General features: G+C 47.8%; 1 protein-coding gene across 1 annotated transcript; it reads left to right on the forward strand.

Annotated features, from left to right (window-relative positions):
• Positions 1 to 12,582: 12,582 nt before the first annotated feature.
• LOC142311791 (interferon regulatory factor 8-like) lies at positions 12,583 to 54,154 on the forward strand. Its single transcript, XM_075350532.1, has 9 exons — positions 12,583 to 12,655; positions 34,342 to 34,565; positions 34,718 to 34,901; positions 35,059 to 35,141; positions 35,445 to 35,535; positions 35,875 to 35,976; positions 40,918 to 41,310; positions 44,848 to 44,963; positions 53,561 to 54,154. The coding sequence occupies exons 2-9, from the start codon at positions 34,389 to 34,391 to the stop codon at positions 53,633 to 53,635; spliced, it is 1,221 nt and encodes a 406-aa protein (XP_075206647.1). The 5' UTR covers positions 12,583 to 12,655; positions 34,342 to 34,388; the 3' UTR covers positions 53,636 to 54,154.
• The last annotated feature ends 13,905 nt before the right edge of the window (positions 54,155 to 68,059 follow it).

The raw sequence follows: 68,059 nt of genomic DNA on the forward strand, positions 1-68,059 counted from the left end.
GGAGTCAAACATTCATATAAAAGGTGCAGGAGAAAGGCGGAAACCACCAACCCGTTCAGGGAGAAGCTGCAGCCGGCTGTGGGCCCCATTCATCATCCCGTTTGGTTTACCAGAGACTCCAGTGTATTGTGTCATAGTGAGTACACCAGTGCCTTCGGGCTGCGCACCGCACCGCGCCAGCATCCAGCCCGCACCCGCTCCCATGCCTCCGCACCTCCCTCGGGCCCCCGGGACCATCACTCCCCTACCCACGGAGGGGTCAACACCAAGCTGCGCAACACCGTCCCCGGGAGGCCTAGTTAACGGCAGCGGTGGTGTCCATCTATTCACCACAACCCATGGGTGGCATCACGAACTTACACCCCTACTGAAAACCACCGCGGCCCCGGCCGTGGAACTACCCCCCACAGAAGTCCCTGCGTGTAGCGCCAACCCCCTTGTAGAGCGGCGTGACCCCCGGGTCGGTGAGCAGCTCGAGCTACCACCCACCGTATGAGCACGGATCCGAGCGGCTTGGCAGTTGCAGACGAGCCCATGGGGCTGTGCAGATCCAGCTGGCATCACAGAACACTAGTGTGTCATCATACCGCCACGCATTGCTAGGGACACTGTTGTGTCACAATGCCTACTGACCTCACAATGTGACCCCTGCCCATAAATCTGGCTGCCTTGTAGTAGCTGTGCCAGTTGGCTGGCTAGCTATCTAGATGGCTGGCTGCATAGCTAGCTAGATGGCTGGTTGGCTAGCTGACAGGCTGGCTAGCTAACAGGGTGGCTGGCTCGCTGGAAAGTTGGCTGGCTAGCTATCTGGCTGTTTTGGTTAGTTATCTGGCTGGCTAGTTAGCTACCTGGCTGGCTAATTAATTGGGTGGCTGGCTAACTAGCTAGGTGACTGGTTGGTTAGCTAAGTGACTAGCTACATAGATGGCTGGCTAGCTGACTGGATAGTTGTCTGGCTTGCTAGGTAGCTGGCTAGCAGGTTTGGCTAGCTAGCTGGCTGTTTAGCTTGCTGAGGGGTGTTTTTGAGAGGAGGTGAGGGAGGAAAAGAGGGAGAAAGTAGGGAGGGAGGGATGAATGATGAAGTAGAGAGGTAAGGAGAGATTGGGTTTGCAAGGGAGCATGGGAGGAAAAGAGGGAGGGTGGGAGGTTGGACTGAAAAAAATATTTGGAGAAAAATAATAATATAGTAGTAGTAACTGTGCCAGTTGGCAGGCTGGAGAACTAGCTGGCAGGCTGGAGACCTAGCTGGCAGGCTGGAGAGCTAGCTGGCAGGCTGGAGAGCTAGCTGGCTAGCTGGAGAGATAGCTGGCAGGCTGGAGAGATAGCTGGCTGGCTTGCTAGCTGATTGGCTAGCTAGCAGGCTGGCTGGCTAGCAGGGTGGTAAGTGGGAGGCATGGCAGGCTGGCCAGCAAGTTGACTGGCTGTCTAGCCGACTGGCTAGAAAAGTGGCTAGCTATCTAAGTAGCTGGTTGGCTAGCTCGCTGGATGGCTGTTTGGCTAGCTGGCTGACTGGCTAGATAATCAAAACAAGGTCTCCAGAGGAAGACCCAAAAACGCAGATTACCCATATATTAAAATATGTAAACTTTATTAAACATAACAACAATAATTAAACTTTTTTAGAACATTTTCTTGAGGATGTTACACTAAGATATTAGAGTGGTCCAACACTGAAACACAATTCATTACTAATTGTCAGAAGGCATCTTATTCAAAATCGATATATACAAAAAATATTGTACACATTTTTATTGCCAAATATCATTATTATTCGATTCCATAAATTGACGAGCAATACTGTAAATGTAATGTAACTATTTTATACCATCATATACATAAGCTGAAATCTTCTTCTAGGTACTGTACATATATTTACCTTGAATTGTACAGGGTTAACCTCTATATTCAGCAACACAAAATAAGTGCTTAGTGCAATAATGCAGCAAATAAATAAATAGCATGAACAATATCAACAAAAGGTATTTAGTCCTAGCAGCAGATGGATTCCTGGACTAGACGCAACAAAAAAAAACCCGTGCTTCATGCATAAAATAGTATAAACTAGTTACATTACATTTACAGTATTACTGACGCTGTTGTTTTCTCCAAGGTTGCCAAATTTTGAGAGACTGATGTTTAACTCCCTGCGAATCATGTATCTGGCAAAGGCAGACATGATCGATCTCCCAGTCGTTGCAGGGTTAACTTGTGGTATCACGAGGGAATGAAAGTTTTCAGGCTTATATGACAAAATGAAGCAGCATGAGGGTTAAGCTTCGGTTTAGTCCCTGGAGCAGGGGTGGGGAACCTTTTTTCTGCCAGGGGCCATTTGGAAATTTCTACCAACCTTCAGGGGACGCACAAAATTGTCAATGTGAAAATGACCCTATTATATTTGGTCAAACAATTAACTCACCGCTACTGTGGCGGCTGGAGCTGCTTGTCTTTGGTGCGGTCATGATGTTTGGTGATACTAATCATGTTTCTTCACACAGCTGCTTTTTCAAGTTTGTCACGGTCTGGAGCACAGTCAACTCTTTTTGATAATAAGATTGGTAAATCGTATACATCACATAACAGACACTGTATATACATCACAGGAGACACTGGGACTGCTGTATATACATCACAGGAGACACTGGTGGCACATACATCATTGGAGAGCTGGGGGCATATACATTACATAGAAGACATTGGGACTGCTGTATATACATCACATAGGAGATGCTGGGACTGCTGTATATACATCACAGGAGACACTGGGGGCACATACATCACACAAGGCTGGGGACATGTATATGTCTCCAGCCCCTCCTGTGATGTATATGCCCCCAGCATCTGCAATGTGATGTATTCGTCACAGGAAACGCTGAGGGCATGCACATCACAGGAAACGCTGGGGGCATGTGTAGCGCCCCTGACACTAGTTGCTATGGGGTGTTGCATTTTATATATTTCTATGTATGTTATAATGTCCGTCCATCCTGGGCAGGAAGAGGTTAAAGCCTGGTAAGTTTCGTTTCTGCTTCACACAGCCTCACACACAGAGACAGAGGGAACATTCCTTAGGTGGGGGCATGTGCAAGAGTGACTCACAAAACAGACAGTTTAGTTTCATTTTCCTGAGAACACTTGGGAGACCAGAGAGAGTGGACTCACAGTGACCAGCTCCCTGAGGGAGCTCTGTCTCACTCAAGGAGGCAGAGTAGAGGAACTACCAGTTCCAGACCAGTTCATACAACCTTTCTTTACCTGGGACCGGGTGAGAGGCTGGCTGAGAGAGCCCCTAAGCTGAGAGAGCTGCCAGTTAGGAGTTTCCCGGTCCATTAGCCGGCAGAGACTTGGAATGGGAGAGGTGGCCAGCTGGGAAGCCGTGTGGCATGGAGGAGAAGAGGATTACAGAGGGGAGGATTTTGTTGCCCCATTGGAACCACCGCAGCTTCGAGAGTAGCGGGTTCCAAGAGCTCCAGAGACCAGGAGAGGATCACTACACGAGAGCAGAAAAGGAGAAAAGGAGGCTGCTCTACCAGACTGTGACCTCTGCCCTGCCTGGGAACAACCGGAGTCAGCACAGTAAAGACCAGCATCCTGGGTGCGACACCAAGACTTGTGAGTAAATAAACCTGAAACCCGCAACCCAGTGACTCTGACTCTATTTGTCATCGCCTTGTGATCCGGCGATTCCCAGTCCCCCGTTTTCCCTTTCGGGGACCGCTCCACCTGTGGGGAGCGATATCATCTCAGCTGCACCCCAACATCTTCCCAGGTGAGGTACCCAGCAGCGGCGGCCTTATCCCTGGCCGCACACCACAGGTGGCGTAGTTGACATTATCCGTTCCACTCCTGGATTAGGAAAGGTCGGAGGAAGGATCTGCAGCGGAGGAGGCCGGGACCCCAGTCATCACCGTAACCGGTGACAGCTTCTCCAGGAACAATGCTTGCTTGCCCCTTTTACTGTGCACCACAGGGCCACGGCATCAGGTCAGGCCACGACTTCTGCAAACCACTGGCCCGGCGACGGGTATACCAGGTTAGGATTGAAGCTCCTATCTTGGGCTCCCTGGGGTGTCACACATGTACATCACAGGAGACGCTGGGGGCATGCACATCACAGGAGACGCTGGAGGCATGCACATCACAAGAGACGCTGAGGGCATGCACATCACAAGAGGGACTTGGGGCACAAACATCACAAGAGGGGCTTGGGGCACAGACATCACTGGGAGGTGGCATAGCTATATCACTTGGGGGGAGGCACAGCTATATCACTGGGGGGAGGCACAGCTATATCACTTGGTGGAGGCACAGCTATATCACTGGGGGGAGGCACAGCTATATCACTGGGGGGAGGCACAGCTATATCACTGGAGGGAGGCACAGCTATATCACTGGGGGGAGGCACAGCTATATCACTGGGGGAGGCACAGCTATATCACTGGAGGGAGGCACAGCTATATCACTGGAGGGAGGCACAGATATATCACTGGGGGGAGGCACAGCTATATCACAGGGGGCACACAAACCTGGGGTGATACACAGCATTGAGGGCACACTGCACTGAGGGTTGCACGCAACGTGGGGAGGGGGGGTGGTACAGACTCACAGCACCGGAGAGCAGGTGCTGGACACACAGCATTCGAGGGCGGGCACAGAGCTCCGGAGGGCAGAGGGCAGGCACAGAGCTTCGGAGGGCATAGGGCGGGCACAGAGTTCCGTAGGGCAGAGGATGGGAACACACTGTTGGAAGCTGTGAAGCTCCTGTGGGACGGAAGCGCAGGGCACTAAACCCACCCACAAAGTTAGTCCTTGGCACGCCAGCACTGGCCAGTGGAAGAACCCACTGGTAACCACAAGGAGCGCATGTGGGGATTTAATGGGCCGTCGGCCTGCAAGACCACGGTGGCGGCTCGAACACTGCCGCCCCCGGCAATCTGCCAGGGGGCCGCAGAAAAGGTCGGCGGGCCGCATACGGCCCGCGGGCTGGAGGTTCCCCACCCCTGCCCTAGAGTCCGCTGGCTGTGGCCTAGATTGCGGGTTAGCCCTGGGTGTTACCTTTTCAGTAGTAAGTGGCGACTTCCTTCACCTTTCTGTAGAATCAATGTGGTAGGCTGGAGATTGAACTGGTATAGACAGTAATTGATTTGGCACATAGTCGGTAGTGCTGGGTCTTCCACTTCTCGTAAAATGAGACAGTCTGGATCAGCATCTTGACCTAGTGTTTGTTCGAGGACCTTCAGTTTAGCAAGGACTGCTGTTTCTTCTTTTTCTGATGGGGGAGATTTTTAATTGGTAGTTCGGTTTTGCTTCATAGATTTTCCTTTGGGCTTCAACCTCAGCTTCCTTTCTTGCCAGGTAGCTTCAAACTCTAGCTTCCTCTGCATTAGCATGGATTTTCAGTAGGTTGTCAGACAACGTTGACTTTCGTGAATGAGATGATCTGGAAGATCAAGATGTGATTTTCGTCGACGTTGATCAATGTGACCTTATCTCTTGTAGATTTGCAATGCGGAGTTCTGCCTTATCCTGGGCATCTCGCAATAACGCAGTCTTTTTGTGGAGTAGAGTATCCCTTTCAGCAAGCTCTGCTGTTCCATCGTTCATGTCAGAGATGCACAGCAATGCAATGTACTATGCAGACAGTCACTCGTAATAATCATAGGCAGTTGATAAACCACTCAAGGTTGTGGTTAAATCTGTTGCATTACTGTCAGAGTGTGCACGCGCTGCTAAATAGCGTTTGACACACCCAGAAATCAGCTAGGTCAGCGATGGCCAACCTTTGGAGCTTTGTGTGCCAAAATTAATAAAAAAAACGAGCATAACATGGGGTTGTGTGTCACTTCTCGAAAAATCCATACTTTTGTATATATTGTATATATGATATTTGAAGCTCTAATAACGAAACAGTATCTGATAATGACTGCTGGTCAGAAGGGGGAGAGGAGATAGGGATTATCTCCTCTCCCCTTAGGGTACCTTCACACTATAGCGATGCAGCAGCGATCCGACCAGCGATCTGACCTGGTCAGAATCGCTGCTGCATCGCTACATGGTCGCTGGTGACCTGTCAAACAGGCAGATCTCACCAGCGACCAGTGACCAGCCCCCAGCCAGCAGCGACGTGCAAGCGACGCTGCGCTTGCACGGAGCCGGCGTCTGGAAGCTGCGGACACTGGTAACTAAGGTAAACATCGGGTATGGTTACCCGATGTTTACCTTAGTTACCAGCTCGCACCGCTTAGCTTAGCGTGTGCAGGGAGCAGGAGCCGGCAATGGCAGCGTGAGAGCTGCGGAGGCTGGTAACGAAGGTAAATATCGGGTAACCACCTTGGTTACCCGATGTTTACCTTGGTTACAGCTTACCGCAGGCTGTCAGACGCCGGCTCCTGCTCCCTGCACATTCAGGATTGTTGCTCTCTCGCTGTCACACACAGCGATGTGTGCTTATCAGCGGGAGAGCAGCAGCAGCGATCCGACCAGCGATCTGACCTGGTCAGGATCGCTGCTGCATCGCTACATGGTCGCTGGTGACCTGTCAAACACGCAGATCTCACCAGCGACCAGTGACCAGCCCCCAGCCAGCAGCGACGTGCAAGCGACGCTGCGCTTGCACGGAGCCGGCGTCTGGAAGCTGCGGACACTGGTAACTAAGGTAAACATCGGGTATGGTTACCCGATGTTTACCTTAGTTACCAGCTCGCACTGCTTAGCTTAGCGTGTGCAGGGAGCAGGAGCCGGCACTGGCAGCGTGAGAGCTGCGGAGGCTGGTAACGAAGGTAAATATCGGGTAACCACCTTGGTTACCCGATGTTTACCTTGGTTACAGCTTACCGCAGGCTGTCAGACGCCGGCTCCTGCTCCCTGCACATTCAGGATTGTTGCTCTCTCGCTGTCACACACAGCGATGTGTGCTTATCAGCGGGAGAGCAGCAGCAGCGATCCGACCAGCGATCTGACCTGGTCAGGATCGCTGCTGCATCGCTACATGGTCGCTGGTGACCTGTCAAACAGTCAGATCTCACCAGCGACCAGTGACCAGCCCCCAGCCAGCAGCGACGTGCAAGCGACGCTGCGCTTGCACGGAGCCGGCGTCTGGAAGCTGCGGACACTGGTAACTAAGGTAAACATCGGGTATGGTTACCCGATGTTTACCTTGGTTACCAGCTCGCACCGCTTAGCTTAGCGTGTGCAGGGAGCAGGAGCCGGCACTGGCAGCGTGAGAGCTGCGGAGGCTGGTAACGAAGGTAAATATCGGGTAACCACCTTGGTTACCCGATGTTTACCTTGGTTACAGCTTACCGCAGGCTGTCAGACGCCGGCTCCTGCTCCCTGCACATTCAGGATTGTTGCTCTCTCGCTGTCACACACAGCGATGTGTGCTTATCAGCGGGAGAGCAGCAGCAGCGATCCGACCAGCGATCTGACCTGGTCAGGATCGCTGCTGCATCGCTACATGGTCGCTGGTGACCTGTCAAACAGGCAGATCTCACCAGCGACCAGTGACCAGCCCCCAGCCAGCAGTGACGTGCAAGCGGCGCTGCGCTTGCACGGAGCCGGCGTCTGGAAGCTGCGGACACTGGTAACTAAGGTAAACATCGGGTATGGTTACCCGATGTTTACCTTAGTTACCAGCTCGCACCGCTTAGCTTAACGTGTGCAGGGAGCAGGAGCCGGCACTGGCAGCGTGAGAGCTGCGGAGGCTGGTAACGAAGGTAAATATCGGGTAACCACCTTGGTTACCCGATGTTTACCTTGGTTACAGCTTACCGCAGGCTGTCAGACGCCGGCTCCTGCTCCCTGCACATTCAGGATTGTTGCTCTCTCGCTGTCACACACAGCGGTGTGTGCTTATCAGCGGGAGAGCAACAATAAAAAAACGAACCAGGGCTGTGTGTAACGAGCAGCGATCTCACAGCAGGGGCCAGATCGCTGCTCAGTGTCACACACAGCGAGATCGCTAATGAGGTCACAAAAAACGTGACTCAGCAGCGATCTCAGTAGCGATCTCGCTGTGTGTGAAGTACCCCTTAGCCTCATTCTCACCTCTTCCCCTCCCCCAGCAGTCATTATCATGACTGCTGTAGTAATGTGCCTCATCCTTGTCCCCTGTAATAATGTGCCCATCCTTGTCCCTTGTAATAATGTGCCCATCCTTGTCCCCTGGAGTAATGTGCCCATCTTTGTCCCCTTTAATAATGTGCCCAATCTTGTTGTTTGTAATAATGTGCCCATTCATGTCCCTTGTAGTAATCCCCATCCTTGTCTCCTGTAGTAATGTGCCCATCTTGTCCCCTTTGAGTAATGTACCATCCTTGTCTCATTTAGTAATGTGCCAATCCTTGTCTCCTTTAGTAATGTGCCCATCCTTCTCTCTTAGTAATGTGCCCATCCTTGTCCCTTGTAGTAATGTGCCCATTTTTGTCCTTTGTAGTAATGTGCCCATTCTTGTCCCTTGTAGTAATGTGCCCATTCTTGTCCCTTGTAGTAATGTGCCAATCCTTGTCCCCTGTAGTAATGTGCCCATCTTTGTCCCCTGTAGTAATGTGCCCATCTTTGTCTCCTGTAGTAATGTGCCCATCTTTTCCCCATTATGTAGTAAAGTGCCCATTCATTATCATGACAGCTGTAATAAGCCCGTCCTTATCTCTTTTAGTAATGTGCCCATCTGTGTCCTCTTTAGTAATGTGCCCATCTGTGTCCTCTTTAGTAATGTGCCCATCCTTGTCCCCTTTAGTAATGTGCCCATTCTTGTCCCTTGTAATAATATACCCATCCTTCCCCCTTGTAGTAATGTACTCATCCTTGCCCTCTTGTAGTAATGTGCCCACCCTTGTCACCTTGTAGTAATGTGCCCATCCTTGTCCCCTTGTAGTAATGTGCCCAACCTTGTCCCCATGTAGTAATATGCCCATCCTTGTGCCCTGTAGTAATGTCCTTATCCTTGTCCTCTGTGGTAATGTGACTATCTTGTCCCCTGTAGTAATGTGTCCATCCTTGCCCCCTTGTAGTACTGTGCCCATCATTGTCCCCCTTGTAGTAATGTACCTATCCTTGTCCCCTTGTAGTAATTTGCCCATCTTGTCCCCTTGTACTAATGTGCCCATCCTTGTGCCCTGTAGTAAGGTGCCCATCCTTGTCCTCTGTAGTAATGTGACTATCTTGTACTCTGTAGTAATGTGCCCATCTTCTCCCCTGTAGTAATGTGCCCCATCTTGTCCTCTATAGTAATGTGCCCCTCTTGTCCCTTGTAGTAATGTGCCCATCTTGTCCTTTGTAGCAATCTGACAATCTTGTCCCCATCCTGTAGTAATGTGCCCCTCTTTATGCCATTTTCACATACACACATATAAGAAATATTCTTCTCGCTTGTCCTCTGTTACCTCGGTGTCCTCTTTCCTGCTTCTAGTGGCCCGCAGGCCTCCTGACGATCGCGGCCTTATGTCGGAGGCCGCAACCATCTGCGCTTCAGATATTGATTTCCGCCACCACTCACAGGAACTCACTGCAGAAGTTTACCAATGGCCGCCACCCAATCAGAAGCCAGTAGTTGATGTCATACAACGATGTCACCTGCTGGCCTCTGATTGGTCGGTGGAAATCAATCATCTGAAGTAAAGCACAGATGGCTGCAGACCCCCGGCATAGGGCCCCAATCGTCAAGGGGCCTGGGGGCCGCAAGAAACTGCCTCAGGGGCCGCGTGTTTGAGACCCATGGGTTAGAGAGAGGCATGTTACGTACTGCATTGTACGTAAGCACAGCTCACTCAGAACCCTGATTAAAGGTACAGAACACAAATTACCGGCGGCCGCATCCCGATCTATAAGACAAGCCGTGGCTGCTGGTGATTTAACTAGAATTGCATGGGCAGCCCCCTGGTCCGGTCATTTCAGAACAGTTTAGCCAAAAATGTAGTTCTAGTTAAATCACCGACGGCCGCGGCTTATCTTATAGATCGGATGCGGCCATCTGCCCCTGCTGCGCGTGTCAGCAAAAATGGCCCAGCGTGTCATCTCTGATACGTGTGTCATAGGTCAGCCATCACTGATCTAGGTTATCACGTAACTCATCTGTGGTCGTCTCAAAGTTCTCTCTGACCTTTGGTGTTGGTTTGGTTACATGTTTGGTGCATCTGTGTTGTCAGGAACAAGATGCGTTTGGCTAACGGAGGGATCCACTGTACTTTTTGTGGACATGCTTTTGCTAAGATGGTTCTAGGGTTGCTAGCAGACTACACATATGCACACAGACACTAGTCTTAGGTCTCCTGTTAAGGGCCATTTACACGCTGCGACATCGCTAACGATATATCGTCGGGGTCACGGTGTTTGTGACGCACATCCGGTGTCGTTAGCGACGTCGCAGCGTGTAACACGTATGAACGACCTTAAACGATCGCAAAATAGGCAAAAATCGTTGGTATGTGAGACATCGTTCACTTACCAAAAATCGTTGTCTATTCAGTAGCGAGGTTGTTCGTCGATCCTGCGGCAGCACGCATCGCTATGTGTAACACCGCAGGAACGAGCAACAACCTCGTACCTGCGGCCGGCCGCAATGAGGAAGGAAGGAGGTGGACGGCTGCCGTGTGATATCGCTGTGATGCAGCACGTACCGCCCCCTTAGAAAGGAGGCGGATCGCCGGCCATAGCGACGTCGCAGGGAAGGTAAGTCCGTGTGACAGGTGTTAGCGATGTTGTGCGCCACGGGCAGCGATTTGCCCGTGACGCACAACCGACGGGGGCAGGTTCGCTCGCTAGTGATATCGGTACCGATATCGCAGCGTGTAAAGTACCCTTTACTATTCTGTCACCGATGCTCATATGTGAGATGTGTCTGAGGCATGTGAGCGAGGATCTCTGTACAAGCAATGGTAGATGGATTACTCGCTAACTTCTCCTCCCACTCCTGACCAGCTGCACATGGTAAATCCAGGAAGGTCAATGCAATGGACGAACTTTAACGTATTTATTGACAGTATCTTGATATGCTGAGGTAAGATGTGGAGGAAGATAAAGGGAAAGATGAGAGATACAAGATGGAAGATTCAAGCTAGAGGTAACAGTCCTGATGTATGTGCGGGCAAGATGGCACTGACCAAAAATAAAGGATGTGAGCAAACAAGATAGGAGGCGTTACAGAGAGAGAGGCATTATGGTAAAATTACACTCATAATACAAGTAAAATATATCTTTGTTGTGCTACTCATAATACATAAATAACATTATAACAATGGCCAGTAGATGGCAGCAAAGTACAACAAACACTATACACTATACAGAATGAATGGATGAAAACACATTAAATCTATGTCCTTGAGAATGGCTGGATTCTATATTGTTCTGGATTCTGCAGTTCTTCAGATAAAACCACTGGTGGTCACAGACAGAAAGGGCCCCTGTGCAGGAACAATATATGGGCCCTTTGCAGCCCATGAACTTATCATAATGCACAATTTCTCCTCCTATGAGGTGGTATTGGGCCCCCTTACCCTTTGGGCCCCTGTGCAGCTGCACAGGTTGCACCAATGATATGTCTGCCCCTAGATAGAAACATTACAAGCTTTGTGGTCTCTAGTAAATTCCTTTAAGCTTAAGTCGTGTGTAGTGGGTGAGCCTACCCCCTACCAGTACCAGCATAGATATCCCGGAATTGTAATTAATAAAAATGTTGACTTTTATTATGTTATGTTGTGATAGGGCACCCCTAGTGGCCGGGTGGGACGGCTGTCGCCACCGGGGAGGAGGAGCCGGCTGTATCATGGGGGAATGTGTGAGTGTGTGTGAGGCAGTTGGATCCGGGACAGAAGGCTGAGAACACCAAGGGGCAGAGTGTGTGAGCGGGACCACCAGGGGGCGCCGGAGAGCAAGGAGGGGAACGTAACCTCAGGGTGTGAAGCAACTGGTGTGGGTCCGGTGTGCATGAAACCAAAGTGTGGGAGCCCGGTGAAGTGGAGTACCCCGGGCATATCCCCACCAGAGGGTGCGTTAGGGCAGGCTGCCCCCAGCTCCACCGAAAGTGCCTGATTTTACTGCCGGATCCTGTTGTGCAATAAAGGATGTCGTTTGTAACCAGCACCCTTTGTCTGAAGATCGTTTGTACGTCGTCCGGCGAATGCACTATCACACTCTGCCCCACCAAGTCAGTCCCCGACCTTGAAGAAGTGGTGAAGCCAGGGACCAGCCTGAAAACTACAGCCACGACTACAAGGCCGGAGGCTCCCCTGGCTCATCACTTCACGTGTTTATATAAAACCACAGAAGCTACAAGACTCATGCTGCCAATCCCCTAGGGTTAGTCACTTCTTTTTTTCCCCAGGTTCTCAGACTTGTTTCCTCTTTAGGCTCCACCTTCATGTCTTTTTTTGCAATATTTATTCTATATGAATATGGATCTTTTTTATTACTATAGTGATAAACCATGTATGAAGGGTTCCGTTGGCATGAAAAAAAAAATACTTTTGTAGTTTTGTACATTTACAGTTTGCTGGTTAAATCTATTTATAAGTTGGGGCCGACGTGATTCTTGTTCTACGCATTGCGAAGTTGGAAACTGAAAGTAAAGATAATCAGTTTCACTTTTCATTCATTTGATGAGAACTGAATCTGGAGAGAAGGTACAAAAGGAAGAAACGTGTGTTAAAATACGACACTGCAGGTAAGAACCCCTGGAGCACATGAAGACTGGGCTGTAGGTAATGTATTGACTAATGATCATATTGGGGGACAGTACTTCTAGAAAGAAAGTAGCCACTAAGGTTCAGGAGAAAAGAAAGTTCTAAGCAAAAATGAGGGCTGTTCTGGAGAAACAAGGTGAGATTGCATGGAGGAGAAGATGTGGTTCTGGAGAACAATAAGGAAAGTTGGGGATAAAAAAACCCGGGAGTTTTAGGGTTAAACGAGGGTTGTGAATAAAGGAATGAAGGTTTTATGGTAAAGGGAAGTTTGTGGATGTAGAATGGAGGGTCTAGGTTACATGGAAGGTTATGGGGAAAGGAAGGTAAATAGAACTTTGTCGATTTAGAAATGAAGGTCCCAGGGTAAATGGGAAGGTTGTAAATAAGCATGCTGAAATGTTGGGCTAAATAAAAGGTATATATATATTGGGGCACTAAAAAGTTAGGGTGCTTAAAGCCCCATTGTCAGGTAGGATTCAGTAGAGGGATAGTACTACCATTATTCCCTCTGTATTGCTGGTAATTAATCGAACTAGCTAAACAATATAAAACTGCAATTCGAGACCCATCAATCCCTGTATACGAGTTTTACCTGGTGTGCACTGCTCACATAAACACTCTGTATGTGTGTCTTGTTTGTCTCTATTGATTTTAGAGAATTGACAAATAAAATTATTGATTTTAGAAGAAGAAAAAAAAATGTTGGTTTAGTTAATTTTTGAGATTGTGGTCCCAGCTCTCTTCTGGTCATTGACCAAGGCCTCCTGTGTAGTTCTGGGTTGATTCCAGACCTTTCTCAGAATCATCCTTATCCCACAAGGCAAGATCTTGCATGGAGCCCCAGACTGAGTAAAATTGACAGTCATCTTGTGTTTACAGTTGTTGCTTTGTCACCAAGCTGCTTGCCTATTGTCCTGTAACCCATCCCAGCCTTTTGCAGGTCTACAATTTTGTTCCAGATGTTGTTAGACAGCTCTCTAGTCTTGACTTTGGTGGAGAGGTTGGATTGTGATTGATTGAGTGTGTGGACTGTGTCTTTTATACAGATAAGGAGTTCAAACAGGTGCAATTAATACAGGTAGTAAGTGCAGAGTAGAAGGCTTCTTAAAGAAAAAATATCAGGTCTGTGACAGCCAGAGTTCTTGCTGATTGGTATGTGATCAAATGCAAGGTGGCCATACCTAAGGTGTTTGGAGCCGTGTGCTGACTGACCCAGTGGACAGAATTGGTTGAAAATTGGTATGTATGCTATTCAAGGCATGGGGAAATGGAGGCATCTTAAAAAAAAAAATTACCGTATACCAAAACTCCCCACACTGTGTTGTACGGGAGCCCCAATTGCCTGGAAACACTGCGTGCACTGCTGTTCCCGGGAGGGTTGTTTGTGCCCTGTCACACAACGGCAGTGGCAATGTCCTCCACAACCTCTCTGCTTGCCGGTCGTCGCCCGTGCCCTGGCTGAAAACTCAGTAACCCTGTTGCCTCAAATGTGTCATCATCTGTCTCAGTGAATTGACAGCCATTTCACCCCTACATATATGAATGTCTTTCAAACGACGAAAGGCTCTCAGTGCAGCTATAGCTTTCCCATAAAAAAAACTGCACTAACAGCGCACAATCCGGCAAAGAGACAGGCATCTTGCAGACTGAGATGCAAGGCGTGCTTACTCTACAGCGCCACTTTTTCACCTAGTGGGAAGTTTTGGTATAAAACATTTTTTAAAGGGAACCTGTCAGCAGAATTTTCGCAATTAAACTAAAAGAATCCCCTTCTGCAGCTCCTGGGCTGCATTCTAGAAAGGTCCCTTTTGCTATTGTGCCCCCTTTGAGACCTAAAAAAACACTATAAATTCTTACCTTTTTCTATGCTAATGTGGTTTTATGGTCACGGTGGTGGGTTGTATTTCGTCCATTATTCGCCCTCCTGCCGCTGTATGCCGTCCCCCATTGCTCATTTACATACATAAGGACGCCACCCTCATGAACTTTGTGCGCCTGAGGTCTCGCGCATGTCCAGTGGCACTATCGCGGGACAGCACTGTGCAAAGCGTGAACGCTAGTGAGGTGATTGCGCAGGCGCGAGATTATGGGCGGCGCTGTGATTGTCATCAGCAGCGTCATCCAAGTACCTGCCCATAATCTCGTGCCCGTGCTTTTCCCTCTACCTCCACCGTTATGTGGTTATGATCGGGGGTGTGCTGCTCCTCCCATCTATTTCCTGCTCCAGGGAAAGATGGCTAATAGGTAACGTGGTTGATATGGCCAGCGCTTGCGCATAACGGTGGAGGCAGAGGGAAAAGCACGGGCACGAGATTATGGGCGGGTACTTGGATGACGCTGCTGATGACAATCACAGCGCCGCCCATAATCTCGCGCCTGCGCAATCACCTCACCAGCGTTCACGCTTTGCACAGTGCTGTCCCGCGATAGTGCCACTGGGCATGCGGGAGACCTCGGGAGCACAAAGTTCATGAGGGCGGCGTCCTCATGTATGTAAATGATCAATGGGGGACGGCAAACAGCGGCAGGAGGGGGAATAACGGACGAAATACAGCCCGCCCCCGTGACCATAAAACCACATTAGCATACAAAAAGGTAAGAAATTATAAAGTGTTTATTTAGGTCTCAAAGGGGGCACAGTAGCAAGAGGATCCTTTCTAGAATGCAGCCCAGGAGCTGCAGAAGGGGATTCTTTTACTTTACAGTGGAACCTTGCTTAACGAGAACAATCCGTTCTGGGACTGTGCTTGTTAACCAAGTTACTCGTTCAGCAAAGCAAGATTTCCCATAGGAAATCATTGCAATGCAGACGATTCGTTCCACAACTTGTTAAATGTCCCATCCTGGTCCCCTATTCTGTCATTCCACACATGCATAAACACACACAAACTCACACAAACACACACAAGCATGCACGCACACGCACATATTATATGCTCACCTTACCTTCCGTTCCATCGCCGGTCTCCTGGGACTTGCTGTTCTCCGGTACGGGCTGTGTATCGAGTTACCATAACGACTAGGGAGGAACTTCCGCTCCCAGCGCTCTGACGTCAAAGGCAGAGCCGCTTGCCTCTGATTGGCCAGTGCGCTGCCTATGAGTAGCGGTGACAGGAAGTTCGTGCTTCGTCGCTATGGTTGCCGATGTACAGCCTGGAGTGGAGCGGAGCGGCGAACTACAGGACCCAAGAGGCCGGCGATGAAATGTAAGGTACACATATTATGCTCACTTTACCTTCCGTTCCTCCGCCGGCCTCATGGTACTTGTAGTTCGCCGCGAGGACGTCGCGATGTACCCGGAAAATACAAGAACCATGAGACCTGCGGTGGAACGGAAGGTAAGATGAGCATAATACTGTATGTGTGTGCGTGCGTGCATGTGTGTGTGTGTTTGTGCGTACATGTGTGTGTTTGTGTGGACTGCAAGTGCGGGTCAGAGCGCGGTGGATGTACAGAACTAGAAGTGTGTGCGGTGAGCATTTCGCTCGTACAGCAAAGCTTTCTCGTAAACCGGGTTACAAATTTATAGAAAGCTTTGCTTGTTAAGCGAAATTCTCGTTAAGTGGGTTACTCGTTAAGCGAGGTACCACTGTAATTGCAAAAATTCTGCTGACAGGTTCCCTTTAAAATGCCTTCCATTTTCCAATGTCTTGAATAGCACACATACCAAATTCAGCCAATTCTGTCCACGTGGGTCAGTCTGCACACGGCCCCAAACACCTTAGGTTATTTTATGGCCACCTTGTACTTATTTCATGCAATAAAATGCAATTTATTCATTTAAAAATCCTACAATGTGATTTTCTGATTTTTTTTTTTTATTCTGTCACAGTTAAAGTGTAACTACAATAAAAATTATAGACTTCACCCTTGTAGGTGGGAAAACTTGCAAAATCCGCAGATTATCAAATACTTATTATCCCTACTGTATATATCTATGTTAGGCCTCTGCCACACATACATGAAAATCACGCACGTGCTGCGAGACACGTATTTTCCCTGCGTGTTGCGTTTGGTAAGTACGTGTCTTCGGTACGTGTGGACCACGTGTGTTCTACGTGTGCTATCCGCAATAACACACGGAGAGTTGGTAATTTGCATACTCATGTGGTCTTTCCTGCTGTCCAGGGTACTGATCTTCGGTTTCCGGTCCTGCTGACTCCCCACTGCTGCCGCTTCTGGCCGCAGTGAAGTGAATATTAAATGAGCATAATGAGCGGCGGTCGGCAGCAAGTGACAGCAACCGCAGAGACTGCAGGGCTGGAGAAGGTGAGTAAAGATTTGGGTTTTTTTTCTCTGACGCGTGAGTTTTCTCCGGCGCGTGTCACACGGGACCGCATCCACACTACATCCGTGGGGTACGGGTGCGGGCCGTGTGACACCCGTGATGCCGGAGAAAAACGGACATGTCAGCGTGAGAAACACACGGACACACGTAAGTACGGCACGGACACACGTTCCGTTCTAAAATACTTACGTGTGTCCAAACCATTAGGAATAGATAGGTCCACGTGTGCCCGTGTCTCCGGTACGTGAGAAAACTGTCAAACACGTACCGGAGGCATGAACGTGTGACAGAGGCCTTATAGAGAGTCAGCGTTGAACCTGAGGAGAGGGAGAACTATTTGGCTGTATCATTTTACATGACTTCAGTGGTTTGGGGTCCATTTTGTGGAAAGTGGAAAACCCCTTTGTATCAATTTACTTTTACCTAGTATGCGTTGTCACCTTTAGGCTTAAGGCCCTGTCACACACAGAGATAAATCTGCGACAGATCTGTGGTTGCAGTGAAATTGTGGACAATCAGTGCCAGGTTTGTTGCTGTGTACAAATGGAACAATATGTCCATGATTTCACTGCAACCACAGATCTGCCAGAGATTTATCTGTGTGTGACGGGGCCTTTAGGAGAGACACTAAAGAAAAAGAGTTCTTGAGACAAGTAAGGAATCTTCTAGCTAAATGAAAAGGAGGTTTGATAAGAAAAAAGTAGGTTCAAGAAAGAAAAATGGAAGGAACCACAGGAAAGTCTCAGAGATTAAGGAAAATATTGGGGAGATGGGAGGCAGGTTATAAAGAGAAGAAACGTTTTGGCAAAATGAAAATGTAAGACTGTTTACACAGGACTTTTTTGGTGCATTTTTTTCCTGTCCAAAAATTGATCTCATGGCATAAATCTCCTGGGGGTCTCCTGGTGGTTTTCTTCGCTTTGATATGGTTTTTGGCCAGGCTTTTGGTGCAGTTTTTACAGCGTTTTTTTACTGGTTTTTTTTTGCATTTCCGTGATGGCCGGACCAAGTCCAGACCTGTGATGCTTCAAAAGTACCCTAGTGCCGGGCCCGGGCGTGATTACTGTATTTTTCGGACTATAAGACGCACTTTCTTTCCCCCAAATGTTGGGGGAAAGTGGGGGGTGCGTCTTATGGTCTGAATGTAGGGCATGGCTGTGGGGAATGAGGGTGCTGCAGTGGCGTGGGTCATCGGGGGCACGAGCAGGCTGCAGCAGCGCCTACCGTGACCAGGGTTGGACTGGGGTGTGAGGGGCTTACCAGGGAAATTACCTCTAGGGGCCCACACTATAGCTACCATGAATGTTTTTATTACTTGTTCATTTTCGGCTTCTCTCAGTATAACATGTGCCTTTTAGCAAACTCTACAGTGCGCAGAAGAGACCTGTACTATGCCCTGCATATATCACAGGATTTCTTGTAGCATGTTATTTATTGTAGTTAATAATGGAATCTGTGATTTACAGTCAGTCGCAGTTTTTCTTGCACATGGACATTCCTTGTCCTAGAGAACTACCGAGTCCATCAGCCAAACAATATTCAAAGAAAAGCAAAATGTTATCCAGCATCTTCACATGGAAAAGATTACTAAAATTAATCCACCGATGCCGCCATCTATTCACCATATAGGGAAGTCCCCTATAGAGTCAGTATGTGGAGGTGTGCAGCATTACCCTCCATACACTCTTCCATTTGGAGACTGGTGAATTCTCTTCTCTTTCCACCTTCACACATTACATAATTATCAGGTAATGATCGCCCACAAGTATCTGTACTGGATGTGATCAGTCACTCTGGGACAGAGGCCTTTAAAAGCCTCTCTATGGTTTCCACATTAGTGTTACATGTTGGATAAACCCTTCACTAGTCCTGTTTATTCTGACAATACTGCTCTATAGGCAGATCATGCTTTTTGATTTTTTTTTTTTACATATACAGTATTTATATTGAGGCTCTTCCTGTACTATCATCACATATAGAGGCCCCCTGAAGAGTAATTACATATAGCCTAATGCGGGCGTCACACGGTACGATATATCGGGCGATATGTCGGCGGGGTCACGTCGTTAGTGACGCACATCCGGCATCGTTTGATATATCGTAGCGTGTGACAGCTACGAGCGACAGTGAACGAGCAAAAATACTCACCTTATCGTTGCTTGTTGACACCTTGCTGATTTTCAAAAAGTCGTTTCTTCTTCTGTGCGCCGGTTGTTCATCGTTCCCGGGGCAGCACACATCGCTACATGTGACCCCCCCGGGAACGAAGAACAAAGCTTACCTGCGGCCGCCGGCAATGCGGAAGGAAGGAGGTGGGCGGGATGTTTATATCCCGCTCATCTTCGCCCCTCCGCTTCTATTGGACGGCGGCTGTGTGACGTCGCTGTGACGCCGAACATCCCTCCCCCTTCAGGAAGAGGATGTTCGCCGCCCACAGCGAGGTCGTCCGGGAGGTAAGTGCGTGTGACAGGGGGTTAACAACTTTGTGCACTACAGGCAACTAATGGCCCGTGACGTACAAACGACGGGGGTGGGTACGATCGCTCGTGCGATCGCACGATAGATCGTCCCGTGTGACGCCCGCATAAGATACTGACACTGGAGTACAGGATAATGACACTGATACTGGAGGTACAGGATAATGACACTGATACTGGGGATACAGGATAATGACACTGGGGGTACAGGATAATAACACTGGGGGTACAGGATAATAACACTGGGGGTACAGGATACTGACACTGGGGTACAGGATAATGACACTGGGGTACAGGATAATGACCCTGATACTGGGGTACAGGATAATGACACTGATACTGGGGGTACAGGATAATGACACTGGGGGTACAGGGTAATGACACTGGAGGTACAGGATAATGACACTGACACTCGGGGTACAGGATAATGACACTGGGGGTACAGGATAATGACACTGACACTTGAGGTACAGGATAATGACACTGACACTGGGGTACAGGATAATGACACTGACACTGGGGGTACAGGATAATGACACTGGGGGCACAAGATAATGACACTGGGAGTACAGGATAATGGCACTGACACTGGAGGTACAGAATAATAACACGGACACTTGGGGTACAGGATAATGACATTGACACTTGGGGTACAGGATAATGACACTGACACTCGGGGTACAGGATAATAATACTGACACTAGGACTAGGGGTACAGGATAATGACACTGACACTGGGGGTACTGCATACTGACACTGGGGGTACAGGATAATAACACTGGGGGTACAGGATAATAACACTGGGGGTACAGGATACTGACACTGGGGTACAGGATAATGACACTGGGGTACAGGATAATGACCCTGATACTGGGGTACAGGATAATGACACTGATACTGGGGGTACAGGATAATGACACTGGGGGTACAGGGTAATGACACTGGAGGTACAGGATAATGACACTGACACTCGGGGTACAGGATAATGACACTGGGGGTACAGGATAATGACACTGACACTTGAGGTACAGGATAATGACACTGACACTGGGGGTACAGGATAATGACACTGGGGGCACAAGATAATGACACTGGGAGTACAGGATAATGGCACTGACACTGGAGGTACAGGATAATACACGGACACTTGGGGTACAGGATAATGACATTGACACTTGGGATATAGGATAATGACACTGACACTCGGGGTACAGGATAATAATACTGACACTAGGACTAGGGGTACAGGATAATGACACTGACACTGGGGGTACTGGATACTGACACTGGGGGTACAGGATAATAACACTGGGGGTACAGGATACTGACACTGGGGTACAGGATAATGACACTGGGGTACAGGATAATGACCCTGATACTGGGGTACAGGATAATGACACTGATACTGGGGGTACAGGATAATGACACTGGGGGTACAGGGTAATGACACTGGAGGTACAGGATAATGACACTGACACTCGGGGTACAGGATAATGACACTGGGGGTACAGGATAATGACACTGACACTTGAGGTACAGGATAATGACACTGACACTGGGGTACAGGATAATGACACTGACACTGGGGGTACAGGATAATGACACTGGGGGCACAAGATAATGACACTGGGAGTACAGGATAATGGCACTGACACTGGAGGTACAGGATAATAACACGGACACTTGGGGTACAGGATAATGACATTGACACTTGGGATATAGGATAATGACACTGACACTCGGGGTACAGGATAATAATACTGACACTAGGACTAGGGGTACAGGATAATTACACTGACACTGGGGGTACAGGATAATGACACTGACACTGTAGGTACAGGATAATAGCACTGACACTGGAGGTACAGGATACTGACACTGGAGGTACAGGATACTGACACTGGGCTACAGGATAATGACACTGGGGGTACACGATAATGACTGACACTGGGGGTACAGGATAATGACAATGACACTGGGATTACAGGATAATGACACTGACACTGGGAGTACTGGATACTGACACTGGGGTTACAGGATACTGAAGACAAGGTCGGGGCCTACCGGGGCTTTCCCCGCCACCCCGGCATGCCAGAACGACGTGGGCTTGCTCATTTCATATGCATGCTCATCCTCCCGCCCATAATCTCTCAGCGCTGAAGCCGGCGCTGACAGGTGGGCGGGGTGATGGGCGGGGGATGCGTGTATACTAAACAGCCAGCCCGCATGATCACCCCTGGCAACTACAGCCTGGAGGGATCATGTGTGGCTATATTCACTGCACCCCACACATCATCATCAGCGCGGGGTGCATTGAATCAGTATACTCACCGGCCCGGTCCCTGCAGCATCGTGATGTCCTCCTGTCTATGCCGGCCGCGGCTGTGTGTCCACTCACAGTCACGGCCGGCACAGAGAGGAGGACAAGTGATGCTGCAAGGATTGTGGCCAGCTCCACACAGGTCAGAGGCCCTGCTGCTGGCACAGACTGGAGGAGAAGCGATGCTGCGTGGAGCGAGGAAAGCCGAGTATGAACGTTTATTTTTTTGTGTACCACAGGATGCGGCCATACACCAGGATAGGGTATATAGCAGGATTCGGCCATACACCAGGATGGGGTATATAGCAGAATGCGGCCATATGCCAGGATGGGGTATACAGTTGGGTCCAGAAATATTTGGACAGTGACACAAGTTTTGTTATTTTAGTAGTTTACAAAAACATGTTCAGAAATACAATTATATATATAATATGGGCTGAGAGTGCACACTCCCAGCTGCAATATGAGAGTTTTCACATCCAAATCGGAGAAAGGGTTTAGGAATCATAGCTCTGTAATGCATAGCCTCCTCTTTTTAAAGGGACCAAAAGTAATTGGACAAGGGACTCTAAGGGCTGCAATTAACTCTGAAGGCGTCTCCCTCGTTAACCTGTAATCAATGAAGCCGTTAAAAGGTCTGGGGTTGATTACAGGTGTGTGGTTTTGCATTTGGAAGCTGTTGCTGTGACCAGACAACATGCGGTCTAAGGAACTCTCAATTGAGGTGAAGCAGAACATCCTGAGGCTGAAAAAAAAGAAAAAATCCATCAGAGAGATAGCAGACATGCTTGGAGTAGCAAAATCAACAGTCGGGTACATTCTGAGAAAAAAAGAATTGACTGGTGAGCTTGGGAACTTAAAAAAGGCCTGGGCGTCCACGGATGACAACAGTGGTGGATGATTGCCGCATACTTTCTTTGGTGAAGAAGAACCCGTTCACAACATCAACTGAAGTCCAGAACACTCTCAGTGAAGTAGGTGTATCTGTCTCTAAGTCAACAGTAAAGAGAAGACTCCATGAAAGTAAATACAAAGGGTTCACATCTAGATGCAAACCATTCATCAATTCCAAAAATAGACAGGCCAGAGTTAAATTTGCTGAAAAACACCTCATGAAGCCAGCTCAGTTCTGGAAAAGTATTCTATGGACAGATGAGACAAAGATCAACCTGTACCAGAATGATGGGAAGAAAAAAGTTTGGAGAAGAAAGGGAGCGGCACATGATCCAAGGCACACCACATCCTCTGTAAAACATGGTGGAGGCAACGTGATGGCATGGGCATGCATGGCTTTCAATGGCACTGGGTCACTTGTGTTTATTGATGACATAACAGCAGACAAGAGTAGCCGGATGAATTCTGAAGTGTACCGGGATATACTTTCAGCCCAGATTCAGCCAAATGCCGCAAAGTTTATCGGACGGCGCTTCATAGTACAGATGGACAATGACCCCAAGCATACAGCCAAAGCTACCCAGGAGTTCATGAGTGCAAAATAGTGGAACATTCTGCAATGGCCATGTCAATCACCAGATCTTAACCCAATTGAGCATGCATTTCACTTGCTCAAATCCAGACTTAAGACGGAAAGACCCACAAACAAGCAAGACCTGAAGGCTGCGGCTGTAAAGGCCTGGCAAAGCATTAAGAAGGAGGAAACCCAGCGTTTGGTGATGTCCATGGGTTCCAGACTTAAGGCAGTGATTGCCTCCAAAGGATTCGCAACAAAATATTGAAAATAAAAATATTTTGTTTGGGTTTGGTTTATTTGTCCAATTACTTTTGACCTCCTAAAATGTGGAGTGTTTGTAAAGAAATGTGTACAATTCCTACAATTTCTATCAGATATTTTTGTTGAAACCTTCAAATTAAACGTTACAATCTGCACTTGAATTCTGTTGTAGAGGTTTCATTTCAAATCCAATGTGGTGGCATGCAGAGCCCAACTCGCGAAAATTGTATCACTGTCCAAATATTTCTGGACCTAACTGTATAGGAGGATGCGGCCATATGCCAGGATGTGGTATATAGCAGGATGCGGCCATACACCAGGATGGGGTATATAGCAGGATGTGGCCATACACGAGGATGGGGTATATAGCAGTATGCGGCCATACACCAGGATGGGGTATATAGCAGGATGCAGCCATATGCCAGGATGGGTTATATAGCAGGATGGGGGTATATGAGCAGGATGGGGGTATATAGCAGGATGCGGCCATATACCAGGATGGGAGTGTGACGACATGGATTCTCAGTGCCTAGCATGGGTTAACTTTCTTAAAATTCAGCCAGACATGTGCAGGGCCAGGCGGTCGGGCAGACCCAGGAGGTGGATCCACTGGGCCGAACTCTAAGATGGTGGTAAGGAGTCCGGTAGCTGAAGCACTATGGGCAGTAGAACAGTCCGTGCCAGTGATTGTAACGAAGAAGTCCCTGGGACCACGGAGTCACAGATGGTAGTCCGGGTGACGTAGCTCAGGTTCGGAAGCCGAGGTGATGTCAGGCGGGGTCCGGAACCTTTGGAGCGAGATGACGGGTCACCGCAGGGATCCGAGATGGTACGGACTGTCAGATGGCAGACGGACAGCGTGCGGGGTTCGGGATTCAGCAGGACCGGATGGCGAGGCAGGATCAGCTCTAGAAGAGAGATACGTGAGTATGGCACGAAGACACAAGGAGACCTGACTCCTAGCTTGGAAAACACGAAGATCAGGCCCCGCCCTCTTGGACAATACACCCCTTTATACCCTGTACCTGTTTAGCCTCATTTCCTGTTAATGGACGCTGGCCCTTTAAGAAAGGGTCAGTGACCGCGCGCGCGCCCTAATGCGCATGCGCGCAGCCCGGGTGCCAGAAGCCAGGGAAGGAGGCTGAGAAGAGGACGCAGGGGAGCCGGCCAGGGCCTGGGAAGCCGTCGGGCGGCGCGATCGGAGACCAGGGGGCCTGGGAAGGACGGGCACCGGAGCCAAGGACCCGGGGAGCGTGGCAGGTGAGCCGGGGAGCGGGGCTGAGGACCCGGGGAGCGGAGGAGAGGACCCGGGGAGGGGAGCCAAGGACCCGGGGAGCGTGACAGTACCCCCCCCCCACGCCCCCCTCCCCGCAACCGGGACATGAAGGCACGGATCAGAGGAGTGCCCACGTTCTCCCTGGGCTCCCAGGACCTATCCTCAGGACCATACCCCTCCCAGTCCACCAGGAAGAACTGTCGACCTCGTACGGTCTTCATGGCCACGATATCCCTTACCGCATAGATGTCGTCATCGGCAATAGGCGGAGGAGCCGGACTGGCAGCAGCGGAGAAGGGACCAAGGACAACCGGCTTGAGCAGGGAGACGTGGAATGAGTTGGGTATCCTCATCGTGGCCGGGAGCTGTAGCTTGTAGGAGACCTCATTGATCTTGCAGAGGACCTTAAACGGCCCGATGTAGCGAGGGCCCAGCTTGTAGGAAGGTATCTTCAATCGAATGTACTGGGAAGCAAGCCAGACCAGGTCACCAGGAGAGAAACACGGAGGGTCCAGACGCCTCTTGTCAGCGTGTTTCTTCATCCGCTGGGAAGCGCGTCCAAGGGACGCCTTGACAGAGTCCCAAATGGTAGCGAAGTCACGGGCTACCGTATCAGCCGCAGGGACATCCGAAGAAGGGGATATAGGCAATGGAACGGAGGGCTGAAGTCCGTAAACGACATGGAAGGGAGATTTGGAGGACGACTCACTGATGTGGTGGTTATGTGAGAATTCAGCCCAAGGCAGAAGCGTGGACCAGTCGTCGTGATGGGCGTTGACATAGTGACGTAAGAAGGATGTCAAGATTTGATTGACCCTCTCCACTTGGCCATTAGACTGAGGATGGTATGCGGAAGAAAAGTCCAGAGTTACACCCAGATGTTTGCAGAGCGCCCTCCAGAAGCGGGAGGTGAACTGAGTTCCTCTGTCGGACACGATGTGGGATGGAAAGCCATGCAAGCGGAAGATGTGATGTATATAGGCTTCCGCGAGTTCCTGAGCAGAGGGCAGTCCAGCCATGGGGATGAAGTGAGCCATTTTGGAGAACCGGTCCACCACGACCCATATGACTGTGTGTCCAGAGGATAATGGCAAGTCCGTAATAAAATCCATCGCTATGTGTTGCCACGGAACTGAGGGTATAGGCAGAGGCAGAAGACGGCCATAGGGCAGGTGTTTGGGCGTCTTGTTTCTGGCACAAGAGGAGCAGGCAGAGACAAAAGCAGCGACGTCCGTGCGAATGGATGGCCACCAGTAATGGCGTACAATCGCACCCCATGTTCTCTTCTGGCCTGCATGACCGGCTGTTTTTGAGGCATGACCCCAGTGTAACACTTTTTGCCTGTCAGTCTCAGAGACATAGGTCTTTCCGGGCGGTATCTGGGCCAGGGTGACAGGGGCCACCGAAATGATCTTGCTAGGAGAGATGATGGGTTGGGTAGTCTCTTCCTCCTGCTCCATGGGCATGAAAGACCTAGACAAGGCATCAGCGCGTACATTCTTGTCCGCGGGTCGGAAATGGAGCTGGAAGTCAAACCTGGCAAAGAATAGGGACCACCTGGCTTGCCGTGGGTTCAGTCGCTGAGCGGACCGCAGGTATTCCAGGTTCTTGTGGTCCGTGTAGATAATCACGGGGTACACTGCTCCTTCCAGGAGGTAGCGCCACTCCTCCAGAGCCAGTTTGACCGCCAATAGTTCTCGGTCACCGATGGTGTAATTACGTTCAGGCGCTGAGAAGCTCTTGGAGAAGAAACCGCACGTCACCATCTTGCCGGAGGAGGACTTCTGCATGAGCACTGCTCCGGCTCCCGAGGAGGAGGCATCCACCTCCAAGGTGAACTGGCGGTTTAACTCCGGACGGTGGAGTACAGGAGCGGAGGCAAATGCTCGCTTCAGTGAGCAAAACGCGGCGTCGGCCGCAGGTGACCAGTCCTTTGGATTAGCCTCCTTTTTGGTCAAAGCGGAGAGAGGAGCAGTCAGGGCAGAGAAGTGAGGGATAAACTGGCGGTAGTAGTTGGCGAATCCCAGGAACCGTTGGATTGCCTTCAGTCCAGAAGGGGGAGGCCAGTTGAGTATGGAGGAGACCTTCTTTGGATCCATCTGCAGTCCAGTGCCCGAGATGATGTATCCCAGGAAAGGGAGAGAAGACTGCTCAAAGACACACTTCTCGTATTTGGCGTAGAGACGATTCTCTCTCAGTCTTTGTAGAACCAGCTGTACGTTCTCTCTGTGGGTCTGGAGGTCCGGAGAGAAGATGAGGATGTCATCCAGATAAACTACTACACAGATGTAGAGGAGGTCCCGGAATATGTCGTTCACCAATTCTTGGAAGACTGCTGGTGCGTTACACAGGCCGAAGGGCATCACGCAGTATTCATAATGCCCATCGCGAGTATTAAACGCGGTCTTCCATTCGTCCCCAGAGCGGATACGAACTAGGTTGTAGGCACCCCGAAGATCCAGCTTGGTGAACACACGGGCTCCTCTGAGCCGGTCGAACAATTCGGGGATGAGCGGCAGAGGGTACTTGTTTTTTACGGTGATCTGATTCAGACCCCGGTAGTCGATGCATGGGCGTAGGTCACCCTCTTTCTTCTTAACGAAGAAGAAGCCTGCTCCCGCAGGCGAGGAGGATCTCCGGATGAATCCCTTTGCCAGGCTTTCTGTGATGTAGGTAGACATGGACCTGGTTTCGGCTGGAGACAACGGATATATCCGTCCTCGAGGCGGTGTTGTTCCTGGGAGCAGGTCGATGGCACAATCGTAGGGACGGTGTGGCGGAAGTACCTCAGACTCCTTCTTGTCAAAAACGTCTGCGAAGGACCAATAGGCCGAAGGCAGTTCCGGTAGGTTCTCTGGAACCGGAGGTCGTCGGATGGGTTGTATGGACTTCAGACACTTCTCATGACAAGCAGGACCCCATCGGGTGATTTCGCCAGTACCCCAGCTGACTGATGGTTCGTGTGTCCGCAACCAGGGAAGTCCCAGCAGGATTTGATGGGACATGTGTGGAAGGACGTAGAGAGCGATGTTCTCGGTGTGCAGGGCACCGATACGCAGTTCGACCGGACTGGTGACCCAGGAGATGGTATCAGAGAGGGGTCTCCCATCCACAGAGGCAATCACTAGGGGCTTCTCGAGTGGAGTAACAGGCAGCTGGTACTTGTCCACCGTGGCCTGCTGGATGAAATTGCCTGCTGCTCCAGAGTCGAGGTATGCCTCAGCCGTGAAGCGCGTCTCTCCCGTTGACACTTGCACAGTCCACATAACCGGGTCTGAGAGAGTACCAGCACCTAGGGTGGCCTCTCCTACCAACCCTAGGCTTTGGAGTTTCCCGGCCTTTCCGGACAGGAGCGTAGGAGGTGTGTGTCCTCTCCGCAGTAAAAGCAGAGACCCTTGGCAAGCCGCTCTGCTCGACGTTGTTCAGACTGTCGTACTCGGTCGATCTGCATGGGCTCGTGGACGGGAATCCCAGCTGTTGATGACTGAGATACGGAGGGCTTCTGTGGAGGAGAGGAATGCCGTACCGGACGTCTCTCACGAGACAGCTCTTTGGAGCGCTCCTGAAAACGAATGTCCACTCGAGTGGCTAGGGCAATCAGGGCATCTAGGGTAGAGGGCACGTCACGACCCGCCAACTCATCTTTGATGCGACTCGAGAGTCCTTCCCAGAAGGCGGCTGTTAGGGCCTCATTATTCCACCCGAGTTCTGAAGCCAAAGTGCGGAAACGGATGGCGTATTGGCCCACCGTCAGTGTTCCTTGACGTAAGCGGAGGAGGGATGAAGCAGACGCAGAGGCGCGTCCCGGCTCGTCAAAGGTGCTGCGAAAGGCCTGCAGGAACTCTTGAAGATCCTTGGTCATAGGGTCCTCCTTCTCCCACAACGGGTTCATCCACGCCAGTGCCTCGCCCTCCAGGTGAGACATGATGAAGGCGACCTTGGCTTGGTCGGAGGCAAACAGATGTGGCAGCTGCGTGAAATGGAGGGAACATTGGTTTATAAACCCCCTGCAGGACTTGGGATCTCCGGCGTACCGGGGTGGTGAGGCCAAACGCAGTCTGGAAGCATCCGAAGAAGCAGCCACGGGAGCGGGGGACGTGGCTTGACTAGTGGCGGCTTGGGATGTCGAAGACGTGACTGCCGCTTGTAGCGTGGTCAGGCGGGTGTCCACGGAAGTCATAAAGTTCAGCATGCGGGTCTGGACTTCACGCTGGCGTTGGAGTTCCTCTTGCAAGGCTGCTAGTGCTGCAGCGGGATCCATGGCCTGATCTTACTGTCAGGGCCAGGCGGTCGGGCAGACCCAGGAGGTGGATCCACTGGGCCGAACTCTAAGATGGTGGTAAGGAGTCCGGTAGCTGAAGCACTATGGGCAGTAGAACAGTCCGTGCCAGTGAGTGTAACGAAGAAGTCCCTGGGACCACGGAGTCACAGATGGTAGTCCGGGTGACGTAGCTCAGGTTCGGAAGCCGAGGTGATGTCAGGCGGGGTCCGGAACCTTTGGAGCGAGATGACGGGTCACCGCAGGGATCCGAGATGGTACGGACTGTCAGATGGCAGACGGACAGCGTGCGGGGTTCGGGATTCAGCAGGACCGGATGGCGAGGCAGGATCAGCTCTAGAAGAGAGATACGTGAGTATGGCACGAAGACACAAGGAGACCTGACTCCTAGCTTGGAAAACACGAAGATCAGGCCCCGCCCTCTTGGACAATACACCCCTTTATACCCTGTACCTGTTTAGCCTCATTTCCTGTTAATGGACGCTGGCCCTTTAAGAAAGGGTCAGTGACCGCGCGCGCGCCCTAATGCGCATGCGCGCAGCCCGGGTGCCAGAAGCCAGGGAAGGAGGCTGAGAAGAGGACGCAGGGGAGCCGGCCAGGGCCTGGGAAGCCGTCGGGCGGCGCGATCGGAGACCAGGGGGCCTGGGAAGGACGGGCACCGGAGCCAAGGACCCGGGGAGCGTGGCAGGTGAGCCGGGGAGCGGGGCTGAGGACCCGGGGAGCGGAGGAGAGGACCCGGGGAGGGGAGCCAAGGACCCGGGGAGCGTGACAACATGAAGGCAGTTTGTTTATAGATGGGGGATAATGCCTCATTGTTCTACAAGACTCTTAAGGTGGTGTCACACACAGCGACGACGACAACGACGTCGCTGCTACGTCACCATTTTCTGTGACGTTGCAGCGACGTCCCGTCGCTGTCGCTGTGTGTGACATCCAGCTACGAGCTGGCCCCTGCTGTGAGGTCGCCGGTCGTTGCTGAATGTCCTGCTTCATTTTTTCGTCGTCGCTCTCCCGCTGTGAAGCACACATCGCTGCGTGTGACAGCGAGAGAGCGACGAAATGAAGCGAGCAGGGAGCAGGAGCCGGCGTCTGGCAGCTGCGGAAAGCTGTAACCACTGTAAACATCGGGTAACCAAGGGAAGACCTTTCCCTGGTTACCCGATATTTACCTTCGTTACCAGCCTCCGCAGCTCTTGCTGCTAGTGCCGGCTCCTGCTCTCTGCACATGTAGCTGCAGTACACATCGGGTTAATTAACCCTATGTGTACTGTAGCTAGGAGAGCAAGGAGCCAGCGCTAAGCAGTGTGCGCGGCTCCCTGCTCTCTGCACTGTGACATGTAGCTGCAGTACACATCGGGTTAATTAACCCTATGTGTACTGTAGCTAGGAGAGCAAGGAGCCAGGGCTAAGCAGTGTGCGCGGCTCCCTGCTCTCTGCACATGTAGCGACGTTATGATCGCTGCTGCGTCGCTGTGTTTGACAGCTAAGCAGCGATCATAACAGCGACTTACAAGGTCGCTGTTACGTCACAGAAAATGGTGACGTAACAGCGATGTCGTTGTCGCTGTCGCTATGTGTGAACCCAGCTTTAAGAGTTTAGTATTGAAGTTTTTGTTGACTCATGTAATTGTTTTGGCCACTGAAGGCCAGATACCCATTGTATTACGATGTGTTTGCTGGATGCGATTTAACTTAGCTGTCTCTGCCATTGACCATTATTACTGGGATATTCTGTATACAGCTTGAAATTCATCCAATAAGAGAAGCAACCTTGTACAACCAATCCGATAAGGGCACAGTATATCCTATGGCTATAAAAGGGGACTTCTTGGAGTCACCAGGGTTGATGGATGTTGCATGATCCAGTCTAAGCTCTTAGGAGCTGGCTAGAGGATCAGAACCAGGATGCCTTGTGGACTCGGTCTAGGGACTTTGGCTCCGACTAGAGGATTACTTGGCTACATGGCTTCAATCTAGGGGCTCCGATTCCGATTGGAGACCATAACCGAAGTCTAGGGATTTCGACTCCGGCTGCCAGGATTATAGCATATCATCATACCAGAGACTACTTAAGGAAGAAACCCAGGTTGGGACAATTTGGTCACTTTGCTACAGACTTTGCTGTGCTTGGTAAGGTTCCTACGCTTGCCACTATTCTTTTCTCGGAGTAGCTGGCCCTGGAAACCCTGATGCACGAACAATCTAATCCCTGGTGAGCCAGCGGAAGGGTGAGACTCTGTTGCCTGTTACATTTGTGTGTTTTCCTGGTTATGGGCTATGTGCCGTTAATTGTTTGGGGATCCAATAAAGTCTTAATATTGTGATTCCCTCATACTGTGTTGTCTGAGTAGTGTTCCTCCCACGGTTAAGTAGGTCGGCGTTCAGTTGGGATGAGCCCTGGGCCATGCTGTCTTTCTAAAGGCGGCCGGTTCAGCGGACAAGTGCACCCATTGACCCCCGTGTCTCCACAGGGAGCACATACCAGGATGGCAGTATATAGCAGGATGGGGGCTATACCAGGATGAGGGACACATATATACAAGGCAGGAGGCTCATATACAAGGCATAAGGATCATTATCAGGATGGGGTATCTTAGTAGAGAATTTGGGGACATTACCCCCATAACAGTGTCAGCAGCAGATCCTCGCCCCATAACAGTGTGTCATGACCACATTTTTTGCTTAAAATTTTATTTTCCTATTTTCTTCCTCTAAAATTAGGGTGCGTCTTATGGTCCGGTGCGTCGTATAGTCCGAAAAATACGGTAATCTGGATCCGTCACTCAGGTTATAAAAAAAAATAAAGTAAAAATAAAGCAATCGCGCTATACTTACCAGTCTCTGGTGCATCTGTGCCCTGCTCCCGCAGCCCCTCCTTCTACTTCCGGGGCCGGTCATTAGCCTTATGAATATTCCTTGTTTTCCCTGCCCACCGGCATCTGTGATTGGTTGCAGTCAGACACGCCCCCAGCCTGTGTGACATTGTCTGACTGCAGCCTCTGTGACAGCGTCTGACTGTAGCCAGTCACAGACCCGGTGTGCGGGTCTATCATACAGTAAAAATAAATAAATTGAAGGGAACCTGTCAGGTCCCATATGCATTCTGACCTACAAGCAGGGTGATGTGTGGCCTAGAAACCCCTTCGTACCATCCCTGTGTTGTAATATTGTGTTATATGAATGTATAAAAAAATGTTTTATTACTTACATGTTCCCTATGTAAATGATCAGAGGCTCTAGTTCCCTGGGCGTCACATCGCCCCGTGGGCGTTTGCATGCTTTCCATGGTATCACGCCCCTGTGGGTGTGATACCATAGATTTACATGAGCGAAGTCACCATCAGCTCCTTGAGATCCCGCGTGTATGCCCTTGCCATTCCTGCAGCCCTGTTATCCGGGTGCTTGCTTGTCGGCTTCAGACGCGCACTGTGCATGCTCAGAAGAAAAAGACTCCTGCGGTTCCGACCATGTGCACAGCACGTCTGTGTTTATTTATTTTCACTTACAGATTAGTAATAGGGGAGTCTCATAGACGACTCCCATTGCTAATCTAGGGCTTGGTGGCAGCTGTGAGCCCGTCACATTAACCCCTTATATTACCCCCATTGCCACCGCACCAGGGCAATCAGGAATAGACTGGTAAAGTACCGGGATTGGCAAATCTAATGGATGTCACAATCCTGGGCGGCTGCAGGCTGCTATTTTTAGGCAGGGGGCGCCCAATAAACATGGGTCTCCCTAGCCTGAGAATTCCAGCTGTCGGCTTTTTTCTTGACTGGATATCAAAATTGGGGGGACCATATTTCATTTTTTTTTTAAATAATAATAATTTAAAAAAACAAACAGCATGCTGTTCCTTTTTTTTTGATACACAGCCAAGATAAAAACACAGCTGAGGTCTGCAGCCTGTAGCCGTCTGCTTTATCTTTGCTGGGTGTCATAATATGGGGGGACCCTAAGCCAATTTTTTTAATTTATTTTGACACTAATCTACAGTGACTTGCAGACAGGGTCTGTGATTGCAAACAGTCAGACACGGTGCCTCTTAGGGTTGAGGTGCTGCTTGACTGCAACCAATAACACGACTGCCAGTGGGCGGGAAAAGCAGTGCATATGCATGACGTTAATGAGCAGCCCGGGAAGTAGAATGAGTAACCCGGAGCGTTACAGCCATGCCAGAGAGTCTAGAAGTATAGTGTGCTTGCTTTATTTTATTTTTTTTCATAAACCCATGTTTCCAGATTGTTATCAGGAGTTCCCTGAGAACTCGGGGCCCAGGCCCTGCAGTCAAGTACTTTTGAACCCATGCATATCCAGACTTTCACAGTCGTGGTCACTCCTCTTTTCTTTCTGTTTATAGATGTGACTGTCGTCTCCCAAGGTGGCACAGGATCTGGGGTCTCCTTTTCTGAAAATAGTCGCTCTCCCTTGAGATGGAACCATCATCTCTAAAGGCCACGTCTCACTAGGCGACATCGCTAGTGACATCGCTGCTGAGTCACGTTTTTTGTGATGCAACAGCGATCTTGCTAGCGATGTCGCTCTGTGTGACATCCAGCAACGACCTGGCCCCTGCTGTGAGGTCGCCGATCGTTGCTGAATGTCCTGGACCATTTTTTTGGTCGTTGCTCTCCTGCTGTGAACATCGCTGTGTTTGACAGCGAGAGAGCAATGATGTGAATGTGCAGGGAGCAGGGAGCCGGCTTCTGCAGATACTGGTAACCAAGGTACACATCGGGTAACCAAGCAAAGCGCTTTGCTTGGTTACCCGATATTTACCTTGGTTACTAGCGTCCGCAGCTTCTAGAAGCCGGCTCCCTGCACACGTAGCCAAGGTACACATCGGGTAACTAACCCGATGTGTACTATGGTTACCAAGCACAGCGTCGTTACACGGGTGGCTGGTGATTGGTAGCTGATCTCTGATCGCTGTGGGGATTTTCCTGATTGACAGCTCACCAGCGACCATGTAGCGACGCTCCAGCGATCCCTGCCAGGTCAGATCGCTGGTGGGATCGCTGGAGCGTCGCTAAGTGTGACGGTACCTTAAGACATTTCTGTCATACAAAAAGGGATCTAAAGGATTAGAAGAACAACGGGGGCACTTGTTGATTCTTTTCTAATAGTTGCTATTATTAATATTTTCATTGTGTTAAAACAATTGAAAGTAAAACCTAAAAAAAAAAAACCTCCAGTGGCACTGCCTTTATTCAAAAACAATTCTTTCTCCCATCTACAAGTTGTGTGTAGTATTGTACACCTTTTAATTCTTGTTGACTTAATTCTTGTCCTTAGGTCCAAACAGAGGAGAACTTGATGAATTACATTATTTTGCCCAGGAGATGAGTGAAAAAGGAATCCCTCCTTTGAGGTTGAAGGAGTGGCTCATACTTCAGATAGATAGTGGCAAATATCCCGGTCTCCAGTGGGAAAATGAGGAGAAAACAATGTTCAAAATTCCATGGAAACACGCAGCCAAACATAACTACAAGGAAGAAGAAGATGCTGCCTTATTCAAGGTAAGACAGAATCCAATTCTGTAATGTACAACCTTTAGGTGCATGGTCTATATTGTTATGGCCTGAGATCATTTGGAAGACGTGTAAATTATATACCATTCCTGATTATCTCCAGTGTCATATAATGTAAAGTGGTTTCTTTGCTTTTTTAGGCTTGGGCTAAGCATAAGGGAAAGTTTCGAGAAGGATCCAAGGAAGACCCTTCAGTTTGGAAGACAAGACTTCGGTGTGCCCTTAACAAAAGCCCAGACTTTAAGGAGGTCCTGGATAGCGGCCAAGACTTTGGTGAACCCTACAAACTCTATTCTATTGTCTCAGATCCTCCACCAAAAACCTGTAAGTCATCTTTTTGGACATTTATTTTGTAGTAATGACTCTGCTTTCAGTATGGAACTCATGAACAATATCTACAGTTTCGTTAATTTGAAATAACATGTTTTCTTTCAGCTATTACAGTTGGTTATCTAAACTTTTTGGACCAAATGTGTTTCAGATGAGGGATCCAAGGAAGCTATCAAGAAACTGAGGGAAGAACCACCAAGAATAGAAGAACCACTAAGAATACCCATGATCAAAGTAAGTAAATCTTACTACTCATCATGTATAGCAAATCTCCACTTTTTGAGGCGCTTTACCTTCATCACTGACTGCTCTGCCTAATAAAATGTGTAAGGTTTGGATGGAAATCGTAAGAGGTGGGGGCACAAGGCTGTCCTTGGACCTTAAGTGACAAATAATGAACACTATAAAAGGCAGAATATGGTACACTTGCCATTTAATATAGTGCTATTCTTGGGTTATTCCCTATATTCTGCTGTTTTTAGTTTTGGATCTTGTTCTCTGTTATTTATATCTCTTTTTTATATGTCTCATATATAGATGGAGAATGAAATGATGGAAGGTCTACTCACCACAGATGGTTCCTCCAAACTTCCGAAGCTAAAAGGTTTTTACAGCCCAATTGAAGGAGGTGAGATAACCCTCATTTAATTAGAAGCCACCAGGGTCTAGTATATAAAACTTCAGCAAATTGCCATGGGAAGCCACATTGGACTATACATATCCAAATGAATGGCCATTCTTGTAAGGCATTGACAGATTGGGTTTGCCAAAGCAGCACCCCATTCTGGTTCATAGAGCAGGATTGACAAATGGGAGATCCTCATCTTGGACATCTGTATGTCTTAGTAGGACGTCTGCACAGTGGTTTGTTCATAAGACAACTTTTTATGTTGAGCTTGGAAAAATGACAATGGTTTTTGCACATCAGTAATGTTGTCTCTTGTATGTTATTTTCTTTCCTGCCCAGGGAGTTTTCCATCACCAGTCATCTTTAAGACCCAAAACATAGATCATAAAGTAGCAGAAATGTCAGAAACAGCTATTATCCCATCATCATCTTCTTCATCAGGTGAGAGGTGCCATTGATGTCAGTAAATAGATTATAGCTCTTATGGTGGGTTTTTTGTTATATTTTTTATCAGGTCATTTTTATTGAAAACTCTAAACATAAAATGTCCACTTTCAATGATCATCTATGACATGATAGTTCCATATTATAAAACATAGACAAAACAGTACAACTTCAATTCCTTAATGCTCCCTTAACCCAGATCCCAATATTTTAGAGAAAACCATTTTCATTTTCCTGTCAGTTCTAGAAAAAAGAAAACTAAAATTCTTGGGGGGTGAAAAGGAGGGGGAAAAAAGGGTTAACACCGTATTACACGGTGTTGCGTGTGAGCCCCAAGAGATAGAATATTCATCTCATATGTCTCGCTAACACCACCGAATAACATGGTCAGTGACGATCAGCGTTGTTTTTTTATGTCTATTCGGCATGGGAAAAGAAAACGCTGCTTGCTGTTATTGTCAGCGTATCTCGGACCACACTTACCCATTCAAGTCTATGGGTGCATGGGAATCATTGGACTGCACTCTGATGACATCAGATGTCATTGCTGACAGAAGCAATGGAGAGGATCGAGAAATTAATCTTTCCATCATCTGTGCACCTGTGCTCCGATTCTCGCTGAACACTCAGCTCATTCTCACAGCAGAGATTGAGCCAAGAGTCATTAGCAAATGGCAGTTGATTATCTTGCATCAGATGCTCTACGCCAATTACGGTAATTAGATGATTTGTGAGCTGCCCTGGAGTATCAAGCGAAAGGCTCCATATCTCTTTGGAGTATCAAGCCAAAGGCAACATATCTTTTTGGAGTATCAAGCCAAAGGCTCCATATCGTTTTGGAGTATCAAGCCAAAGGCCCCATATCTTTTTGGAGTATCAAGCCAAAGGCTCCATATCTTTTTGGAGTATCAAGCCAAATGCTCCATATCTTTTGGAGTATCAAGCCAAAGGCTCCATATCTTTTGGAGTATCAAGCCAAAGGCTCCATATCTTTTGGAGTATCAAGCCAAAGGCTCCATATCTTTTCAAATTTGCAAATCGAGTTGCGTTTAAGATAAGGCTGCTTTACACACAACGATATCGCTAGCGATCTCGTTAGCGATGTGACACGCCCAGATTGTTGTTACGATTTGCCAAGATCGCTCATAGGTCGTTTAGTAGCGGTCACACGTACACATCTCACAAACGACGCTACATCGCTCAGCAAAATATTGTTTAACCAAGGCGGTTGTGTGGATGTTGTTCGTCGTTGGCAGGGTGTTAAACGTAGCAATATGTCTGCTGCGTTCCAAACGACGAACAATATTTTGAAACTGAACGACGTGTCAACGATCAACGATTTTCACCCTATTTGCGATCGTTCGGAGTCGCACGTAGGTGTCACACGCAACAACATCGCTAACGATGACGGAAGTGCGTCACGAAAACCGTGACCCCGGCGACATATCGTCAGATAAATCGTAGCATGTAAAGCGGCCTATAGACTCCTCTTTCCAACCAGATTATTTATTCTTCGATTTAGTTCTCCAATAGATGTAGGCTGTGAAATGCAAGATGTTTACGTGCTTGAAATAATATACCTATGAATAGGGGCAGGTCGGAATCTACTCCATCTTCACATAATCCCAATATACATATACGAGAATCTGTTAATGGTAAGGTGTCGCGTTTTTTTATTTTTGTATTAATAGTAGTGATTTTGAAATGAAGTATTTTTAATACAAAATTAAATTCACTGTTTATTTAGTTTTTATTTAATTCTAGTTTTACTGAAGCACTGGGGGTGGCCATCTTGGATTTGCTGTGAGTAACGACAGTTACTCACCTCCTTTATGGCAGCCCTCTGTGCATAGAAGACTGTAGTCAGACTCCGACCCTATACTTAACACAGAAACAGCGTCTGCTGTCATCTGCATGCGCCCCCTGGGCTGTCCAGATCACAGCAGAGGGAGGAGATCAGCACCATCTTTGTGGAGCTCCCCCCTTCCTCGCCGCGTGTGCTCACCCCCTCCTCCCCACGTGTGCTGTGGTTTTTTTTTATTACAACACCTTCCCTTTAATAGTTTCACTCCATACACCCTTTATTCCAAAATGGGCCTATTTGTCTACATTCCCACATCATGTGCATCAAATCCCACACATAAGATATTGCCATGAAGCAAAATGCCCTATGTAAAAAGCTTGACATTTTGTATACTCTATGAATTAAATATAGCCGAGAGAGCCTTTGGGCCTCACAGGGAGAACATTTAGGAACAGTTTCTAGAATCTCTGTACATTGATCCACCGATATAGGGCTTGCATATACTACTCATTATCAGAAGGAGGTTTTTGCAAGCATCACCAACTGTCATTGTGGTGTCAGTGTCTGTGGAGACTACAGAGTCTGGTACTCTGCTTGTTAACTTCTCAGATGACTGTGATCAGCGCAGGGAGACTCGGGTGTCGAACCACAGACTTGCAATTCATAGGCAGGCTAGCAAGAGTTAATCCCTGTTGGTCTGCTTGTTAATGTTTGATCATATGCTGTGGGAGAGCCAGTAACATTTGCTCCCCTCCTATATATGCTGGCTGCACAATTCGTTAATGCCAGCTACAGCTTTTCTGTACAGGTCTGGAGAGGTGGTGTGATCAAGACTTACTGGTGTTTATAGTACGTTATTGATGTGAGCAGTGGTGGTGTTAACCCCTGTTGTCCTTTTGTTGCTGCCTAAAGGTTACTTTACACGCTGCAATATCGGTACCGATATCGCTAGCGAGCGTACCTGCCCCCGTCGGTTGTGCGTCACGGGCAAATCGCTGCCCGTGGCGCACAACATTGCTTACACCCGTCACACGGACTTACCTTCCCTGCGACGTCGCTCTGGCTGGCGATCCGCCTCCTTTCTAAGGGGGCGGTTAGTGCGGTGTCACAGCGACGTCATACGGCAGCCGTCCAATAGCAGAGGAGGGGCGGAGATGAGCGGCCGGAACACGCCGCCCACCTCCTTCCTTCCGCATTGCCGGTGGACGCAGGTAAGGAGATGTTCGTCGCTCCTGCGGTGTCACACATAGCGAAGTGTGATGCCGCAGGAACGACGAACAACCAGCGGCAAGCACCATCACTGATATTTGGTAAAGGAGCGACGTGTCAACAAGCAACGATGTTTCACGTTTTTGCGCTCATTGATCGTCGCTCCTTGGTGTCACACGCTGTGATGGCGCTAACGGCGCCGGATGTGCGTCATCAACGACGTGACCCCGACGATATATCGTTAGCGATGTCGCAGCGTGTAAAGCACCCTTTACTCTTGCTTTTCTCCTTAGTTTCCTACTATTTGTTCCTGTGAGTTTGCAGTGTGTCTGAGTTTTGTTTTTTTCCCCTGTCTGTCTTTATTTGTGTTACCATCACACTCCTGCTCCTTCCTTCCCTGGGGGTGGGAGGGAACAGATTAGTTCTAGTCAGGAGAATAGCCAGGCACGGGACTCCGGCATCTATGCCATTAAGGGTAGCCCTGAGATTAGGGATAGCCTAGGGTCCCCTATCGTGAGTGACAGTACAGCAGGCCCCTGTACCTCGCTATCTTGCAGTCACATTGTGACTCCCATTTAGCTTTAACTGTCAGAGGGTGATTATCCACTTGGAATGACAATAGACTCTTATATATGGTAGAAAGTAAACTCTTTATATGACCTATAGAAGCAATAGTACCTATTAGGGGATGATGTTCTATGCTAAGATTCATCAGACCTGATTGAGCTGAATGGGCTTGTCGGATTTGTAGATATTGTTAAAAGGAGAGTTTGCAGTTTTATTCGAGCATGCTGTTTGCACCATTTTAATTCCCTGAACATGGTTTGTACTATACAAAATAAGGAGGGAGGAAGCCAACAAGGAGCGGTATGTAGCACATATAATAATTGTGGCATAAAGGTCATCTTGATGAGATTTCCTTTACCTATAACTGGTAACAGGAGTCTGGCCCATGTGTTCACTTTATGTCACTCGGTGTTTGGCTCTAAACTCGCCGAGTGTTATGGTGGCATCTGACACTGTTCCCACTGCAGAATCTGACACTCCATACTATGCCTCCTTTGGTGCTTCTGTGTTACACAGACCGGCTCGGTCATCAACCAGCTGTGTTATCATTACTGATCGGTCTTGCAGGAGTTAATCCCTGCTAGTCTGCTGGTTACCTCTTGGATTACGTGTTGTGGGAGACCTATCTTAGTCACTCCCTGCCTTTTTAAGATGGTGGAGCCTGTCTACCTATGCTGTCTATAGCTTTTACCAAACCGGTCCGTGTGCTGTTGTATACCTGTCCTGCTGGTCATTGTATTACTTCATGTGTGGAGCTGTTCTGGAGTTCTTCCTTTGTCTTTTTATTTCTGCCCTGTTCTTATTTTCCTCCTACGCTCTTTTTGTCTAGAGATTTGGTTTCCCCAATTTGTGTATTTCTGTAGGCTTTATCACTCCTGCCCCAGCCCTCCCCAGGGGTTTGGGGAGTATAAAATCAGGGCTGGTTAGTAGCAGTACAAGGAAGGCGGCCCAGATATCCTCACCATCAGAGGTAACTCTGGGATTAGGCATAGTTAGAGTCCCCTAGCTTGACGTCCAGTCTAGGAGCCCCTGTCCCCTGCTCTCCACCCCTCACCGTGACACCTTAGTTCTAAATTTATCCAACAAAGGATCTAATCTTATGAGTTTTAAATTCCATATACAGATATGGTGTTAGCTATAGGGTCTACAGAATTAACAGCTTTCTCAGGTGAATGAGGAAGCCAAAAGGGCCTATTGCCACATAAGAAGACACAAGGAAAAGTGGCACAAAGTAGGTGAAGAGCCTGTTAGAAATTCGACATGGGTCCTTGGAGCTTTAATTTATGCCCCGGTTATAAATCCCATGTCAGAGTCAGGGCGTAAAACTGATCTTTCAATATGTTCTTCTCTTGCTGCAGATTACTGGCTACATGTCCGTCTTTACTACCAGGGTAAGCTGGTGACTGAAGTCACCACACAGGCAGCCGAGGGGTGCCGCATTGTCCCCCTGTCGTTACCCGAACATGAACATAACTTGGGCTCGCTGCACCATTTGGAGGATATTCCGCTCCCACCACCCCAGATGTTGCCTGACGTTCTATCCCCAGAGATGCAGATCGTCGTCAAGAAGTTATTGCTGCACCTGGATAAAGGGGTGCTCCTGTGGGTGGCACCTGATGGGGTCTACATAAAGCGCCAATGCCAAGTGCGCGTCTACTGGAGTGGCCCCCTGGCTCCCAATACTGACCAGCCAAACAAGCTGGAGAGAGAGAAGACGTGCAAAGTATTGGACACGGAGTGCTTCATGAATGGTAAGGGCTTGTTTTTTCTGTGCGCTCTTTGTGCGTTTTTACAGCAGCAACTAAATAAACGAGATTTCTGAAGTCTGATTCACAGTGTTTTTTCATTTCTGTGACTATTTTGAGCTGCGGGGTATTTTTTTTAAATCATATAATGTCAATATTTTCAGCAATTTTGCTGTATTTTTACCCATTTAATTTAATGCTTCAAAAACATATTCTAATCTTGTATTAGTCCTGACAGTACTGCATTTTTCATGCAGAAAAAGTAGAAAAAAAAAGCACTGTGTGTAGTACTTACCATAAGGGTAGACTAAGCTAGGCGGCATCAACAATACTGTTTTGTTTGAGCATCATGTATTGTACTCCAGTCACATCCAGAGCTGCATTCACAACTCTGATTGTTCCCTGCATCTCAGTCTGGTTTTCTTAATTGTGATTGGTTTTGCAATTCAGCTTCATCGGGACACAATCATAATATAATCAGTGACCGCATCCTGATAAGGGGGTTGTCCAGGACTTTGGGTACCGTCTCACTAAACGACGTACCAGCGATTACGACTACGATACGACCTGGTCAGGATTGCTAGTGCGTCCCTACAAGGTCGCTGGTGAGCTGTCAATCAGTCAGATCTCACCAGCGTCCAGCGACTCGTGTAACGATGCTGCGCTTGGTAACCAGGGTAAATATCAGGTAACTAAGCAAAGCGCTTTGCTTGTTTACCCAATATTTACCCTGGTTACCAGCGTACACCGCTTAGTGCTGGCTCCCAGCACACGTAGCCATGGTACATATCGGGTTACTAAGCAAAGCACTTTTCTTAGTTACCCGATATTTACCCTGGTTACATGTGCAGGGAGCCAGCGCTAAGCGGTGTATGCTGGTAACCAGGGTAAATATCGGATTTACCTTTCTGGTTTATACTCCTTTGTTCTTGACCCAATACCTGTTGGTTTTGTATTTATACAATGCAGCAGAATTACCAAGCAGCGCATGAGTGTAAAGCATGGGGGAAAAGACCAAGCTAACAGAATTAGGCACTATAAAGAGAATAGATGGATTTTGAAATATTAGGAGGGTTGACCAGGACTTTAGCGGGCTTTACACGCTACAATATATCTTACGATGTGTCGGCGGGGTCATGTCGTAAGTGACGCACATCCGGCATCGTAAGTTATATTGTAACGTGTGACAGCTACGTGCGATTGCGATTGAACATTAAAACGTTCATCGCACGCACGTCGTTCAATTCCTAAAAATTGAACTTCAGGTTGGTCAATGTTCCCGAGGCAGCACACATCGCAGTGTGTGACACCCCGGGAACGATGAACAGCAGCTTACCTGCGACCCGCCTGCAATGCGGAAGGAAGGAGGTGGGCGAGATGTTTACGTCCCGCTCATCTCCGCCCCTCCGCTTCTATTGGCCGGCTGCCGCGTGACGTCGCTGTGACGCCGAATGTCCCTCCCACTCCAGGAAGTGGATGTTCGCCGCCCACATCGAGGTAGTATGGAAGGGTAAGTACGTGTGACGGGAAATAATCGTTTGTGCGAAACGTTCAACAAATTGAACGTGCCGCACATACGATGGGGGCGGTTATGATCGCATACGATATCGTATGCTTAATCGTAACGTGTAAAGCAGGCTTTAGATATTGATAAGTTAGGTGGGGTCTGACAAATGACACCCCCGTCGGTTTGTAGTCCCTACAGTGCCCATATGTAAACCTGCAACCAGCTGATCTGTGGGGGTGCGAGGTGTCAAACCTATCAACATCTAAGGGGTACTTCTCACATAGCGAGATCGCTAGCGAGATCGCTGCTGAGTCACAGGTTTTGTGACGTACCAGTGATCTCATCAGCGATCTCGCTGTGTCTGACACTAAGCAGCAAGGATGGTTGACCTTAGGGAGATCAACATCCACACTGATGAGGGGCAAATACCCCGAAACAGCTGTCTGTGGATGGATACCATGTTTGGCATGATTGGAGACTGCCCTTCCCGTGGTTGTTCCTTCCCGGTGAAAGACCTGGCTAGTGTCCTGCCAGCGTAGAGAAACATGTGATGGTGTCTCCGCAGGCTTTCTTGTTTTGACACTAAGCAGCGACCTGGCCCCTGCTGTGAAATCGCTGATCGTTACACACTGTTCTGGTTCATTTTTTGCTCGTTGGTCTCCCGCTGTGCAGCACACATTGGCGTGTTTGACGGCGGGAGACTAACGAGCACCGACTCTGTGTAAGCAGCATACTCTGGTAACCAGGGTAAATATCGGGTAACTAAGGAAAGCGCTTTGCTTAGTAACCCGATGTGTACCCTGGTTACATGTGCAGGGAGCCAGCGCTGAGCGGTATACGCTGGTAACCAGGGTAAATATCGGGTAACCAAGCAAAGCGCTTTGCTTAGTTACCTGATATTTACCCTGGTTACCAGCGTATGCTGCTTATACAGAGTCGGTGCTCGTTAGTCTCCCGTCGTCAAACACGCTGATGTGTGCTGCACAGCGGGAGACCAACGAGCAAAAAATGAACCAGAACAGTGTGTAACGATCAGTGATTTCACAGCAGGGGCCAGGTCGCTGCTTAGTGTCACACACAGCGAGATCACTGATGAGGTCACTGGTACGTCACAAAACCTGTGACTCAGCAGCAATCTCGCTATGTGAGAAGTACCCCTTAGATGTTGATAGGTTTGACACCTCGCACCCCCACAGATCAGCTGGTTGCAGGTTTACATCTGGTCACTGTAGGGACTGCAAAACGACGGGGGTGTCATTTGTCAGACCCCACTTATCTTATCAATATCTAGGTCCTGGTCAACTTTCCTAATATTTCAAAATCCATCTATTCTCTTTATAGTGCCTAATTCTGTTAGCTTGGTCTTTCCCCCATGCTTTACACTGATGCGCTGCTTGGTAATTCTGCTGCATTGTATAAATACAAAACCAACAGGTATTGGGTCAAGAGCAAAGGAGTATAAACCAGAAAGGTAAATCCTGAAGCTGCTAAAGGTCCCATAAAGAGGGATCCCAGCCCCTAACTAAATGCTGAGTTCACATGTCCAGTAATCATCTGTTAGAACAGATCCTGCAGAGATCCGTTGAGAAAAAGATCTGCAAACAAAACTTTTTTGTCAGTTGCTAAATAACTGATTTCTGCCTGATCTGGGTTTTTTTTTTTTTTTTAACATAGGCATCTTTTATTCTTGCATTTGTAAAGGATCCGTTTTTTTCTTACAGGATCCATTACAAATGGAAGATAAATAACAATCCGTTAACAGATCCGTTCTCCATAGACGCCAATGCTAAAAAACGGATCCACAAAAATCATTTTACCAAAGGATCTCTGCAAGATCTATTCTAACGGATGGTTACTAGAAATGTAAACTCAGCCTAACCTTTCCCAATGGGAGCCAAAATCTAGGGCTGAGAGGGCGAGGGGCATTCTGCCTTTTTGTCATTGAGGAGACAAAAATATCCCGGATTCTCCTTTCCCAGGATGACAATCTGCGTTCTGTCTTTACTTACAAGATTTCCTCTTCTCACCTCTCGTAGAGCTTCACATGTTCGTCAAGCACACAGGCCCTGAACCGCAGTACCAGATTCAGCTCTGCTTCGGGGAGGAATATCCAGGATCAACACCAAGCTCCAAAAAGTTAATAACAGCTCATGTGAGTATACAGTGTGGGCTATGTCATGTTCAAGTAGATCTCAATAAATTAGAATATCATCAAAAAGTTAATTTATTTCAGTAATTCAATACAAAAAGGGACACACATCTAATATATAAAGCTGAGTGTATGTGTATGTCCGCTAAAGGAATCCACACCGTCGCATTTACAATCACGAAATTTTGCACAGACGCCCCATGTAACTCAGGGAACGTCATAGACATACCTCCCAACCGTCCCGGATTCTGCGGGACTTGCACGATTTATCAGGTCTGTCCCGCACTCCCGCGGCTCACAGCTGATGTCCCGGCTCCTCCCCTCAGTGGAGTGAATAAATTAAATTAAATTATCATCGGCTCTGGATTTTCGGGGCGGCCGGGACTTGAACTTGTGGAGCTGTGAGTTCATTGTTTCAAAGGCAGCAGCTTTACCACTGAGCTACTGCCTGTAATGAAACCAATAGGAAGATTTTGTTATCTTGACCTCTATACTGCAGGTGAGACACCAGAAGCAGGTTATTCAGCTGCAAAGATGGATGGAGGGATGAATGGAGGGATAGAGGGATGGATGGATGGATGATAGAGGGATGAATGGAGGGATAGAGGGAGGCTTGAATGGAGGGATAGAGGCAGGGATGGATGGATGATAGAGGGATGAATGGAGGGATGAATGGAAGGATAGAGGGAGGGATGGATGGATGATAGAGGGATGAATGGAGGGATGAATGGAGGGATAGAAGGAGAGATGAATGGAGGGATAGAGGGATGAAAGGAGGGATAGAGGGAGGGATGGATGGATGATAGAGGGATGAATGGAGGGATAGAGGGAGGGATAGAGGGAGGGATGAATGGAGCGATAGAAGGAGGGATGAATGGAGGGATAGAGGGATGAATGGAGGGATGAATGGAGGGATAGAGGGAGGGATGGATGATAGAGGGATGAATGGAGGGATGAATGGAGGGATAGAGGGATGAAAGGAGGGATAGAGGGAGGGATGGATGGATGATAGAGAGATGAATGGAGGGATAGAGGGAGGGATAGAGGGAGGGATGGATGGATGATAGAAGGATGAATGGAGGGATGAATGGAAGGATAGAGGGAGGGATGGATGGATGATAGAGGGATGAATGGAGGGATGAATGGAAGGATAGAGGGAGGGATGGATGGATGATAGAGGGATGAATGGAGGGATAGAAGGAGGGATGAATGGAGGGATAGAGGGATGAAAGGAGGGATAGAGGGAGGGATGGATGGATGATAGAGAGATGAATGGAGGGATAGAGGGAGGGATAGATGGAGGGATGAATGGAGGGATAGAAGGAGGGATGAATGGAGGGATAGAGGGATGAATGGAGGGATGAATGGAGGGATAGAGGGAGGGATAGATGATAGAGGGATGAATGGAGGGATGAATGTAGGGATAGAGGGAGGGATGAATGGAGGGATAGAGGGATGAATGGAGGGATAGAGGCAGGGATGGATGGATGGATAATAGAGGGATGAATGGAGGGATAGAGGGAGGGATGGATGGATGATAGAGGGATGAATGGAGGGATGAATGGAGGGATGAATGGAGGGATAGAGGGATGAATGGAGGGATGAATGGAGGGATGAATGGAGAGATAGAGGGAGGGATGGATGAATGGAGGGATGAATGGAGGGATAGAGGGAGGGATAGAGGGAGGGATGGATGGATGATAGAGGGATGAATGGAGGGATAGAGGGATGAATGGAGGGATAGAGGGAGGGATGGATGGATGATAGAGGGATAGAGCGAGGGATGAATGGAGGGATGAATGGAGGGATAGAGGCAGGGATGGATGGATGATAGAGGGATGAATTGAGGGATGAATGGAGGGATAGAGGGATGAATGGAGGGATAGAGGCAGGGATGGATGGATGATAGAGGGATGAATTGAGGGATGAATGGAGGGATGAATGGAGGGATAGAGGGAGGGATGAATGGAGGGATGAATGGAGGGATAGAGGCAGGGATGGATGGATGGATAATAGAGGGATGAATGGAGGGATGAAAGGAGGGATAGAGGGAGGGATGGATGGATGATAGAGGGATGAATGGAGGGATAGAGGGATGAATGGAGGGATAAATGGAGGGCTGAATGGAGAGATAGAGGGAGGGATGGATGGATGATAGAGGGATGAATGGAGGGATGAATGGAGGGATAGAGGGATGAATGGAGGGATGAATGGAGGGATGAATGGAGGGATAGAGGGAGGGATGGATGAATGGAGGGATGAATGGAGGGATGAATGGAGGGATAGAGGGAGGGATAGAGGGAGGGATGGATGGATGATAGAGGGATGAATGGAGGGATAGAGGGATGAATGGAGGGATAGAGGGAGGGATGGATGGATGATAGAGGGATGAATGGAGGGATAGAGGGAGGCATGAATGGAGGGATAGAGGCAGGGATGGATGGATGATAGAGGGATGAATGGAGGGATGAATGGAAGGATAGAGGGAGGGATGGATGGATGATAGAGGGATGAATGGAGGGATGAATGGAGGGCTAGAAGGAGGGATGAATGGAGGGATAGAGGGATGAAAGGAGGGATAGAGGGAGGGATGGATGGATGATAGAGGGATGAATGGAGGGATGAATGGAAGGATAGAGGGAGGGATGGATGGATGATGGAGGGATAGAGGGATGAATGGAGGGATAGAGGGAGGGATGGATGGATGATAGAGGGATAGAGGGAGGGATGAATGGAGGGATGAATGGAGGGATAGAGGCAGGGATGGATGGATGATAGAGGGATGAATTGAGGGATGAATGGAGGGAGGGAGGGATGGATAATAGAGGGATGAATGGAGGGATGAATGGAGGGATAGAGGGATGGATGGATGATAGAGGGATGAATGGAGGGATAAATGGAGGGATGAGTGGAGGGATGAATGAAGGGATGAATGAAGGGATGAATGGAGGGATGAATGGAGAGATGGAGGGATGGATGGATGATAGTGGGATGGATGGATGATAGAGGGATGGATGATAGAGGGATGGATGATAGAGGGATATATAGATACAAGACAGATAATAGATAGATAGAGATAGAATCATAGATAGATAGAATCATAGATAGATAGAATCATATAAAGAATCATAGATAGAATCATAAATAGATAGATGGATAGATAGAATCATAGATAGAGAGATTGATTCTATCTAACTATGATTCTATCTCTCTATCTATGATTGTATCTATCCATCTATCTATCTATGATTCTATCTATGATTCTTTATATGATTCTATCTATGATTCTATCTAACTATGATTCTTAGATAGATAGAATCATAGATAGATAGATAGAGAGATAGAATCATAGATAGATAGAATCATAGATAGCTAGATAGAGGGATAGAGATAGATAGAGGGATAGATAGATAGATAGATAAATACTGTATCTCAATGTTGGTGAAAGAGTCAGATTCATTTGTTCCAATAAAACTACTATAAAGAAATGAGGAAAAAAATACAAATACAATTTTTTTATTTTTTTTTATCTTCACCACCTTGGATTCAAACCAGCAACGTTCAAAACTTGTGTCCAGCAACCTCCTGGCTTTCCTAGCTGCTCTAGCTGTTGAGCCACTAGGATTGACGATGTCAGAGGGAGGATTTCACATAAATTAATCTACAATGCAGCCTCTTACACAGCAGATTACACAGGACACAGCTCCATTGTACAGAGCAGCATCTCTATGTCCTGTATTCTAGAGGGAGAGGAAAAGAGGATTTTTTTTTTCTTCTAATAAAGTTACTAAAAATAATTAAAAAAAATAGAATAATGTAATTTTATTGCACTTTTTTTTATAAAATAATAAACATTACAAATCAGCAAATAACATGGATATATTTGGTGTCCCTGTAATCGTAATGACCTGAACAACACAGCGATCAGATTATTTATGGGGATCGGTAAATGGCAGGAAAAAAAAGGCGCAATTTATTATTTTTCTTTATTAAAACCCATAAAAAATGTAATAAAAATGGATCACTGAGGCCGTGTTCACACATAGCGTAAATGCTGCATTTTTTCTGCAGGTGTCCGCGCCACGAGCGCAATAACAATGTTCTCTGATTATTGCGTGTTTGCGGTATTTTTTATACATTGTCCCCCTTATTTGATACATGTTTGTTGCTGATGTGAATCCTGAAGCTTATAAAGAAAGAAAGACCAAATCCGCACAGTTCAGCGGCGTCTTTCCACGCACCAGGGGTGGAGATTTCAGGACGTCTCATCCACTTTGCTTGGACAATTAGTCCATATTCACATGTAGTGTAAATGCTGCATTTTTTTCTGCTGTTTCTTTGCACATTTATTCTGCTGTGTTTAATTGTCCAAGTAAAGTGGATGTAATTCCATGAAAAGACGCTGCTGAATTCTGCGGTTTTCGGGGGGGGGGGGGGGGGTGTTTCTCTGGAGGTTTCTATGTGGAGCTTAAAAAAATGCAGGAAAAAGCTTCTCTGTACATAAAAACACTTAAAAACGCAGATTCACATCTGATCCAAAAACGCATTAAATAATGGAGAAAAGGCAGAAAAAATGCAGCAAAAATGGATAAAACAGAGAAGATTGTTATTGTGTAGTTTGGTGCAGACAGAAACAAAAAGAAACAGAATTTATGCAACTTGTGAACACGGATTGATAGGCACAAATAAGCAACATGTCATATGGTGACACATAGAAATATAAAAAAATTTCTGACTGCTATAAATATGAATGAACAGTCCGGGGCATCTGCTGAATGACCCTTACTGCTAAATGGGTGTGGCTAGGGGTGTGGCTAGGGGCGTGGTCAAAATTTGCCGCGGCTTTTTCCTCTTTCCTTTCTTAAAAAGTTGGGAGGTATGTCATAGACTATGTTTTGACAGGAAAATTTGACCCCACGCTTTACAGTTACTCTCCAAAAAAACATGTCTCCATTAAACTGAATGGAGGTGGGAGCTATAGGCTATTAATAGCAAATGTCAGTGGTTGCTATAGGAACAAAATAAACTGTTAGTATGAGAATCCTATGTGTGAGGTAATAAGATGTCGGTGGGGAGACGGCTAGAGAGAGACAGACACAGACGGGCAAAGAGACAGACGGGCAAAGAGACAGTCGGGCAAAGAGACAGCCCTAGAAAGAGACAGCCTTAGAAAGGGACAGCCCGGAAATGAGACAGACCGGGCAAAGAGACAGTCGGACAAAGAGACAGACGGACAAAGAGACAGACGGGCAAAGAGACAGATGGGCAAAGAGACGGACCTGGAAAGAGGCAGACGGGCAAAGAGACAGACGGGCAAAGAGACAGACGGGCAAAGAGACAGACGGGCAAAGAGACAGACGGGCAAAGAGACAGACCTGGAAAGAGACTGACATACAGATAGAGACAGACAGAGAAAGAGAAAGACACAGAGAGAGAAACACAGAGATAGAGACAGACAGAGAGACTGATATAGAGAAACTGATACAGACAGAGACAGACAGAAACTCGAAGAGAGACAGTTACTATCTCGGGCAACGCCTGGGTACTTCAGCTAGTATATTGTATAGAGAAATTACACACAGAGTAATCTATTCCTATATATTATGTAGAGTCATTACACACAGAGTGATCTATTCCTATATATTATGTAGAGTCATTACACACAGAGGGATCTATTCCTATATATTATATAGAGTCATTACTCACAGTGGGATCTATTCCTATATATTATATAGAGTCATTACACACAGAGTGATCTATTCCTATATATTATATAATCATTACACACAGAGGGATCTATTCCCATATATTATATAGAGTCATTACACACAGAGTGATCTATTTCACGTGTTTATTTCTGTTAATAATGAAAGAAGGATCCGGCACAACCTCCTCTGAATAAAACATCCAAACTTTATTGGCAAATCTTAAAAAGATTCCATCCGTGAGAACCAAAGGAGGGGATTAACCCATGGAAACTTTACGCGTTTCGGACTTCCACATTAAAAGAAAAAAGAGTCCTTAGTCATAAGTGAACCATGTATACCGCACAGCTACTAAAATAGACTGTCTCACTAAGCGGACACCGAGGAAAAGCTGGCTATCACTAATTGCAAACAACTGGCAGTGGGTGTTGACCATCATACATGATTACAAATAGTAAGTCAGCTAGGCAACATGCGGTTAGAAACCAAAATTTAACACATACCCACAAAATCAAGTACAACAAACATATGCATATACAACATCGAAAGAAACCCACTTCGACCAACCATATCAATGAAATACATATATATGTAAATAGGTGAAGGAATGTACATATAAACAGACGATCAGATATAGAAAACAGCCTATATATAAGCATGCAGACCAATAGGCAAAAAACCCCCGCGAAAATGCATGTATATATCATGAAAAAAATCCCCGATTGTAAGTACATAAGTACCAAAGAGTGTTCATGGACCGTATAAGATAAAAATATGTATATATATGTATACGCATATTAACCCCCCTACAAAGAGGGAATATTCGGCCTAAAAGAATGTTTAAATCCAAATATACATGTATTTTCATCCTTGTGACCTGTTCACTTAGAAAAAATCATTCCACTGTCGCAAAATACTAATTTCAAACAAAACAAATATCAACATTATAACCACTTTATGGTAAGCATATATTCATACACTCCTCAAATAGGAGAAGGACTCCCCCACCAGATATAAGATAGCAGACAAAACACCGAATGTCATTAGCAGATGAAAAAACACATGAATTACCAGAGTCAAAAAATATACCGCAGATCCGAGCGATAATTAAAACCGCCAGGGTATCTTGAATCCAACCGCAGGATCCATCTGGCCTCGGCCAATAAAAGAGCCTGAAACCAATCACCCCCACGGGGGGGTCTAGGCACAGACTCCACACCCATGATAATCAGGGATGAATTTTAATGTGGAAGTCCGAAACGCGTAAAGTTTCCATGGGTTAATACCCTCCTTTTGTTCTCACGGATGGAATCTTTTTAATATTTGCCAATAAAGTTTGGATGTTTTATTCAGAGGAGGTTGTGCCGGATCCTTTTTCCTCTCTTTCATTATCCTCAACCGGTTGGGACTTACCGGTGGATCCCTGGCACCCGCAAGGACCAGCAGCCCAGGTAGCAGGTGAGCTGAAGATACCTTCGATTTTTATTTCTGTTAATGTTGATGATTATGGCTTACAGCCAATGAAAACCCAAAAGTCATCTCAGAAAATTAGAATATTATACAAGACCAACTGAAAAATTAATTTAAACTCAGAAATGTTGGCGCCTACTGAAATGTCTGTACAGTAAATGCACTCAGTACTTGGTCAGGGCTCCTTTTGCATGAATTACTGCATCAATGCGGCGTGCCATGGAGGCGATCAGCCTGTGGCACTGCTGAGGTGTTATGGAAGCCCAGGTTGCTTTGATAGCAGCCTTCAGCTTGTCTGCATTGTTGGCTCTAGTGTCTCTCATAGATTCTCTATGGGGTTTAGGGCAGGCAAGTTTGCTGCTGGCCAATCAAGCACAGTGATACTGTGGTTATTAAACCAGATATTGGTACTTTTGGCAGTGTCGAAAGGTACCAAGTCCTGCTGGAATTATGATATTTCTCCAAAAAGCTTGTCGGCAGAGAGAAGCATGAAGTGCTCTAAAATTTCCTGATAGACGGCTCCGCTGACTTTGGTCTTGATAAAACACAATGGACCTACACCAGCAGATGACATGGCTCTCCAAACCATCACTGATTGTGGAAACTTCACACTAGACCTCAAGCAGCTTGGATTGTGGCCTCTCCACTCTTCCTTCAGACTCTGGGACCTTGATTTCCAAATGAAATGTAAAATTTACTTTCATCTGAAAACAACACCTTGGACCAATGAGCAACAGTCCAGTTCTTTTCTCCTTAGGTAAGACGCTTCTGGTCTTGTTTACTGATCATGAGTGGCTTGACACAAAGAATGTGACAGTTGTAGCCCATGTCCTGGATACGTCTGTGTGTGGTGGCTCTTGAAGTACTGACTCCAGCAGCAGTCCACTCCTTGTGAATCTCCCCCAAATTTTTAAATGGTCTTTACTGAAAATCCTATCAAGGCTGTGGTTATCACGTTGGCTTGTGCACCTTTTTCTACCACACTTTTTCCTTCCACTCAACCTTCCATTAATATGCTTGGATACAGCACTCTGTGAACAGCCAGCTTCTTTAGCAATGACCTTTTGTGGCTTACCCTCCTAGTGGAGTGTGTTAATGACTGCCTTTTGGATATCTGTCAAGGCAGCAGTTTTCCCTTGATTGTGTAGCCTACTGAACCAGACTAAGGGACCATTTTAAACGCTTCGGAAGCCTTTGCAGATATTTTGTGGTAATTATGCTAATTTTCTGAGTTAATGACTTTTGGGTTTTTATTGGCTGTAAGCCCTAATCATCAACATTAAGAGAAATACTTGAAATAGATCACTCTTTAATGACTCTTTTTGTATTGAATTAGGGAAATAAATTAACTTTTTGATATTCTAATTTAGAAGATGCACTTCTATGCCCACCCATCTGACTTATCCTTCACTTTCATATTCATAGGTGGAGCCGGTGTTTGCCCGAGAACAGCTTGTAAATGCAAGAAGAAAACTTAGGAGAGACCCCCCGGCTGACTAGTCTCCCTCACCCTTAATCTACTGAGTTAAGTCTGCACAGAACGACTTATCCTGATCCTGAACTTGTAAAACTTCCCATTTCTTAGTTATAACTTATTGTGGAAAAGCTGGTTGAGAACCAGTATGTCCGCCATTAAAGTCTTTACGTGGGACATCTGGGTGATCCGTCACATTAGTAACACTGCTTCTCCCCCAGCTTTCCCTGCGACAGATGTAACTATGAAAATGGCTGAATTGAAATTTTAAGATCAAGTTCACACAGTGAGTTTTTGGTGCTTTTTGACACTGTGCATTTTCTGTGCTGTGGCACAAAACCGCAGAAATGTGCGGTTAACCCCATGCCTCACAGCAGGAAAGTGTGAACTCAGCCGTAAAGTCCAACCAGTTTGCTTGCCTACTTTTATGCCAATTCACTTTTAGAGGGAAAGTTCACATTTGTTTAAATTACTTATTTTATGTTTAATGTATTTTATTTTTGTCCATACCACTATGTTAAAAAATAAAAATAGTAATACAGGAAAAAACAAAAACAGAAATCTTACTATATTTTCACTGGCCACTAAGCCTAATAGTAGATTCATACGTCCTGTTCTGTACAGACACTTTTCAGCAGTCTCATTACCATTCATTAATTACAGATAATAACCCTATGTAGATAACACAGAATCCACTATTCACAATAGGCAATGTCACAGCTCACCTCCTCCCCCTCCCTTCGCAATGACTCGTCCCCAGATCAGAGCATAGCTAGAAAGCTTTACAGTGAAAAGTCAATGAGTACGAGTCAGTCTATTACAACCAATGTTCATGTTGTACAGAACAGGAAGTATGAGCCCACTAATGGATTTAGTGGCAATTTTATTTTTATCTATTATGTGTGTGAGTGTGTGTGTGTGTGTGTGTGTGTGTGTGTGTGAGTGTGAGTGTGAGTGTGTGTGTGTGTGTGTGTGTGTGTTTGCATTAATATACATTTGTGTGTCTCTATCTCTCTCTCTGTGTATGTATATATATATATATATATATATATATATATATACACACGGTATAGACCAAAAGTTTGGACACACCTCATTCAAAGAATTTTCTTTATTTTCAGGACTCTGAAAATTGTAGATTCACATTGAAGACATCAAAACTATGAAATACTTAAAGTGTGAAACAACTGAAAATATGTCTTATATTCTAGGTTCTTCAAAGTCGCCACCTTTTGCTTTGATTACTGCTTTGCACACTCTTGGCATTCTCTTGATGAGCTTCTAGAGGTAGTCACCGGAAATGGTTTTCCAACAGTCTTGAAGGAGTTCCCAGAGATATTTAGCACTTGTTGGCCCTTTTGCCTTCACTCTGCAGTTCAGCTCACCCCAAACCATCTCAATTGGGTTCAGGTCTGGTGACTGTGGAGACCAGGTCATCTGACGTAGCACCCCATCACTCTCCTTCTTGGTCAAACAGCCCTTACACAGCCTGGAGGTGTGTTTGGGGTCATTGTCCCTTTGAAAAATAAATGATGGTCCAACTAAACGCAAACCGGATGGAATAGCATGCCGCAGTAAGATGCTGTGGTAGCCATGCTGGTTCAGTATGCCTTCAATTTTCAACAAATCCCCAACAATGTCACCAGCAAAGCACCCCCACACCATCACACCTCCTCCTCCATGCTTCACGGTGGGAACCAGCCATGTAGAGTCCATCCGTTCACCTTTTCTACAAAGACACGGTGGTTGGATCCAAAGATCTCAAATTTGGACTCCTCAGACCAAAGCACAGATTTCCACTGGTCTAATGTCCATTCCTTGTGTTCTTTAGCCCAAACAAGTCTCTTCTGCTTGTTGCCTGTCCTTAGCAGTGGTTTCCTAGCAGCTATTTTACCATGAAGGCCTGCTGCACAGTCTCCTCTTAACAGGTGCTATTGAGATGAGAAGGTGTGTCCAAACTTTTGGTCTGTAATATATATATATATATATATATATATATATATATATATGTACATATATATATACAGTTAGGTCCAGAAATATTTGGACAGTGACACAATTTTCGCGAGTTGGGCTCTGCATGCCACCACATTGGATTTGAAATGAAATCTCTACAACAGAATTCAAGTGCAGATTGTAACGTTTAATTTGAAGGTTTGAACAAAAATATCTGATAGAAATTGTAGGAATTGTACACATTTCTTTACAAACACTCCACATTTTAGGAGGTCAAAAGTAATTGGACAAATAAACCAAACCCAAACAAAATATTTTTATTTTCAATATTTTGTTGCGAATCCTTTGGAGGCAATCACTGCCTTAAGTCTGGAACCCATGGACATCACCAAACGCTGGGTTTCCTCCTTCTTAATGCTTTGCCAGGCCTTTACAGCCGCAGCCTTCAGGTCTTGCTTGTTTGTGGGTCTTTCCGTCTTAAGTCTGGATTTGAGCAAGTGAAATGCATGCTCAATTGGGTTAAGATCTGGTGATTGACTTGGCCATTGCAGAATGTTCCACTTTTTTGCACTCATGAACTCCTGGGTAGCTTTGGCTGTATGCTTGGGGTCATTGTCCATCTGTACTATGAAGCGCCGTCCGATCAACTTTGCGGCATTTGGCTGAATCTGGGCTGAAAGTATATCCCGGTACACTTCAGAATTCATCCGGCTACTCTTGTCTGCTGTTATGTCATCAATAAACACAAGTGACCCAGTGCCATTGAAAGCCATGCATGCCCATGCCATCACGTTGCCTCCACCATGTTTTACAGAGGATGTGGTGTGCCTTGGATCATGTGCCGTTCCCTTTCTTCTCCAAACTTTTTTCTTCCCATCATTCTGGTACAGGTTGATCTTTGTCTCATCTGTCCATAGAATACTTTTCCAGAACTGAGCTGGCTTCATGAGGTGTTTTTCAGCAAATTTAACTCTGGCCTGTCTATTTTTGGAATTGATGAATGGTTTGCATCTAGATGTAAACCCTTTGTATTTACTTTCATGGAGTCTTCTCTTTACTGTTGACTTAGAGACAGATACACCTACTTCACTGAGAGTGTTCTGGACTTCAGTTGATGTTGTGAACGGGTTCTTCTTCACCAAAGAAAGTATGCGGCGATCATCCACCACTGTTGTCATCCGTGGACGCCCAGGCCTTTTTGAGTTCCCAAGCTCACCAGTCAATTCCTTTTTTCTCAGAATGTACCCGACTGTTGATTTTGCTACTCCAAGCATGTCTGCTATCTCTCTGATGGATTTTTTCTTTTTTTTCAGCCTCAGGATGTTCTGCTTCACCTCAATTGAGAGTTCCTTAGACCGCATGTTGTCTGGTCACAGCAACAGCTTCCAAATGCAAAACCACACACCTGTAATCAACCCCAGACCTTTTAACTACTTCATTGATTACAGGTTAACGAGGGAGACGCCTTCAGAGTTAATTGCAGCCCTTAGAGTCCCTTGTCCAATTACTTTTGGTCCCTTTAAAAAGAGGAGGCTATGCATTACAGAGCTATGATTCCTAAACCCTTTCTCCGATTTGGATGTGAAAACTCTCATATTGCAGCTGGGAGTGTGCACTTTCAGCCCATATTATATATATAATTGTATTTCTGAACATGTTTTTGTAAACAGCTAAAATAACAAAACTTGTGTCACTGTCCAAATATTTCTGGACCTAACTGTATACCTATACAAGCACATATTATATACAGTGCCTTGCGAAAGTATTCGGCTCCCTTGAATTTTTCAACCTTTTCAGGCTTCAAACATAAAGATAAAAATGTTAATGTTATGGTGAAGAATCAACAAGTGGGACACAATTGTGAAGTGGAACGAATTGTATTGCTTATTTTAAACTTTATTAAAAAAATAAATAACTGAAAAGTGGGGCGTGCAATATTATTCATCCCCTTTACAGTCCCTGACAGAAGTTCAGTGTCATGGACTGTAAGTTAATACTTTGTAGCACCACTTTTTGTTACGATTACAGCTGCAAGTCGCTTGGTGTATGTGTCTATCAGTTTTACACATCGAGACTGAAATTCTTGCCCATTCTTCCTTTGTAAACAGCTGGAGCTGAGTGAGGTTGCATGGAGAGCATTTGTGAACAGCAGTTTTCAGCTCTTTCCACAGATTCTCGATTGGATTCAGGTCTGGACTTTGACTTGGCCATTCTAACACCTGGATATGTTTATTTGTGAACCATTCCAGTGTAGATTTTGCTTTATGTTTTGGATCATTGTCTTGTTGGAAGACAAATCTCCATCCCAGGTTCAGGTCTTTTGCAGACTCCAGCAGGTTTTCTTCAAGAATGGTCCTGTATTTGGCTCCATCCATCTTGCCATCAATTTTAACCATCTTCCCTGTTCCTGCTGAAGAAAAGCAGGCCCAAACCATGATGCTGCCACCACCATATTTGACAGTGGGCATGGTGTGTTCAGGGTGATGAGCTGTGTTGCTTTTATGCCAAACGATATGTTTGTAATGACGGCCTGAGTATTGTGGAAATGTGCACTCCCCGGAAACAGTAGCAATGGCGGCACAATCTTCAAGTACAGAAAAGGGGTCAAGCCAGAGGACACCGGAGGAGGAATAAACGCAAGGACCTGACTCACAAAGACCCGCCCATGTTGTACCAGTCAATCAAAGCAGTGAATTTCTGCAACTTTGATTAAAGATATTCAATCAACCAAGCATTGGATCTTTGTATAACAGGGGCACATGGATACAGCATCTTAAGGTCCAGTCACACTAAGCAACTTACCAGCGATCCCAACAACGATAGGGATCGCTGGTAAGTTGCTAGGAGGTTGCTGGTGAGATGTCACACTGCGACGCTCCAGCGATCCCACCAGCAACCTGACCTGGCAGGGATCGCTGGAGCGTGGCTACACGAGTTGCTGGTGAGCTCACCAGCAACCAGTGACCAGCCCCCAGCGCCGCGTGGAAGATGCTGCGCTTGGTAACTAAGGTAAATATCGGGTAACCAACCCGATATTTACCTTGGTTACCAGCGCACGGAGCTACACGTGCAGAGAACAGGGAGCAGCGCACACTGAGCGCTGGCTCCCTGCTCTCCTAGTTACAGCACACATCGGGTTAATTACCCGATGTGTGCTGCAGCTAAATGTGCACAGAGCAGGGAGCAGCGCACAATGCTTAGCGCTGGCTCCCTGCTCTCCTAGCTACAGCACACATCGGGTTAATTAACCCGATGTGTCCTGCAGCTACATGTGCCCAGAGCAGGAGCCGGCACTGACAGTGAGAGCGGCGGAGGCTGGTAACAAAGGTAAATATCGGGTAACCAAGGACAGGGCTTCTTGGTTACCCGATGTTTACTGTGGTTACCAGCCTCCGCAGAAGCCGGCTCCTGCTGCCTGCACATTTAGTTGTTGCTGTCTCGCTGTCACACACAGCGATCTGTGCTTCACAGCGGGACAGCAACAACTAAAAAATGGCCCAGGACATTCAGCAACAACCAACGACCTCACAGCAGGGGCCAGGTTGTTGCTGGATGTCACACACAGCAACATCGCTAGCAACGTCACAAAAGTTGTTCGTTAGCAGCGATGTTGCTAGCGATGTTGCTTAGTGTGACGGGGCCTTTAGTGCCCGGATGGCACCGCCTTTACCTGATATAGCAAAATCCTGCTGGTTTGTCCTCTATAAAAACCCTACTTTCATGATAAGATATCACTCTAGCGTGAACTTTTTATCTTTTACAAAAATTTCACCTGATAGCCAAATAGCCCTCATTTTTTTGTGAGAGGTGTATATTTAGTGATATGGAAAATAGAATAAAAAAGAGATTATCAAGCATTTTTGTTACTACATTGAACATCAAAATCTTCTGTAAATTCACAGCACTAGCACAGTATGAGGCTTATAATACCCAAACTGTAACGGCAAAAAGAAAGAAGGGAATTTTGTTACTTACCGTAAATTCCTTTTCTTCTAGCTCTTATTGGGAGACCCAGACGATTGGGGTATAGCTACTGCCCTCCGGAGGCCACACAAAGCACTACACTAAAAAGTGCAAGGCCCCTCCCCTTCTGGCTATACCCCCCCGTGGTATCACGGGTTCTCCAGTTTTAGTGCCAAAGCAAGAAGGAGGAAGCCAATAACTGGTTTAAACAAATTAACTCCGAATAACGTCGGAGAACTGAAAAACCGTTCAACATGAACAACATGTGTACCCGCAAACAACAAAAAAATCCCGAAGGACAACAGGGCGGGTGCTGGGTCTCCCAATAAGAGCTAGAAGAAAAGGAATTTACGGTAAGTAACAAAATTCCCTTCTTCTTCAGCGCTCTATTGGGAGACCCAGACGATTGGGACGTCCAAAAGCTGTCCCTGGGTGGGTAAAGAAATACCTCATGTTAGAGCTGCAAAACAGCCCTCCCCTACGGGGGTGTCACTGCCGCCTGCAGGACTCTTCTACCTAAGCTGGCATCTGCCGAAGCATAGGTATGCACCTGATAATGCTTGGTGAAAGTGTGCAGACTCGACCAGGTAGCTGCCTGGCACACTTGTTGAGCCGAAGCCTGGTGTCGTAATGCCCAGGACGCACCCACGGCTCTGGTTGAGTGGGCTTTTAGCCCTGAAGGAACCGGAAGCCCCGCAGAACGGTAGGCCTCTAGAATTGGTTCTTTGATCCATCGAGCCAGGGTGGCTTTAGAAGCCTGCAACCCCTTGCGCGGACCAGCGACAAGGACAAAAAGTGCATCGGAACGGCGCATGGGCGCCGTGCGGGAAATGTAGATTCTGAGTGCTCTCACCAGATCTAGCAAACGTAAGTCCTTTTCATACCGGTGAACCGGATGAGGACAAAAGGAAGGCAAGGATATATCCTGATTAAGATGAAACGAGGATACGACCTTAGGGAGAAACTCCGGAATGGGGCGCAGCACTACCTTGTCCTGGTGGAACACCAGGAAGGGAGCCTTGGATGACAGAGCTGCCAGCTCCGACACTCGCCGAAGCGATGTGATCGCAACAAGAAACGCCACTTTCTGTGACAGGCGAGAAAAGGAAACTTCCTTCAGAGGCTCGAAAGGCGGCTTCTGGAGAGCAACTAGAACCCTGTTCAGATCCCATGGATCTAACGGCCGCCTGTACGGGGGCACAATATGACAGACCCCCTGCAGGAACGTGCACACCTTGGGAAGACGTGCTAGACGCTTCTGAAAAAACACGGATAGTGCCGAGACTTGCCCTTTAAGGGAGCTGAGCGACAAGCCCTTTTCTAACCCTGATTGTAGGAAAGAAAGAAAAGTGGGCAATGCAAATGGCCAGGGAGACACTCCCTGAGTGGAACACCAGGATAAGAAAATCTTCCACGTTCTGTGGTAGATCTTAGCAGAAGCCGGCTTTCTAGCCTGTCTCATTGTGGCTACAACTCCTTGGGATAATCCTGCAGACGCTAGGATCCAGGACTCAATGGCCACACAGTCAGGTTCAGGGCCGCAGAATTCTGATGGAAAAACGGCCCTTGGGACAGTAAGTCTGGTCGGTCTGGAAGTGACCACGGTCGGCCGACCGTGAGATGCCACAGATCCGGATACCACGATCTCCTCGGCCAGTCTGGGGCGACGAGTATGACGCGGCTGCAATCGGATCTGATCTTGCGTAAGACTCTGGGCAAGAGTGCCAGAGGTGGGAATACGTATGGGAGCCGGAACTGCGACCAATCCTGTACTAAGGCGTCTGCCGCCAGAGCTCTTTGATCGCGCGACCTCGCCATAAATGCCGGGACCTTGTTGTTGTGCCGGGACGCCATTAGGTCGACGTCCGGCACTCCCCAGCGGCGACAGATTTCCTGAAACGCGTCCGGGTGAAGGGACCATTCCCCTGCGTCCATGCCCTGGCGACTGAGGAAGTCTGCTTCCCAGTTTTCTACGCCCGGGATGTGAACCGCTGATATGGTGGATGCTGTGTCTTCCACCCACATTAGAATGCGCCGGACTTCTTGGAAGGCTTGCCGACTGCGCGTCCCTCCTTGGTGGTTGATGTATGCCACCGCTGTGGAGTTGTCCGACTGGATTCGGATCTGCTTTCCTTCCAGCCACTGTTGGAAGGCTAGTAGGGCAAGATACACTGCCCTGATTTCCAGAACATTGATCTGAAGGGTGGACTCCTGCGGAGTCCACGTTCCCTGAGCCCTGTGGTGGAGAAAAACTGCTCCCCACCCTGACAGACTCGCATCTGTCGTGACCACTGCCCAGGACGGGGGCAGGAAGGATCTTCCCTGAGACAATGAGGTGGGAAGGAGCCACCATTGTAGAGAGTCCTTGGCCGTCTGGGAGAGGGAGACTTTCCTGTCTAGTGACGTTGACTTTCCGTCCCATTGGCGGAGAATGTCCCATTGAAGTGGGCGCAGATGAAACTGCGCAAAGGGAACTGCTTCCATGGCTGCCACCATCTTCCCTAGGAAGTGCATGAGGCGCCGCAAGGGGTGCGACTGACCCTGAAGGAGAGATTGCACCCCTGTTTGAAGTGATCGCTGTTTGTTCAGCGGAAGCTTCACTATCGCTGCTAGAGTATGGAACTCCATGCCAAGATACGTGAGTGATTGGGTCGGTGACAGGATCGACTTTGGAAAGTTGATGATCCATCCGAAAGACTGTAAGGTCTCCAGCGTAGCATTCAGGCTGAGTTGGCATGCCTCTTGAGAGGGTGCCTTGACCAGTAGATCGTCTAGGTAAGGGATCACCGAGTGTCCCTGAGAGTGCAAGACTGCTACCACTGCCGCCATGACCTTGGTGAAGACCCGTGGGGCTGTCGCCAGACCGAATGGCAGCGCTACGAACTGAAGATGGTCGTCTCCTATCACAAAACGTAGAAAACGTTGATGTTCTGTAGCAATTGGCACGTGGAGATAAGCATCTTTGATGTCTATTGAGGCAAGAAAGTCTCCTCGAGACATTGAGGCAATGACAGATCGTAGGGTTTCCATCCGGAACCGCCTGGCGTGCACATGTTTGTTGAGCAGTTTTAGGTCCAGAACAGGACGGAATGAGCCGTCCTTTTTTGGAACCACAAAGAGATTGGAGTAAAACCCTCGACCCTGTTCCTGAGGAGGGACAGGGATCACTACTCCTTCCGCTCTTAGGGAGTCCACCGCCTGCAGCAGGGCATCTGCTCGGTCTGGATGTGGGGAGGTTCTGAAGAACCGAGCTGGAGGACGAGAACTGAACTCGATTCTGTACCCGCGAGACAAAATGTTTGTCACCCACCGGTCTTTGACCTGTGACATCCAAATGTCGGAAAAGCGGGAGAGCCTGCCCCCGACCTGAGATGCGGGGGGGGGAGGCTGGAAGTCATGAGGTAGCCGCTTTAGAAGCGGTTCCTCCATTTGCTTTCTTGGGGCGTGCGTGAGCCCGCCAGGAATCTGAGACTCTTTGCGTCCTCTGAGTCCCTTTGGGCGAGGAGAATTGTGTCTTGCCCGAACCTCGAAAGGACTGAAACCTCTGCTGCCATTTTTTCTGCTGAGGTTTGCTTGATCTGGGCTGGGGTAAGGAAGAGTCTTTACCCTTGGACTGTTTAATGATGTCAGCCAATGGCTCGCCAAACAGTCTATCTCTAGATAAAGGCAAGCTGGTTAAACATTTTTTGGAACCAGCATCTGCTTTCCAGTCCTTTAACCACAAGGCTCTGCGCAAAACTACCGAATTGGCGGACGCCATTGAGGAGCGGCTGGTAGATTCTAGGACCGCATTAATAGCGTAAGACGCAAACGCAGACATCTGCGAGGTAAGGGACGCCACTTGCGGCACCGCTGGATGTATGATAGCATCCACTTTCGCTAAACCAGCTGAAATAGCTTGGAGTGCCCATACGGCAGCGAATGCTGGAGCAAACGACGCGCCGATAGCTTCATAGGCAGATTTTAACCAAAGGTCCATCTGTCTGTCATTGGCATCCTTAAGTGAAGCGCCATCCTCCACTGCAACTATGGATCTAGCTGCAAGTTTGGAAATCGGGGGGTCTACTTTTGGACACTGGGTCCAGCGCTTGACCACATCAGGGGGAAAAGGAAAACGTGTATCCTTAGAACGTTTAGAGAAACGCCTTTCTGGATGAGCGTCGTGTTTCTGGATTGACTCTCTGAAGTCAGAGTGATCCAAGAAAGCACTCAATTTACGCTTGGGATAGAGGAAACGAAACTTCTCCTGCTCTGCAGCTGCCTCTTCTGCTGAAGGAGCTGGGGGAGAAATATCCAACAGTCTATTGATGGCTGAGATAAGCTCGTTTACCATGGCGTCCCCATCCGGGGTATCCAGATTGAGAGGGGTACCAGGATAAGACTCCTGATCACTCTCTTCAGACGCATCACAGGGCGACTGATTGCGCTGAGACCCTGAGCAGTGTGATGACGTTGAGGGTCTTTCCCAGCGAGCTCGCTTAGGGTGGCTGGGGCTATCATCTGAGTCATAATACTCAGCCTGGGAAGCCGGGGACCCCCTTGCAGTCTGGATTAATTCCAACTGAGGGGGATTAGAGGACAGAGACCTCACCGTGTCCATAGACTGAGCCCCAGACATGGATTGCAAAGTTTCAAGGATTTTTGCCATAGTCACAGACATTCCGTCAGCAAAAACTGCAAAGTCTGTCCCTGACACCGGGGCAGGACTTACAAGCGTCTCAGCCTGGGTCACTACCCCTCCGGACTCCGGCTGGCGAAGCAGCACCGGATCTGAGCATTGCACACAATGGGGGTCTTTGGAACCTGCTGGTAGAGCAGCCCCACATGCAGCACACGCAGTGCACACAGCCCTAGCCTTGGCAGCCTTGCGTTTTGTGGATGACATGTTGCTGCCTCCTCAGAGCGATCTGGGGTATCCAGCCAGGAAGCGACCTCGCAGTGCAAGCAATAAATAAATATATATATCTGGTGACACAGTACACCAATACACACTGAGGCACTAGAGGGGCCAGCTGAAATGCCGCTTACCGCCCGCTTAAGAGCGGGTGTGTGGTTCTCCAAAAGCCCCCTAGTCCAGGTCTCCCAGAGCCTTGCGTCCTTCCTCCAGCCAGACTGCATGTAATTGCTGCCGGCGTCCTAGGAGAGGAGGGGGGGCGGGCCCTGGGCGTTCCTGACTAAGAGCGGGAAGCCTGCTTCCCTCTGTGCCTAGTGAGAGGGCTGGAGCATGTAAATCAGGCTCCAGCCCTCGTCGCTGCTGCGAAACAGCGTCTCTCCCCTACCCTGATTGACAGGGTGGGGGGCGGGAACGAAGCGGAGCTAGGCCGCAAAAGCCGGGGACTGGATTTATAAACGCCGCCGCCGTAAAAGCGCGGTCGGCGTGTCCCCGGCGCACTACAAGTCACAGCAGCGCCGCCGGTCCAATGGGGGTCTGCGCTGCGTTCCCACAACACAAAAGTCCCCCAGTAAACTGCAGGAACACCAACTCAATCGTTACGGTCCCCGGCGCACTACAACACCCAGCCAGCCCGGAGTGTGTCTGTGTCTGCCGGGGACACAGAGTACCTGTATGATGCAGGGCCATGTCCCTGATTGTACTCCTGCTCCGTATCCATCAGGTTCAAATGGGTCTGTGGATGGAGCCCGGCGTCAGAGCTTAGAGGCCGGCAGGATCCCACTTCCACAGAGCCCTACAAGGGGATGTGGAAGGAAAACAGCATGTGGGGCTCCAGCCTCTGTACCAGCAATAGGTACCTCAACCTTACAACACCATCCACGGGTGAGAAGGGAGCATGCTGGGGGCCCTATATGGGCCCTCTTTTCTTCCATCCGAAATGGTCAGCAGCTACTGCTGACTAAAATCTGTGGAGCTATGCGTGGATGTCTGACCTCCTTCGCACAAAGCTTGAAAACTGGAGAACCCGTGATACCACGGGGGGGTATAGCCAGAAGGGGAGGGGCCTTGCACTTTTTAGTGTAGTGCTTTGTGTGGCCTCCGGAGGGCAGTAGCTATACCCCAATCGTCTGGGTCTCCCAATAGAGCGCTGAAGAAAACTTGGCCTCTAAAGGCCACTTTACACGCTGCGATCTCGCTAGCGTGATCACTAGCGAGCGTACCCGCCCCCATCGTTTGTGCGTCACGGGCAAATCGCTGCCCGTGGTGCACAATATCGTTAGGCCCCGTCACACATACTTACCTTCCCTGCGACGTCGCTGTGGCCGGCGAACCGCCTCCTTTCTAAGGGGGCGGTTCGTGCGGCGTCACACGGCAGGCGGCCAATTGAAGCAGAGGGGCGGAGAGCAGCCAAAGGAAAGATACGCCCACCTCGTTGCTGGCTGGACGCAGGTACGGTGATGTTCCTCGTTCCCGGGGTGTCACACGTAGCCATGTGTGCTGCCTCAGGAACGACAAACAACCTGCGTCCTGCAACAACAACGATATTTGGGAAATGGACGGCGTGTCAACGAGCAACGATAAGGTAAGTAATTTTGATCGTTAACAGTCGTTCGTGCGTTTCACACGCAACAACGTCGCTAATGAGGCCAGATGTGCATCACAAATTCCGTGACAATGTTGTTGCGTGTAACGGGGCCTTTAACCTCCATCCTGCAATGTGTGAACACTGAAATGTTAATAAAGTTGTATTTTTTATTATGAACGTCTGGGTTTTCTTCTCTTCTGTTTTTGGTGTTGTTTTGTACCCCATAATGATGCCAGTCTTCACAGATACAGATCTCATTTATTACAGGTCATACATTCGGCTTTCTTCACAGTAATTTGGCAACTAAGTTTCATCTACTCAGTAACTTGCAACTCGCATTCCATATTCACATAAAAATGAAGCCTGCAGGATGCCATGAAGCAGACGTCTGTGGATCTACAACACTCAACATGCCCTGACAGTTGATGGGAGTTGTAGTTCCGCACAACTGCTGGGAGACCATGACTACAATGCATTGCAAAACTGATCCTATTTTATATGTAGTGCATGGCTGAGGGTGTGGAACGTGACCGAACGTCACAGGAATTCCCAGAGAATACCACTGTCATGCCCCACCCCATCTGTCCCTTCATTAGCTACATAAGTGTGTCAGTTTTTACAAAGCTCCTATAATCAAATTCATCATTAATTGTCCTGCAGCAGCCAATCAGATTATTTCTCTGCAGTTAGAAAAAAAAAAAGTAAACATTCTGATTGGCTGATAATGGTTTACTAAATAGCTTTTAAAAATATTGTGCAAATATGCAGTAAGCCGTATAGTGACTTATGAACACTCATAGGTGCTAAAGTCCGATTGTTAACATGGCAGCATTGGTGAGTGCGATATCCCAGGGTAGGATCACCAATGAATGTAGGTTAAAGCAGCAAGTCCAACTCCAGCAATTGTTATTGCAGCACTGAGCCTGTGTATACCTAAGGCATACACGTAATGTATGTATCCCATGTCACGTAGCTCCCCTGCCTCCTGCTTGTGATAGGTTTCTTCCCATCAGATCTTACAGGGAGGACACATTTAGGTGAGGAGACTTCTGAAAGCTAACAGAATAGATCGGATAGGTGATTTCACCCTTTAGTTCACAGAGACTGACTTCCTGCCTACATAGAAGAACATGGACTGATGGTCAGACTGGAGATTATGTGCCACCTCTGCTCATAATAAAAAGTTGAAACGGAACCTGTCACCAGGTTTTCCACTATAAACTAAGGTCACCACCTTTAGTCTACAACCTGTGTATACGCCCCCAACCCAATCTGCATCGCAAAAAGAAATAACTTTTATAATATCCTGATACAGTCCAGTCAAATGGACATCCATGGTCTTGCTTGGCTACTTCTCTCTCAACCACAATTGATGTCCTTCTGCCTTGCTTCATGTGGATGTCATCCACACAGTGCCCCCAATATTGTTCCTGTGCAGGCATACTACTCTGCATTACCGAGGGCAGAGCAAAGTACTGTATTGCGCATGCGCTGGCTTTACTTCCAGGTCATTGGTGCTTTTTTTTGCCCTCTCCCGCGTATACACATTACAATACTTTGTTCTCTTAAGTGCAGAGTGATATACACCTGTGCAGGAGTAAGAATGGGTGCGCTGTGTGGCTAACATAGGACACATCATGCACATGAAGCAAAGCGGGAGGATGGGGTATGTAGTGGGACAGAGGAGGCGCTGAGCAGGACCAGCGACACCGATTGGACAGTGATACAGGGGATTGTAAGGCTATGTGCCCACATTGCTTTTTTATGTGCTTCTTTTCTGCGCATAAAAAAGCATGTTTTGGCAGGCAAAACGTAGCTGAAAAAAAGCGCATTTTGTATTGCATTTGTTTTTTCACATGAGTTTTTCCTGTTTCTTTTTGTGCTTTGTTACACTTGGCATGCAACAATGAAAAAATAAAAAGTGTAATATTCCCAAATTCATTCCTACTGTAACAATTCAATGAGATTTTTTGCAAATAATTGATCAATGATTTGAGCCCCCCTGCCCCGTCACGGCAAATCTCTATAGGGGGGTCCCTACACGATGTAATA

This window comes from Anomaloglossus baeobatrachus, chromosome 5, assembly GCF_048569485.1.
Source record: "Anomaloglossus baeobatrachus isolate aAnoBae1 chromosome 5, aAnoBae1.hap1, whole genome shotgun sequence".
Lineage (NCBI taxonomy): Eukaryota > Metazoa > Chordata > Amphibia > Anura > Aromobatidae > Anomaloglossus > Anomaloglossus baeobatrachus.

What these genes read in the sequence shown, in the direction of transcription:
- LOC142311791 (XM_075350532.1), top strand. Translation starts at nt 34,389, where the DNA reads ATGAGTGAAAAAGGAATCCCTCCTTTGAGGTTGAAGGAGTGGCTCATA. An exon ending in AAGATGCTGCCTTATTCAAG is followed by an intron (nt 34,566 to 34,717) that starts GTAAGACAGAAT and finishes TTGCTTTTTTAG; the next exon opens with GCTTGGGCTAAGCATAAGGG. An exon ending in CACGGAGTGCTTCATGAATG is followed by an intron (nt 41,311 to 44,847) that starts GTAAGGGCTTGT and finishes CACCTCTCGTAG; the next exon opens with AGCTTCACATGTTCGTCAAG.